Source organism: Panthera pardus, unplaced genomic scaffold (assembly GCF_024362965.1).
Source record: "Panthera pardus isolate Hobbes unplaced genomic scaffold, ASM2436296v1 HiC_scaffold_13, whole genome shotgun sequence".
Classification (NCBI taxonomy): Eukaryota; Metazoa; Chordata; class Mammalia; order Carnivora; family Felidae; genus Panthera; species Panthera pardus.
In genome coordinates this window covers 158542406-158614494 of record NW_026526688.1, presented here as the reverse complement: position 1 = coordinate 158614494, position 72089 = coordinate 158542406, and positions in this window count along the sequence as shown.

Sequence of the window (72089 nt, the reverse complement as noted above, 5' to 3'; positions counted from 1 at the left end):
AGAAAAAGTGTCAAATTTTTGTTAGGTTATAAAAAAAATGTGTTATCTTAGGGTGAAGCAATCTCATGTGAAGTGGATGGAATGTGAGATATTTCCAAATTTAAAACAAAAATAAAATCTAAGCTCTCAGTTTTCTGTTAGCTTGTGAGGTGATTAACAGATAATCTTTAAATAAAATTCTTTTGTAGGCATTTTGCTTAGTATGGAGGATGAAAATGGAAATTCTGGTCATTTTATCTCAGAAAAAATCTTAAGTGGCTTAAGAAGATGAATGGCTATGGGGAAGGAGATGTGTGTTGGGCACCAAAGGAAAAGCTGCCCTTTTGGATTCTATGTGTTGAGGTCCATGGCCTCTGAATCCCTGGCCTGCCGATGATCTTGCAAAGATAGGGATATCACAAGCTAGATGGAGACTATACCAAAATTATTTTCTCATATATGGGAGAGGAGGTAGAAGACCCCCAGTATGATGTTGATTGGCAATACCATAAAAAGTAATAAAAATAGTAATCAACTCACTTTTGAGTGTTATATGCTTAGTGCTGTGCTAAAGTGCTTTATGTGGATCATTTCATATAACCCTTTAATAAACACCACATAAAGTCACTATAATTCCTATTCCCAATTTCAGACAAGGAAAATGAGGCCTGGGGAAGTTGAGGACTTTCCCCATATCTCACAGCTAATAAATGAATGAGTCAAGGGACATAAAAACAGGACATCTGACTTCTAAGCCCACATTTCTAAACATCAGAAGTTTGCCTTCTGTGTTGTCTTAACACCAGTAATACAAGTATGTCATTGACAGTTCCTTCTTCTTTATTAAATGGAGCCATCTCTGTGGCTACAGATGTCCCAAGTTTCTTGGACTTACTGTTTACTGGTTACTACTTGAATATAAAGTTTCTATGTTCTTTCCTTCCTAGATATGATACTGTAACTTGTATTTGTATCTAGGGTTTGGGAGGTAAGGAATAGTCTTAGGTAAGGATACAGAGAAAGTTTATGTTTGTTAAGAAGAAAGTGAAGGATTTTTGGAATAAAGCAGGGAGAGAAGTGGGGCAAAATGTATTTTAATAATTTCAAGATTATGCAAAGGAGCACAGTGGAATAAATGCTGCAATATTGATGTAGTATGTGATTTTAAAATTAAGTCAAAGACTGCAGAGGTGGTCCTGTGTCGTTGAATTCGTCCATGCAGATGGTGGCAGAATAAGCTTGCATTCACTTCAGGAATGTCTCTCAAGACCAATCAGTTCTCATGCTCTCGAACAGGATGCAATAGACTTAATGGAGGTGTCACTACTGCTGTGATCAGATCAGTTACTGCGGGTGATTCCTAATGGGTTCAGAGCGCAGCGTTCTCTACTAATTTCTCATTTCCATTCCCACTGTCATAGTTCAGGCCCTTATTACCTCTTGTCTGGACTACCAGCTGGTCTGATTACCTTTGGTCTCACATCTCTCAAAATCACCCTACAGAGTTTAAGGTTCTTGAAGCTCCCTTTTTATCATGTCACTCTCATGATCAAAAGTTTCCAGTGGGTTGCCATCACCTACCGAATGACGAGCAGACTTTGTAGCCTGGCAGCTGTCTCTTGAACTGGCTGTAACCCACCTGTCCTGCCTTATCCCCCCTATTAACTTACATGCGTCCTTCATCTGTGCTTACTGACAGATGCCTGTAGCCTGTTTCTTTGTGTTATTCCCTTTACTTTTGCTTTTCTGTCAACTAAAATACCCTTCTCTTTTTCTTCCATCAATGCTCTACATAGGCACTCTTTTTTTTTAAACTACTTACTAAGATATTTTTGACATGTAAAAAAGCTGTGCATATTTAATGTATGCAATTGTTAGCTATAGGCACTATGTTGTATAGCAGGTCTCCAGACTTTATCTCATATGGCAGAAATTTTGTACACTCTGACCATTGCCTTCCCATTTCCCCTTCCCCTCAGGCCCTGGAAGATATTCTGTTCTCTACTTCTATGAGTTTTAGCATTTTAGGTTCCATATATAAGTGAGATCACACAGTATTTTGCCTTTCTGTGTTTGACTTATTTTATTTGGCTCATTATTCTCCAGGTCCATTCATGTTGTCACAAATGACAAGGTTTACTTCTTTTTAAAGGCTGAATAATATTTCATTGTATGTATATGCCTCACTTTTTTTTATCATCCATCCATCTGCTGATGGACTTTCCAGTTGTTTCACACACGTATCGTTTAGTGCCCATTACAAATGTCTCTTCCTTTGTAAAACTCTCAGACATTTCAACTGTAAAGAACTTTTCATCTTCTGAACTTTATGAGTGGATTTTTGTAAAGTTTTTATTTAAATTCAAGTTACTTAACATACAGCGTAATATTAATTCCAAGTGTACAATTTAGTGGTTCAACACTTATGTACAACACCCAGTGCTCATCACGACAAGTGCACAAGTGCTGAACTTTATAAGTGGACTTTAGATCTCTCTTTTTATGCAGCTGGCAAAGTTTTCTTTAGATTAGAGTACATCTCCATTACTGGATTTTGAAGTTATTAAGTTCAGAGGCTACATCTTGGTCACCTATGTACCCCATAGTGACTAGCCTAGAACTATATCATAGTAACTGCTCAAAAAATATTTGTTGTGCTCATATGAGCTAGCTTCTACCATTCGTGAGAATATTATCCACAAATTCCTAAATGGATTCAAAGTCATCACAATATTTATGTTACCCTACTTGCTCTTCTAAGTTTTTTCCCCTGTAAAATCATTGCATTTGGAATTAAAATCTTAATTTGTATAATTATTTATTGTTGGTCTTTGTAAGGACAGAGAGTAGGTCTGCCTAGGTCATCAGTGTATCCTCAGAACTAACATAATATCTGGAACTTTGAAGTTGCATAATAAATATTAGTTGAATGAATGAATAAGTCTCCTAACATTATCTGTTTTCAAAACACCTGAGTAATAGTTATTCATTCAGAGATATTTGTTGGGCGCTTGCTATATCCAGTACATTACTAGGACTACAGAAACAAAAATTGAAAAGGAATTCCTTCATGTCAAATGTGAAAACCTTTATTAAGTCCATTCAATTGGCAAAATATATTTCACCATCCACTTTGGTTTTAGTGATTCCTTAGCTGGTCCATAAAGGAATCACAAAATGTCTCAAAGCCTAATCTACATTCCTAGTAAATAAAAATATGGTCTGCCTTGCTTGTAAGGGCTATCTGACTCCTTTAATTTACACCTGATTTATCAGATGTCTGGAACCATTTCTTCAATGTAGTAGATTTAACCCCATGTGAATAACTGTCAGTGAACATGAATCCACACTGCAAGACTCAGTGGGCAATGCAGAATGTATCAACTTTAGATACTTGACAGCATCCCTGTATATGGATGATGTGCGGCAGGGTCATACCCAAAGTTCAGATGAAATTCTTAATATTCAAGTGGATTACTCTAAGAGGCACATTATTCATAAATCTTCCTGATTCTAGGCTTTAAACCTGTATCAGGTTAGATCAGCATATACTGGGCTGTGTGCTATAGAACAACATTATAAAAATTTGTTTTTGGTCTTTATTGGAGTCATGTGAGAGATGGTCCTATGTAGAACATCTCCATATTTTTTTAATAAAACAGCAATTAAGGTTAGAATGCATAAATTTATTCAATATTTCTTATATAGAGACCCTTGTCCTCATGTATATATTTTTGTGCAAAATTTAGGATTAAGATAAATTTTGTCCACTGTTATGCTTCCTTTCAGTAATGAAAGATTTGCTAATCATTTTATTTATGTGTATGTATATATATACACATACATATATACATATATATGTGTATACACACATGACACATACATATATATGTATGTATAGACCACACACACACACACATACACACTCCCATGATAGCCTGGAAGTTAAAAGCTAAGTCTTTTGCTTGGGTTCCTTTATCATGGGTTTTATTCTATAATCACTTTCCTTTCCCTCTACCTTCCCACTTATTGCCTGACTCATTTTTTTGTCTCTGCTTTTGAAAACAGTTTTATCGTATTGATTACTTGCATTGTGGTTTGAATCAATTATTTTTGGATGTAGTTGGAAGCCTAAATAAGTAATGCCTAAATAAATAATAGACTTGTCTTTAGGCATCCATAACCTCTCTTATAAACATTCATTGCAGGAGTTAATTAGAAATGGAACTAAATATTACTTTGATTAATTAGTGTTTACTAAATTTCCTTGGTGTACTTTATAGAACCTGTGAAGCTTCTAGTGTCTGCTTTAACACAGCTTGAATGGTATTTTTGGGGAGACAGCTTTGAATTCTTCCTGTATTTTAATGAGTGTTATATATACGGATTAATTTTTTGTTCAGCATTCCATATTGTTCCTTCTGCTTTGAAATGAAAATTGCAAATGTTTAAATAAATTAATTGAAAAGTTGTTTACTATCACTGTAACTCATATATGTATTTTCATGTCCTCAGCTGAAATGCAATTTTCTAATGCTTGACACAGGTAATACTGTTTAATGAATCACAGCTGAGTTCACTTTTAGCTTCTTCAAGCTGGGAGAAAGAAAAACACAACTCTCTTCCATTCTTCACTTGTATGAGTATAAAAAATGTGGAGATGTGCAAGCTGCTCACGATCTAAAAAACAATCCAAGACTTACTGGCACACCTGTTCTTCACATTACCATTAGTAGAACACACAGTTCTCTAGAAACATAAATATCAATTCCATCTTACATTGGAGCAACAACATCCTACTGATAGGAAGGGATACTTGAATATACCAGACATGGCTAGTCACAGACAAATACTTGACCCTTAGATTCTACTCGCACCTCTTCTGCTTTTTGGGCACTTGGCTCTCAAAAAAAATTACCATCCTGAAGTCGTGTTTCCTAGATAGTGTTCAGCAAAACAGTTCTCCTGAAAGAAGTGCTGTAGTAATGGGGATTGATCAAATACATATGGAAAGCACAATATACTACACCTCATTTTTCTTGGAGAGTCACAATTTCTATTAATATGAAGGCTCTGAGAACTCTTTCAGGAAAGAAATGCTGCATTGTTAAACTTAGCATTTTCCTAAACGAAAGATTTTTCTATTCAGAACAGGCAAACAAATAACACCCTGGGGAATTATTCTAGTTGCTATCGTTGTTGTCTTCACAGTTCGTGGAGCATACTTCGGTTAGGGATTCTCTAGGAACTCTCTTTACCACCTGGGGCTTATTCCTGTGCTCTTTGCTTCTCATAGAGTCATGGAATATTGGAAGGGCCTCAGTAGATCATATTGCCTAGTGGTTTTCAAACTGTAGCATGCATGATAGCCACTTGTGAAAAATTTATTAAATTACAGATTGTTGGGCTCACCCCTACAAGTTTTGGTTTAGTAGATTTGAATAGGAAGCTAGAAATTTGCATTCTAGCAAGTTCCTAGGAGATTCCAGTGCTACTGGTCTGGGATAATCCTTTGAAAACCACTGATATGGTGGTTTGATGTAGTCCACCATATCTTCCCCACCTTCCAGTATTGTAAATTCCTTATACATTTTTTACTCTAAATTTCCTCATTTCCTCAAGTATTCTTAATTGTCTAGAATATATCACTTATCCCCAAACCACTAGGCTTGAATGTACCAGCTAGTCATTCATTAGCTATGGAGTTCTCTCTGGAAAGAACAACAGCTTGCTCTCCCAATGAGCTCCATGTACTGCCTCTGTGTGCCTTAGTTCTTTAATTGTTTATCAATCTGGATATTCACTTATTTACTTTTTGAATGGAGCTCACTGGGTGCATACTATATTGGGCACTTTTATAGGTGCTGAGTTTATAGTGGAAAACAAAGCAGATTAAGATGCCTCCTTTCATGGAGCTTATGTTTCAGAAGAGGAGACAGGAAATAAAGAAGTAATCATGTAAATAAACAGGTTGGTTTCAGACACTGATAAATAAGACAAACAAAAACAAAACAGGATGATGCTAGAAAGAATAAGAATGCCTATGAGGCCCTAACAGATACAGTGGTCAGAACACGGCTTCTCTGAGGAGGTAGCATCTGATGTGACTCCTCAGTGGCTTGTATTTTTAAGATTATTCCCTTTTGGATTTGGCCACCTAATGTCTGCACTGATTATTTCACCATCAGCCCATTGCTTCTTTAGATTTCGATGCCGCTTGGACTACCTTCTCACAGCATTGCTGCTTTTCTTACGGCTGTGGATCAGAGGTGCTTCTACCCCAGAGGACCTCTGCTCCATAAGCTTTGTCACTGCTGGTCATTCTTCTCTCACCAGGCCTCAGCTTTCCCTCTACCTCAATTCTACTTCTACCTACTAGCAAGAGGGAAGAAGATAACTGTCTACTTCACCAACAGTTCTTCAACAGTTCCTAAAAATGAATGATATATATATATTTTGATGCAGGTATTTCCATCTCTGAAATTGTTGTTTATAGAACAGCTTACAATTGTTTTTGTTTATACAATTGTTTATACAACAATTGTTGTTTTAAGAACAACTTTAAAAATATAATGAGATGAATTTAGTTTTCCTGTCATTTTCCCTCCTAATGGCACTCATTGGGGTACAATAGATCTAATCCAATCCTTCTACATATGACGACTCTTCATATATTTGATGACAACCACCATGTCCTTCACGTCTCCTGTGAGATTCTTCTTTCTTAGGCAAGACTTTCCTATTGTCTTTGAATCGATCATTCCTTATTGGATATGGCTTTGAATCTCTTCTCTCTCTTGCTTTCTCTCCTTCATATTCCTTTTACTTTGTCTTTAACCATTACTCCAGCAGTGGTTTGAATAATAGAGAACAAAGTTGGATTATTACTTCTTCTTGATCTAATTACTATTCATCTGTGATTCAGCATACATGTACAGGGCTTTTTATTTAATTTTGAATATTAATCTCATTTTAAAAAATCTCAAATTGAGTTTGAATAATTTGAGTCTTCCCTGATTAGGTTTCCCTGCACATTTGCTGCAGTGAAATGGTGCCCCTTCTTTCATTCACTTCCATAGCACTAACTTTAAGTGTGGTACTTTTCTAAGTACTTTAAATACATTAACTCAATTAATTCTTAAACAACCTTATGAGATTGGGGCTGTAATTAACCCCATTTTTAAAGATAAAGCAAGTCACAATGAGGTCAAATGATTGTCAAAAGTCATACAGCCATTGACAAAGAATGTTGCTAGAATCTGTACCCTGACAGCCCTGCTCCAGAGTTTGTGCTCTGGACCATGATTGGACCATGATGCTCTAATACTCATAATCCTGTTGTAATCAGAACAAGACCTTATATTATTCCTGCGAAATTTCATGTCATAAGATTTACTCCAATTTTTTCAGTCTGTCAGGAGTCTTTTTGTCCTGACTATGTCATCCAATGCATTCAGTATCCCTAACAAGTTCATGTCTTGCATAAATATAAAAACAATTTCTCAAAGTACTCTATCTATCTATCTATCTATCTATCTATCTATCTATCTATCATCAATATATTTAGAAGTGACATATCATTCATCATCTGTTCACATGTTCTGAGAGCCATCAGCTGATGAAAATTTTACTGTATCTCAAGTTAAATGCACAATGTCTATGCCATCTCTTCCTAACCTTTATTTCATATTCTAGTAAAGAATTTTGAGCCATAATGACTGGCAGAAAGTTTCCTGGATCTCCGAAAAGGAAACAAAGGACACCTATTGAGCTGAAAGTTAAAAGGCAAACTGTATGAACTTCAGGTTTCCTTCTAGGCAATGATCATGGAAACAGAGGATAAAACTTGGCAGACATTAAGTTTGGTGGAAGTCCTTTGACATTAAAAAGGATCATAAACATCCTGCGTTTAGAGGGATTTGGCCAACAATTGCGTAGAAGGTAGCAGGAACAAATGATAGCTAGAGCCATGCTATGAATCCAGGAGGTTAGAAGAAAATGTAGAAATTGTTGCCAGTATAGAATGCTGGGATTGTAACTTCATAAGGACTCTGCCATAATGACCTGAAAAGGTGTTGATCCTCTTTAATTTTTTATATTTATTTAAATTCAAGTTAGTTAACATATAGTGTAGTATTGGTATCAGGAGTAGAATTTAGTGATTCATCACTTAAATATAACACCTAGTGCTCATTGCAACAAGTGTCTTCCTTAATGCCCGTTACCCATTTAACCCATCCCCCACCTTGCCTCCCCTCCAGCAACCCTCAGTTTGTTCTCTGTATTTAAGTCTCTTATGGTTTGCTTCCCTTTCTGTTTTTATCTTATTTCATTTTTCCTTCCCTTCCCCTAAGCTCATCTGTTTTGTTTCTTAAATTCTACATATGAGTGAAATGATACAATATTTGTCCTTCTCTGACTGACTTATTTCTCTTAAAGGTGATGATCTTCTTAAAAAGAAATATATACACTGCACTGAAAGAGGTATGAATATGCCTTATAATATGTAACACTGTATAGCATTTGGCCAAAACAGGTAGTTAATAATGATCAGTTTCTTTAGTTTTCTCTTAAGTCAAGTATTAATATACCTACCAGTTTTAGATATCCATAGGGTACAAGTTAGAAGCTAGACAGTCTTTTAAACTGTCTTCTTGTAGCGATACAGGGAGACAACAAATACAAAGTTATTTGTCTTGTTTATTATCATAACCCTAGGGTAGGGCTTCTCAACAACACTTTGAGAGCTGGATAATTCTTTATTGTGAAACACTGCTCTGTACATTGTAGGATGCTTTGCAGAATATCAGCCTGGCCCCTACTCATTGGATGCCAGTAGCATCTTCTCAGTTGTGATAACCAAAAATGTGTCCAGACATTGTCGTGTGTTCTGTGGGGGACAAAATTTCCTTCATTGAGAACCACTGAGTTAGAACATCAAACATAGTGGACACTCAAATATTTATGAATGAATAGAAAAATTAAATGAATGAAATCTTTTCTGCTGTTCACATTCATATTAATTCTTCATTGCTTAACACATTAAGTGAGAAGGGCTAGAAATTGGGTTAGGAGAGAGAGAATTTTTGTTAGACAGTATTCCCAGCCAAGAGGAACATGTATTTGATTCGAATCCCACACAAATCAGCAGAAACTCTTGTACTATTTGGTGAACGCTTGGATTATGCACCTACCAAAACTTCTCCCTGGATGATGACTAAAATTCTACCATTTGCAACTCATCCCTTTACTCCAGTTTCCCTTTTCCTGAAAAGAAAATTTGTTAAAAAACAAATACCTCAGGAATAATTGCTTAATTATCATTGTTAACAAGAATGAGATCATGCATTTGATTTTTTTCCCTACGCAACAGGATATGAGCAATGGGGAGCCCCCTTGGGCCTTTGCAAATTTTAGAGGCCATTACATTGGAGGGAAGCAGAAATAAACACAAACTTCATGAACTAAATTTCACCGCTGAATTTCCAAGGCAGTCTCACCAGTGTTGTTTATTAAATTCACATCACAGTCTTCAGGATGCTACCTTTGCATGCTCTTTCCTCAGGGACTTACAGCAAACATTAAATACCCAAATATTCAACCTCATGATACCTGGAAATTTAAGTTTCCTGTTCTAATTGCTAATCTCATGGTCATTATTTAATAGTTTTCTTAAATAGTTGTTAATTTGGAGATTACATTTTCCCATTTTGCATTTCCAAAATTGTTGATATCTGTGAAGAATTAGTGCTAAAGCCTTTCAGATTTAGTCACAAGAATTCTCAGCCAAGCCACAACCTTTTGGCATAAGCTGCTAAGATTCTTTCTTTGGAGCAAGCACTGGTATCTGATATTCAAGTGCTTGCTTCACTTGATTTCTGCTTAGTTAAAATACATTTGTTAAAATATCTTTATGCGTGCCCTGAAATCTACATCATGGACAATCTTTGTGCTTTATTGACTGATTAAAATAATGAGTTTGAGTCTCCCACTTAGAGGATGTCATTCCTGTCTTTTAAGCACAGGTGCAGTAATGTTACCAACAGAAGAGTGGAGGTATTTCCTCGTGACCAATACAAATTACCACATAGTATAAAGGGCAGTAGGGATATTCCTCACAAAAAAATTTTACATGAAGCAAACTGAGCTGCTTGCAGTAGTAGATGGTTACCTTCAAGCTGTCCCTGGGATAGTGTATTTGGTTCAATTCAATGCCCATGTTTTTGTATACCTATTGAAACTGAGGAGAAAAGAGGCAAAGAAGGTTACTTGCTGGGCTGAGAAGATTTCCTTTTTGGATATTTAAGTATTATTGACATTTCTTCGCATGTTTATTTACTCATCTAGTGCTTGCCAAAATAAGAGGGAATTATGATAATATTAGGAAAGATTTCACAATCAGATCTATCTATATCTTTATGGCCTCTTTGAAATATGAATCATATTGGCCTTTGCTATGATATTTCTAGAAGCCTTTCATTTATCTGTGTGGGAGAAACTTCTGATGAATGATTCAGTACTCAGAATATCTATAACTATAGTAAACATCCTTATCCATAATATTTGGTTCCTTTTACAATCTGGGTTTGTTTCATGAGAAAAAAAAAGGTACTTTATAACTTCTTCGTTATTCGTTTCTGGGCTTGCATGAGGGTCTGTGGACTTTTGTTCATTATTTATATTTTAAAACAGTGTTGTGGGTTGTACACAGGAGTTTGCTGGATCTTGGTTATGTTTATTTTGGGAGTCTCAGGATCTGCTTTGGCAAGGAGGGCATACTCTACAGCGTTCTGAGGAAGGGTAACACATTTACAATGGTTGAAATTCTGACTATTCTGTTGTGGTTTGCTATACACACCTTCTTCACTCACCTGAAATGTTCCATCTTCCTGTAGTCTTGATATTCTACAGAAAACAGACTTTGGTGATAAAGCCAGATAAAAAAGAACATCTATAGCCCCATTTTCTTTTGCTGAATATTATTCTTTCATTGAAGGGAAGAAAAAGTATTTTGAAAATGTGATGTGATATATGTATTGGAAGGCATGGAAAATGATTCTCTCTTTGAGATTCTCTCTCTCTCTCTCTCTCTCTCTCTGATTCATTTCTTCAGAATAAAGACTATGTCTTTAATATTTTTATCTGAGGAGTGTAGATATATATAAAATAGTAGGTACAAGGTCACAGAAGCAAAACATCCATCATAATGGATGGCAGAAGTGGATCACATGTTCCATCAACTGAAATGTAGCCCCTAGGACCATGACTCCTAAAAGACAAGCTATTAAATATGTTACCTGAAAGTTCTATGGAATTTGCTTGTATACCCAAAATACAAATAATTTCCCAGGTAGAAGAAATAAAAAGATGGGTCATGTCTTTGGCCCTGTTCCTCTTTTTTTACACTTCCTTCTGTAACCAAACAAATATAAATACTCTCTGTGGTGAGTCAGAAGCTGCACCAGACTGAGTGGTCACACAAAGAAAACTTTTATATGCAGCAAATGAGAAGATCATGGGGAATGGCCTTCAAAGCCATGAATCCCCAAAGCAAGGGTGAATGGGTTCCTTTTGTTTAGGGTTAGGTTGAATATTTAGATAGGGAAGCCTTCTCATGCTGTGTAGAGGTGGGTGTAAGGTCATGCCTTAAGGAAACATGCCTGTACATACACTGTATGTTATGTAAATAAAGCTGCAGCTCCTCCTTGGGCAGGTATTTTAGTATTTGAAGTAGGTAAAGGTGACTGTAGGTCATTCCATGGTCCATCTGCACAGGTTTGAATCAGGGGTTTAGCTCAAGCTGTCTGGGTGGTCTGGGCCTGCAGGAAGTCTTGTCCAGGCAGTCACTATCACCTGAGGGGAGGTTTTTGGTTTAATTTGCCTGAATTAAGAGGTAAGCTGGGAAGAAGAGTTTAGGGAAAAAATGTAAAACAATGGTTAGTGAGTACAAGCAGGTAGGCGGTAAAGGTCAGATCTTGGGGTCTAGCTGGTGATACTTTCAATATCTTCCCAAGTACATAGTAAATATTTTTGACTACTTCTTAAAATCAAGACTTCAAAAGAAGATATTTGCACAAAACAATTGTGGCTGAGGCACGTGTTGATCATTGGTTTCTGTTTACTGGAGGTGAGTTATATCAGTATGAGCAATGTTTGTAGTAGGTATGTTCCTGCCGTTTGGGAAATGACTCAGTGGGGGCATCCATTTATGTTTTTAAGAGCAGAAGATAAAACCAAAACACTTGCATTTTTTTGTCTGCAAAAATTTTTGTATTGGTGTTGTCTTACTTACAATCCTTTTTTTGTTTTTAAAGTTTATTTATTTATATTGAGAGAGAGAGAGAGTGAGCAAGTGGGGAGGAGTGGAGAGAGAGAAAATACCAAGCTCCACGCTATCAGCCCAGAGCCCAATGTGGGGCTCGAACTCAAGAATCGTGAGATTGTAACCTGACCTTAACCAACTGAGCCACCCAGGCACCCCTTGTCTTACTTATAATCCTAATCTTCTTACTTTTAGTAAAGTGAAAGAATAGTTAAAGCTTCAGTTTGTCCAGAATTGTGTTTGGAAACTCAATTGCTTGAAGACAAAGTGTGTGTGCAACTGAGATATATGGTTAGTGGATTAAAAAAAAAATTACCTTTACAATACAGTTAGAATAAACTCTCCAGTGAATACATTGTATGCAACCCAAGAGAAAGCATTTTTTTTCTGTGAGTTTTGTGACATATTTCAATGTGAAGTCCATACAATAGGTGAGATTGTTTTCTATATTTTCAGTAAATGAACGTGAAACCTGAAGTCTTGTTTTATTGCAAAAATAGGCTCCATGGTATTAAATAAATCATGCACAGATTATGACATTCATTTTATGGTTTAAGAGCTCGTTTTGAAGGAGGTGGGCTTGTGCTGTATCTGAACCTCAGCTTGCGTGTTATACACACACACATTCAGAAGTACAAGCCAAGGTAAACACCATTTCACTGTAACCTTTTAAAATTCTTCAGCATAATGACTAGCTATGACATGAATAAGTATGCAAAAAGGAAAAAAAAAACTTCAACAAACCTATTCTCATGCCTCATTTACATTATTCCCAGAACACAAATAGTAAGATATTAAAACTGGGTAAGACTGTCAAATGAGATTCACTCACCTGACAGTTCTGTCACTTTAAATTGCTTTGTTGTTTATGCCATGGTTGCAATCTCAGCCCTGTTACTCGTTAATTGCTTAGTCAATGCAATTGTATCACAACAAATTTATCAGAATTTTAAGAGAAGAACTGTCTCTCACTTGGATATGAAATTACTTTGATGGATCGAAGGTGATTATTATCATTAAATGTGACAACCACAAAATAAAAATTCTAGTTTTAAATTCCTCTGTAGTAAAGGCACAATAAAATTCTATTTGGAGCCTTCTGATAAAGGAATGAAATGTCATGTGAGCAGATGACCAGCAAATTGCATCAAATGAAATATTTATTGAGTAATTTAAGAAATGTAGAGCATTTTAAATATTGACTGTTAAAAACAAGCACATTGTACTTGTTTGCATATAATCTGTAAATGTGTGTGTGCGTGTGTGTGTGTGTGTGTGTGTGTGTGTGTGTGTATGGTCAGATTTGGTTGACTTGGGCACTGGCGCTGGATTCATGACATTGAAGGATTCTTTAGACTCTGGAAATGGAATTATCCAGCTTTTCATTTTCAATTCAGCTTTTGCCATGTACAAACTCTTTTGCCACTTTGTATCTATGTTTACATTGTCGTCTTTTATTTAAAATAAACTCCTAAAGAATTTTTACCTTCTCAGATAGCAGAGTGTAATGGAAAGAACACTAGATTGTGTCTAAAACTGAAGTTGTAGTCTACTCCCATCCCCATCTTCTCCTGCATTCTTTCCAAACCCCTTCCATTTCTTAAATATTCATGCTATTTGTAAGTATTCCACCATTAGGTTATTACCCAATCCCAAATTTCATCACCTTTAATTTTATCTCTTCCTTATCTCCTGTGCAACTCATCACCAAATCTGTTCTGTTCTTCTTGGGCATCTGATACCCCCTCTCCATACCCATTGGCATTTTAGTTCAGGTCCTCCCATCATGTCTTCTTCTCTGGATTGGTTTCTTGATCTTCAAACTTCACCTCCAACTTAGAGTCTATGTTGCAAAACCAAAGGAAAGTCTGTAGTACTTTGCAACAGCAAAATTTATTTCTGAATTATATATTGACCATGTTACTCTCCTTGCTTAAATTCAGTGATGGAGTCCCATTAATTATGTGGTCAGATAGAAATTTAATATCTTAGAATAGCAGGTTCTGGTTCATATTTGCCCATTCCAACCCCCTTTTTCATTGTCTTCTTTTCCACAAAGCTCCATTTGTCCCTATGTTGTAAAAATATTCACCTACTTATGGTTCCTTGAGCTGATCATGACATTTCATGACATACTTGTGTTTGTTTCCCTTGTCTTCCTTCTTGTATGATTATTAAACTATGGGTTCCTCCAGTAACCCATGCTACCCTTATTTTCCTTGGAAAATAGTTAATTGTTTCATCTGCTTCACCTTGAAAATATATCTTTCAGCATTTATAGTAGCAATTGATATTTATTAAGCGCTTACTATCTTCCAGGCATGGTTATGTGCTTCATTTAATCTTTATAACTAAATTGTAAAGTTATACTATTTCTGTCTACCTTTTAAAGAACTGAGGGGATTGAAGACCCAGAGAGGACTAGTAACTTATTCAGGATAAGGGACAGAACTGGAAAGCAGTGATATCAGGATTTAAATGAACTGAGTTTGGCACTGGAACCTGGGATTCTAACCCCTGCATATGTGCTCACCCCTTTGGAAATGATTTTGTAGAGACATGCTTCCTCTAGTGGAATATAAATTTCTTATATTCAGGGACTGATTTTTATATTTTTATTCCCTAAGCCTAGGGCAGTGCTGGGCTTGGAGTAGACATTCCATATATATGTGCTAAATAAATGATTAGGAGTTAGACATGGATTCACCCCCTATCTTTTGCATCACTGGAAAAACTCATTCAATCTTCTTGAAAATAATGGTCTTCTGTTACTGGTAGGAGAGTCTGCATTGTGTGAATAGAGGTCTCAGTTCTTGGGTTCCCATGAAAGATTTATGTGAGGATCAGCACTCAAATAAAGAGAGCCAGAAGGAAGGTAGCAGGCACAAAACAGTTTATTAAGGACAATAAATACACTCAAGAAGGGAGAGTGGACAGGTCCAGAGATGGCAGCTGCTCCGGGGTTAGGAACATCTTTTCTTTTTATGTTTGCATTGATTATATGTCATAGCTAGGGTGGCCTCCAACTGAGGTTGTTTCTAATAATCTAAAGGAGTCCTCCTACCGGGTGGGAAGAGGAGTTTTTGGCCCTACAACTTTTTTGCCAGAACGGTCTTTGCTATCTTCCCAGTGATGGTGAGGTGGGGGAGGGGTGGTTGAAGAAGCCACAATGTAAATACACGGTAATGAAAATATAGGTTACCTTTGGGCAGAGGTTGAAGAGGAGAGCCTATGTTCTGCACCTGTGGCTCTTGGTCTGTCAGCCCCAGGGTGTTGAAAGCTGTAAGGCCAGGATGTTAAAAGCCCTAATGTCAAACTTTTGTGCCCTCAGGCTTCTAAATGCATCACCTATTTATCACTGCCTTTGCTTTCAGCTCATATCAAAGCAACTGTCTACTCTATCACTTCCTCATGCAAAACTGGAATTATAATACCTACCAACCTATTTCAGAGCACTGATATGAGAAATAAATGAGATAATAAGTGAAAGTGTTTCAAAACAACCATAGTCATACAAATGAAAGGGAATAACATTTTTATAAGTAACAATTCAATAAAATGAATAATATGTAAAGGTCTACAATATGCAAGACTATTGTTGGTGGCCCCTAGAGATATAAAATGGATACAATATATTTCTTACCCTGCAGGTGCTTAGAATCAGGAATCATCACCTATAATTACAAGTGGCTTTTCTAATTACACAGCCTTAGCAGAGGCTGTAGATCACCTTAGCCAAAGATATATTGAAGAATAATTTTATTCACTCATTAATTGATGCATTTACTCATTTAACAAACACTCTCTGTACTTACCATGTGATAGGCACTTTCCTAGGTCCTGAAGATACATTGGTGAGAGAGTTAGAGAAAGCCCCTGCTATGTTATGTAAAGGGGAAAGATAGCAAACATAAACTAATACTATAGGAAAAAAGTAAGTAAAAAGAGAGTGATGGGGTAGGTTGGGACTATTTTACTTAGACTATATTTACTTAGTCTCTTCTTTGATAAGATGGGTAATGTTCAAATTCATAGGTATACATCACTAGACTATAATACAGTATTCTTTTGTCATGACCATTGATCTAACAAGGTGTAGCAGATACTATCATTGCTCTGGCAATATCCCCTTGGATCACTTTACTATTTCTGTGCATGCTAACTTGATCTGAAATAGCTATTATTTATATCTTTGGGCTGATGGAACACACTTGGCTAACTCACACCACAGGCCAGAAACACCTGGCTATTAGTGTACCTCCAATGCAGCCCTTAATCAATAATATGTGTGTGGGGCTAAAAACATTCCAGCTTTCTGGTCTCTTGGCTAAGATAACTGACGTGTGCATTTAATACTATTTCCAATATGTAAATCTTTGGTTTTCCACTATTCCAACTATCTTTAAAATGTACCTCTTACTTGCATCAAGAAGTCAAGCAGTGCCTAAGCAGCAGTGTAGTGGTAGCTGCTAGGTTGGCTTGCCACACTTCCGTAGATTCACCTGGTAAGGAGAAAAACAGCCCAAATGGATTTAGAGAGTTTATTATTTACACAGAGAGAAAAATTAAGATCAACATGGTATCAACAACCTATATCCTAGGACTTCACAGGACAATTTAGAATCAGAGGTGCCAGATGAGAGAACACATAAGTAGTGAGTCACAGTGTCACTCTAAATTATAGCCAAGTAGTTGTGTAGTCTGCCTCTGTACCCAAGGAGAAAGCAAGGTAGAAAGTCTCCTGCCTCACCAGAACTGGAGAGGTAGAAGATATACTGCCTTCCACAAAGTAGAGTCCCTCCTCCAAGATAGGGCTATGGTTGAAAAGTTGTCTTGTGACTGCTTCTCCTAAGACTGCTTATCTTATTATGCTCCAGGGTGGATCACAGGATGTTCCATTATGACTTGGGTCAAACGGTAGTTGAGCCTTGCCTGTGTGGCCAGTGAAGAGACATTCAAAGTGACCAAAGCATCATGGTGGAACTATTCCTGTATATTTGTTACTAGCCCTTTGGGATGATTAATTTCTGTGTCAACTCAACTGGGCTAAGGGGTGCCAGGATGGCTGTTAAAAAAACTATTTATGGGTGTATATGCAAGGGTGTTTCCAGAACTGTCATAGACTGAGTAAACTGGATTGTCCTCTCCAGTGTGAGTGGGCATCATCCAGTCTCTTAAGGGGCCTGAATAGAAGCAACAGGTGAAGAAAGGGTGAATTTGTTCTCTCTAAACTGAGACATTCATCTTCTCCTGCCCTCATAACAGGAAGTTTTTGCCTTGGTCTTCTTTAGGATATAGCTACAGATTATAAAATTACTTGGCTATAATTTAGAGTTGTCTTCTCAATCACATTGTGACTCATTACTCATGTGACGTCGGAGCATCTGGTCTTGGGCGTTCAGATTTAGATTGGATTGGGACTATACCATTGGTTCTCCTGGTTCTCTGGCCTACAAACTTGGGAGTAAATTCCACCACTGGCTTTCCTCGTTCTCCAGCTCGCAGATGGAAGATTGTGGGACTTTTTGCTTCTATAATTGTATGAGCCAATTCCTATAATAAATACTCTTTATATGTTTATCTATACATCTTTATTTCTGTATCTCTAGTGAGTCCTAACTAATATACTCCCCTCAACCAACTCCACATCATTTTCCTCTCCCCCCCCCCCCCGATTATATTTCTGCACCTTCCTAATAACCTTGCTATACTCTGTCTGTCTCAGGGCAAGGGATGCAACTAAAGCATAAACATCCATATCCACATCCAAGAGAGGGAAGTATACAGAACTGTCAGAAGGATTCTGCTATGGTACATTTCTGAGCCTGGTTACAGAAGTTGCAACATTCACCTTGAGTTCAGCTATAGAATTCACATTTGTTTTGGAAAGAGTAAACAATAAGAACAGTAACTCCCATTTCATGGGAAACTCCATTTCATTTGTTTTGTGAAAGATACAATTTATTTTTCTATTCTAAAAGAAGAGCATGATATATCTATATCTATATCTATATCTATATCTATATCTATATCTATATCTATATCGATAGATCTAATTTTATTTTTTTAGAGAGAGAGAGAGTGAAAGCCAGGGAGAGAGGCAGAGGTGGGGGAGAGAGAGAGAGAGGGAGAGAGAGAGAGAGAATGAATGAATTTTGAGCAGGCTCCACACTCAGCACAGAGCCCAATGTGGAGCTCAATCCCACAACCCTGGGATCAAGACCTGGGCCAAAATCAACAGTCAGACTCTCAACCTACTGAGCCACCCAGGCGCCCCAGAAGAGTGTGACTTCTAAATGGCAACATTTGTTATGGGAGTTTAAAGGTGAGTGGACAAGAGGAGTTAGTGTCACTTTAAAAAAATAAATAAAACAGATGTATGCAGGTACTAGTGTAGACATTTACAAAAGGATTTTGTGTGCAAAGGTAGAGCAGGGCTTTCTTGAAAAATCTGTGATAAAAACATGTATCTTTTTAAGCAGAGGATATATATTTTATTAGCATTGCCAATACCTATCACACACAGGTGATTTTAGCAGCAGGGAGTTTTTGCATATAAATACTATAATTTACATCCATTTTTTAAAGATTTATTGAGAAATAATTGACATACATCTCTATATAAGTTTAAGGTATACAACATGATGGTTTGATTTACACATATTGTGAAATGATTACCATAATAGGTTCAGCTAATGTCCATCTTGTCGTACAGATACAATAAAAAGAAAAAAAAGAAGAAAAGAAAAAAGGGAAAAAATCTCTTTGTAATAAGAACTCCTAGGATTCACTCTCTTAAAAACCTTACTATATAGTACATCAGCGTTAGCTATAGTCATCATGTTGTACATTACATCCCTAGTACTTATTTTTCTTATAATTGGAAATTTGTACCTTTTGACCATTTTCCTCCAATTTCCCCTTCTCCTGCCCTCCACTTTCTGATAACAAGTCTGGCCTCTTTTTCTATGACTTTGGGTTTTTTGTTTTGTTTTGTTTTTAGATTCCACATGTAAGTGAGATCATATAGTATTTGTCTTTCTCTTTCTGCATTATTTCACTTAGCATAATGCCTTTAAGGTCCATCCATGTTGTTGCAAATGGCAGGATTTCCTTTTTTTTTTTTCCCTTTTCTTTTAATGGATGAATAGTATTCCATTGTATATAAATACCACTTCTTTATCTCTTCATCCATTGATGAACATGTAGGTTGTGTTTATGACTGGGCTCTTGTAAAGAATGCTGCTATAGGTGTGTAGATGTCTTTTTGAGTTAGTTTTTTGTTTCTTTTAGAAATATTCCCAGAAGTGGAATTGCTGAATCATATGGCAGTGTTGTTTTTAATGTTTTGAGGATCCTCCAGACTGTATTCCATAGTGGCTGTACCAATTTATAATCCTACCAACATACAGAGATGTGCCCTTTTCTCCACATCATGCCAGCATTTGTTATCTCTTGTCTTTTTGATGGTGGCCATTCTAACAGGTGTGAGGTGATATCTTATTGTGGTTTTAACGTGCATTTCCCTAATGGCTAGTGATGTTGGGCATCTTTTCATGTACTTGGCCTTTCATGTCTTCTCTGGAAAAATGTCTTCTCAGGTCCTTTGCCCATTTCCCAATTTTTTTTTAATATATTTTATGTTTTTTTATCTTTTGCTATTGAGTTGTAATGGGTTCTTTATATATTTTAGATATTAACCCCTTATCAGATAAGTGATTTGCAAATATTTTTTCAATTCTGTAGGTTGTCTTCACTTTGTTGGTGGCTTCTCTTGCTTTGCAGAAGCTTGTTTATTTTTTATTTTGCTACTTGTGCTTTAGATGTCATATCCAAAAAATCATTATCAAGACCTATGTCAAGGAGATTTATTCTTATTTTCTTCTAGGAGTTCCATGGTTTCTGGTCTTACATCTAAATCATTAATCACTTCAACTTAATTTTTGTGAGTGGTATAAGATAGCGGCTAGTTTCAGTCTTTTACATGTGAATATCTAGTTTTCCTAGCACCATTTATTCAAGAAAATGTATTTTCTCCATGGAGTATTCATGGTCCCCTTGTTGAGATTATTGTGCACGCATGAGCTTATTTCTGGGATCTTGATTCAGTTCCATTGATCTATTTGTCTGTTTTTGTGTCAGTACCATACTGTTTTGATGGCTATACTTTATAGTATAGCTTGAAATCAAGAAGCATGATGTCTCCTGCTTTGTTCTTTCTTAGTATTTTCTTTGGCTATTTGGAGTCTTTTGTGGTTCCATATAAACTTTAGGAGTATTTTTCCTACTTCTATAAAAAAATTCTATTGCAATCTTGATAGGGATTGCATTGAATTCAGTTGATGGCTTTTGGCAGTATTAACATTTTAACAATATTAATTTATCCAGTCTATAAATACAGGATACCTTTCCATTTATTCGTGGCTTCTTTAATTTCTTGCATCAATGTCTTACAGTTTTTAGAGTAGAAATCTTTCACCTCCTTAGTTAAATTTATTCCTAGATAAATTGAATTTGTAAATGGGATTTATTTTTCAGAAAATTTGTTGTTACTGTATAGAATCACTACCAATTTTTGTATGTTGATTTTGTATTCTGCAACTTAAATGATTTACTTAACAGGTGTTTGGTTGTGTCTTTAGGATTTTCTATATATAAAATTATTTTATTTGCAAATAGAGACACTTTTACTTCTTCTTTTCCAATTCTGGTACCTTTTGTTTCCTTTTCTTACCTGACTCAAGTTAGGACTTCCAGTACTGTGTTGAATGGGAGTAGTGAGAGTGGGCATCCTTGATCCTAATGTTAGAGGAAAAGCTTTCAGCCTTTCACCCTGGAGCTAGATGTCAGCTGTGGGCTGTCATGCATGGCCTTTCTTATGTTCAGATATATTACTTTGTGCTTAATTTGTTGAGAGTTGCTACTGTGAATGGATGTTGAATTTTATTAAATGTTTGTGTTTTTTTTGCCCCTACATCTATTGAGATGATTGTATGATTATTTTCTTTTATTCTATTAATGTGATGTATCACACTGATTTGCATGTTGAGCCATCCTTGCATTATTTGGATCAAGCCCACTGGATCATTTTGAATGATCTTTTTAATGTGCTGCTGACTTCTGTTTGCTAAGATTGTACTGAAAGTTTTTGCATTTATATTCATCAGGGATATTGGCTGAGAGATTTTGTCTAGTAGTGTCCTTTTCTGATTTTGGTATCAGGATAATGCTGTCCTCATAAAATGAGATTAGGAGTGTTTCCTCCTCTTTGATTTTTCGAGTTTAAGAAAGATTGATATTGATTATTTTTAAGACATTTGATAAAATTCATCAGTGAAGCCATCTGGTCCTGAGGCTTTTTTATTGAGGGATTTTCTTCAATCCTTCAATTACTGATTTAATTTCTATATTAGTAATTTGTCTATTTAGATTTTCTATTTATTTCTAATTCAGTCTTTTTAACTTGTATGCTTCTAAGAGTTTTTCCATTTCTTCTAGGTTATCCAGTTTGTTGGCATATAAATGTTCAACTAGACCCTTATGATCCTTTGAATTTCTGTGGTTTTGATTGTAATGTGTCCTTTTCATGTATACTTTTGTTCATTTGGGTCCTTTTTATTTTATCTTGGTTAGTCTAGCTAAGAGTTTGTAAATTTTTTTCTTTTCAGAAGACCAATTCTTAGTTTGGTTAAACTTTTCTATTGTTTTTCGGTTCTCTATTTTATTTCTGCTCTAATCTTTATTATTTGTTTTTTTCTGCTAACTTTGGATACAGTTTATTTTTCTTTTTCTAGTTCCTTAGGGTGTAGAGTTAGATTTATTAAGTTTATTTGAGATCTTTTTGCTTCTTAATGTACACTTTTATTGGTATGCACTTCCTCTTAGTATTGCTTTTGCTGTATCCTATAAGTTCTAGTATGTTATGCTTCCATTTTCATTTGTCTCAAAAAAACTTTTCTATTTCTTCTTTAATTTCTTTTTGCATCCATTGGTTGTTCAGGGGAATTTTCTTTAACTTCCATATGTTCATGCATTTTCAAGTTTTCCTTTTATTGGTTTCTAGCTTTATGCCATTGTGGTCCAAGAATACTTGGTATGATTTCAATAATCTTAAATTTACTAAGACTGTTTTGTGGCCTAACATATGATCCATCCAAAAAATGTACTGTGAGCACTTGTGAGAAACATGTACTCTGCTGTTGTTGGATAGAATGTTCTGTATATATTTATTAGGTCCATTTGCTCAGTGTTGTTTAAATTAGCTGATTCCTTATTGGTTCTCCGTCTGGTTGATATACCCATTGTTGAGAGTGGGGTATTAAAGTCCTCAAATATGATTCTATTACTATTTGTTTTTCTTTTTAGCTTTGTTATTTTTTGCTTTAAATGTTTAGATGCTTCAATGTTGGGTGCATAAATATTTACAATTGTTATATTTTCTTGATATAGTAACTCAACATTATATAATGACCTTCTTTTTTTTTTTATCATTTTTAGTTTAATGTCTATTTTGTTTGATGGAAGTATAGCTACCTCTGCTTTTTTGGGTTATCAATTGCTTGACATATCTTTCGATCCCTTTCCTCTCAGTATATTTAAGGCTATCATGAGTCTCTTATAGGCAGCATATAGTTGGATTGTGTTGTGGTTGTTTTTAAATTTTTTTTATTGTTTTTATTTATTTTTGAGAGAGAGAGAGCCAGAGAGACAGAGTATGAGCAGGGGAGGGGCAGAGAGAGTGGGAGACACAGAAACTAAAGCAGGCTTTAGGCTCTGAGCTGTCTGCACAGAGCCTGACGTGGGGCTTAAACCCACAAACCGTGAGATCATGACCTGAGCTGAAGTTGGATGCTTAACTGACTGAGCCACCCAGGCACCCCTGTTGTTGTTGGTTTTTAATCCATTTAGCTATCTGTCTTTTAATTGGATAATTTAATCCATTTAAATTTAGAGTAATTATTGATGGTTAAGGACTTACTGTTGCCCTTTTGTTTTCTGGTTGTTGTGTAGATCCATTATTTCTTGTTTTGTTTATACTGCTGCCTTTTTTTCTGTTTGATGTCTTTTGGTATTAGTATACTTTGCCTTCTTTTTTGTTTGCTTTTGTGTAATTACTATAGGATTTTTCCTTGAGGCTTACATAAAATATTTTATTTTATTTTATTTTATTTTATTTTATTTTATTTTATTTTATTTTATTTTATTATTTTATCTTATTTTTTTGATGTTTATTTATTTTTGAAAGAGAGAGAGCACGAGCAAGGGAAGGAAAGAGAGAGGGGGACAGAGGATCTGAAGCAGGCTCTTTCTGACAGCAGAGAGCCCTATGCAGAGCTCAAACTCACAAATTGTGAGACCATGACCTGAGCCAAAGTTGGACACTTAACTGACTGAGCAATCCAGGTACCTCAATCTTACATAAAATATTTTAAACTTGTAACACACTTATTTTAAACTGATAATAACTTAACATTAATAGAATTCATAAGCTTTATACTTACTTCTTCTCCCCCTCATGCTGTTACAATTTATATATTTTTTTGTGTTGTATAACTAGTATTAGATTATTGCTATGGTTATTTAATGCTACTTGTTAAAACTTTTAAACTAGAGTTATGGGTGAATTATGCACCACTATATTCATATTGCATAGTCTAACTATGATTATATATTTATATTACCAGTGAGATTTGTACTACCTTTTCATGTTTTTATGATGTTAACTAGTGTTCTTTTACTTCTACTCAAAGAACTTCCTTTAGCATTTCTTGTAAGGCAGGTCTGCTGGTCATAAACTCCCTCAGCTTTTGTTTATTTGGAAAAACTCGTTTCCTCTTTGTTTTTGAAGGACACCTTTGCTGGGTATAGAGTTCTTAGTTGAAAGTCATTTTCTCTCAATATTTCGAATATGCCTTTCCATTCTCTCTTGGCCTGACTAGTTTCTGTTGAGAAATACACTGATAGTCTTATGAGGGGGTTCCCTTATTTATAACTTTTCTCTTTTACTTTGCCACTCTTTTTTTGTTCTTAATATATATTTTTAAATTTTTTCATGTTTTATTTATTTTTGAGAGAGTGCAAGTGGGGGAGGGGCGGTGAGAGGGGGACAGAAGATCTGAAGCAGGCTCTGCACTGAAAGCAGCAAGCCTGATGTGGGGCTCAAATTCATAAACTGTGAGATCATGACCTGAGCCAAAGTTGGATGCTCAACCAACTGAGCCATCCAGATGCTCTTTTTAATTTTTTTTAAAGTTTATTTATTTTGAGAGAGAAACAGCATGAGTGGGGGAGGGGCAGAGAGAGAGGGGGAGAAGAGAATCCCAAGCAGGCTCCATGCTGGCAGCCCAGACCCCAACATGGGTTCAAGCTCAAAAAACCATGAGTTCATGACCTGAAACCAAGAGTCAGATGCTTAACTGACTGAGCCACCCAGGCACCCCTCCTTTGCTACTCTTAAAATTCTTTTTTTTGTCTTTAACTTCTGGTAATTTAATTATAACGTGTCTCAGTGTAACCCTATTTGTGTTCAGCCTATTTGCGATGGTTTGTGTCTTATGGATCTGGATGTTCATTTCTCTGTCCAGGTTCAGGAAGTTTTTAACCATTATTGCTCTATATATACCTTGTGTCCCTTTTTCTTTCTCTTCTAGAATTCCAATAATGAAAATATTGTTTCTTTTTGTTGTGTCCTACAATTTCCATGGACTTTCTCTCTTTATTTTTTTCTTTCCTTCTTTTTTTCTTTTTATTTCTCTGACTGGGTCATTTCTAATGTGCTGTCTTCCATGTCACTTATTCTTCTGCAGGGTCAAGTCTACCTTTGAAACTTAAATTCTTCACTTAAGTTACTATATTTTTCAACTCTAGGACTTCAGTTTGTTTCTTTTTTATTTCTTGTTTTTGTGATGGTTGCTGTTTCCTTGTTGAACTTCTTATATTGTTCATGCATTGTTTTCCTAATTTTATTTAGTTGTCTATGTTTTCTTGCAATTGATTAAACTTCCTTAAGAAGATTATTTTGAATCCTTTATATGACGTTAATAGATCTCCATTTTTTTCAGGTCAGTTATTGGAGCTTTATTACTATCTTTCGGTTAGTGTCATATTTACCTAATTTTGTGTGGTCTTTGATTCCTTATATTGGTATCTGTGCATTTGAGAAATTAGGCTCCTCTTCCAGACTTTACAGGTTTGCTTTGACAGAGACCATTTTTCACCAGTCAGCTCAGTTTGGGTATCTGGGTATATCTGCTATAATGTCTGTGGACAGGTAGGACCTATTATTATGGTTTATTTTGGGTCAAGGCAGCTGTTTAAGTTCTGAGGACAGGGATGTGGGCTGGCTGCCTCTGGATGAGAACAGTTGGATATGACTGCTGGCTTTGTTGCCTCCTCAGATGAGGCTGTAGGATGGATTCCATCGTTGCTTGGGTTCTCTGGTAAGGCTCACTAGATGGTTGGCACTGAGTACTATATTCAATAGTAGATGGGCTAGGAATTAGTTTGCCTGCTTTGGCAGGGCAGCATGACCCAGGGCCTGTACAGCTCATTGTTTGGGGACCCAAACCAGGCCAAAATGTGCTCTAAATTCCCTGATCAGGTGAAACTACTGGCTTTGCTCCCCAGATGGGGGAAGCCACAGGTTATGATCTGTGTTCACATGCCATTGTATATATAGCTATTAAATGGGCTGTGCAGCTTCTTGTATGCTCTGGAGCTTCCCTGGTTGGATAGGCTGAAGGCTGTATTCTGTGTTGAGTGGGATTATGAATTTGATTCTCTGCGTGGGCACAGTGGGGGAAGCAGCTCTAAAGCTGGTAAAGTTCTTTGTTGTCTTAACATAAGGAAATGTGCATCCAAGTTCTCTGGCTGAACAGGGCTACTGGCTTTGGTTTGAAACTCTCATCTCTGCTTGCCCTTCTCTGGGCTCAAGGGCCACTTGGCTATACAGCTTCCAGGAGTTATCACCAGTCTTTCTCATTAGATAGGACTGGAAGATATTATCCACAGTAGGTGGGGCTATATATCAGAACTTTCCTTTGCCTGGACAGGTCAGGGAGGGGCCACTCCATGCTATACTCACTTTTCCAAGCAGGCTTGCTGGTTGGGAAGGTCTGGGAGGTACCCTCAGCCTTGGCTATGAATTAAACCCCCTACCTATGCATGGCACAAGAACTGTCCATGTCTGTTATTGGCTTTTCTCTGGGTTAATCAGCTTTTCCCTTCCTTTCTACCTCTTGGCTACAGTGCTGGTGGGCTGCACAGCTTCCAAGAGTTGTCACCAGCCCTTCTGGTCAGATGGAGCTGGAAGACACTCTCCATAGTGTAGGGAGCTGTGACTCTGCTCCTTGCCTGGGTGTAGGCCAACAAGACTCCAGACCTGGAAAAACTCCTAGTTGGAGGATTCAAATCATGCATATCTGTACCCCACTGAGCTCCCTGATCAGAATGAACCCCCAGCTTGGCTCTGTAGATGAGCAAAATGCTGGTTGGGATTACAACATGGGCACTGTAGGTATGACTCAGTCTGCCAGGATCCATGTGCTAGTTGTTGTGATCCCCTCTTCTGCCTCACAGTCAGATTCCCAGTGGTTGAATTCTGCAGATTCCTCTGCAATCCCTATGGTGTGAGATCAGAATAGGGGTCCCACAAAATGAACTCAATGCTGTGGGGTGCTGGCTGGGTTCTCTTTTCCCACTGGAGAACCAAAGGCACAGGGGAGACCTCTCTGTATAGTTCTGTGTAGCCACTTCTCTTACCTTCTAAGGCAGCCTGCTTTGGTCTGAGGCACAGGGGGTTCTTCAGCCTCACCCCTATATTCTGGGATTCTCTCAGTGGTGTCTTGTTCTTGAATAGTTGTTAGTGGTTCCTCTCATAAGGGGGAGCGAAGCCAGAACAGCTTATTTCTCCATCTTTGTGACATCACCCAGATCTAAATTTAAGCATACGAATTTTACATCTTTCAAGGATTCCAGTATTTGAACCTATGTAGTTTTTACTTCAAGGCACCTACTTTTTTCATTTTACTATACTTCTTCCTAATATCTATCTATATTTGGAACAATGATGATAGTAAAAGCTAACATCTTTTGCACACTTCCTTCATTCTAGCATAATTCCCAAGTGGTTGTGTGTATCAGCTGCTTTAATTCTCGTACCAAACTATAATGTAGGTTCTATTGTTATTCCCATTTTCATTTTAGGAAACTGGAGCATAGAAGGACTAAGTTACTTGCCCTAGATCAAAGATCTAATAAATGATGAAGACAGTATTTAAATCCACATGATTTGACACAGTCTTTGATGTTAAACACTATCCTTATATTTCATCAGCATTTTGAAAATGATACATTAAAAGTGCAGTTTAAAAACTAAATTTTATACTTGTAGAAAGTCTTCCTACAGGGTGCATATAAAAGAAAGCTTTAAATTGAAGAGCTATATGTAAAACCCAAAAGGCAAAACCATTTAAAAAAACTTTATGTAATATGTTAATGTCTATATGAAGAAATCTTATTATTTGAGAATTGGTTTCAAATTGTAGGACCTGACTTAATGATGACCAAAAATATTATATATATATACACATATATAGTTTATATATATATATATGTTATATATGTATATATACATATATATATATGTTATACATATACATATATACATACATGTATACATGTACATATACATATACATTTATATATGTGTTATATATGTATATTATATACATACACATATATAGTTTATATATATGAACATATATATAAAGATTATATATGTGTATATATACACATATATATTTATATAAAGTTGCGATGATTGCAAACAATGAAAACTCATTTAAAAATGCATCCTTTCTCTTGAGATCAAAAAAGAATTAATAAGAACATAACTGTTTCTAAATTCAAAATGTGTTTATTATTCCCCCCTTTGGGAACTCAGTGTTTAAAAAAATAATCAGCTCCTACTCTCTATTTGAGCTCAAAGTTGCTAATATAAAATTGTTAGTTAAAATCAATTTTTGTCTGACTTTGCTCAGATTAAGAGTACTAATTTACATGGCTAAACCCTTTTATATTAGAGCATTATATTAAATACTAATCACGTCAAAATCAAGTAATGGCTGTGATGCTGGTCTGGAAAAGGGGTGGGAAAAGGAAAGCCAGCTATAATTAGGAGATGATGATAATATAGATACTACAGATAATAAAGAGCAAAGGTTAGCTAGATGTCAGTTTGCCTGCACCTGAAAACCTGAACTCAGAAACATTCTCCTTAAGAATGCAGAAAGGGGATTGTAGCTGATCTTCATGGTGCCAGTGTGCAAGATTTAGGGCAACATTAGCTTAACCAATTTTCTTAGATGCACTTTAACACATATGATCCTTAGGAGCCATATTCCCCAGTAAGCAACATATCAATGGATTTGGACATATTGAACCAACTATTTTTATACCACTTAATTCATCATAAAAATAAAGTAATGTTATAAGGGAGAAGCAGATGGTCTGAATCTAACTCATGATAAAAGGAAGAAAAATTCAGCAGGGATAGACTTGAAAAAGTATCTTGGAGATTCTAAATACTGACTTAATTACCAGAGTTAATATTACTTAATAGGTATAGACATTCCATAAATGATCAGTTTGACATTCCTCTTCTAATTCGTTAATAATTGTTCCTTATTACTGCCTGTTAGCAAAAAACCTCCTATTGTAAAATGGATCCTATTGTAAAATAGAGGCAGTTTTGTAACAACAGTTTTTCAAAAGCAAGCAATAGAAACAAACTCCAGCTAATTGTATCAGGATGAGAATATTTTACAAGGTTATTAGAAAGCTCTCAGCATAGTTAGGAGACTGAAGAACCAGGCTACATACTTAGAAGTAGGACTTAGACCCAAGCCACTCTTTAGCACTGGCCTGATGATGAAACTGTTGCTGCCTCCATTGAGTACCATCTGCCACAGTTTTCACTCTGCCAACTTTTCAACCTTATAGCATCTGCTAGTACTGCCAACTAAAGACTCTAGGTGCTGCGTTAAAGTCTGGTATAGATGCACGTGATCGTCAGAGTCCAGGTTCATATTTACAGCCTAGTTTCAAGGGATCCTGTGAAGTGAATGTCTTGTATTTGTTCACTTCTGGGATGCTAATCTATTTCTCCTGCTGTAAAGACTTACAAAGTGTGGAATTACCTCACATAGGAAGGGTGCTGAGATGCTAAGTGGCTAAGAAGAATGATGACTGTCTAGTCTATGACATGTTTATGTAAGGCCCTTTTACAGATCTCTGGCCTTGTCAGATAACCAAGTTAAGTAGTCTCTAAATTTGCTCCAAGGATTCTGACTGATAACATAACTCTTTTGTTCAAATAATGGATCTCTCAGACATACTGACATGATCTTGAATGAAATTTTCCTACCCTTAACTATCAGTATAGAGAGAAATATCGGAAGTTAATAATAGTATGTTTGATACCAGTACCTAATGCCAGTATGAACATGAACAATGACCAAATGCTAAGGCTAATTTTTTCTAAAGGAAAGCGGTCATATGTTTTCCTCATATGTTTTATCCACAGTTCTGAAATCTCTAGTTTCCTTTTTAGGCTTGTATTTCTAAAATGTCAAAGCAATAAGAATAAAAGAATGTATTATGTTGACCAGAGCATTGAATTTTCTTTATAGGTAGAGTATACCTGATTTAACAGAAAATTTCTGTCATGAGCTTCAAATTTTCACTGGTTATAATGTCTGAAATTATAGAAAAAGTTTCATAATTTGTTCTCCAGCTGGAAGCAATAATTATTTCTTTAGGTGATGCGTTTCCATAACATTGACATAGGGAAACTGCCCATTCAACAAAGTTTGCAAAAAATGGTGGTTGAGTTAATACTAGCAATGCTTCTGTAATTTCTTTTGTATGCTTTAATGAAAAAAAGTCACATACAACAAGCCTGTGAATACAGGGCCTTAGTAAGGAAAGAATATATAGCTTAGAATCAGATTTGTTTTACAAGCCTGGATCTTCTACTTAACAGCTTCCTTCACTAATTTTTTTTAACGCCTCTAAGTCTGTTTTCTTGCCTGTGAAAGTGAGAATGATAATTGTTATGGACTGAATGTGTGTGTCCTCCCAAAATTTGTATGTTAAAATCCTAACCCCCAATGTGATGGTATTAAGAGGTAAGGCGTTTGGGAAGTATGATTAGTGTCCTTATAAAAGCAAACCCAGAGTGCTCTCTCATCCCTTCCATGATGTGAGGACACATGATGTCTGTGAACTGGGTAGCGGGTTCTCGCCAGACATTGAATCTGTCAGTGCCTTGATCTTGGACTTTCTAGCCTCTGGAACAAAGAGAAGTATATTTCTTCATAAGCCATTCAATCTATGGTATTCTTTTATAGAGTCCAAGTGACCTAAGACAATAATATCTTTCTTGAAAGATTGGGGTAGGGATTAAGTAAAAAAACAATTAATGCAAAAGCATGTTGTGCATAATGGTCTCAAATAATATTAGTGGTTATTCCCATTTTTAGATGAGGATGTTTTCATGCAAACAAGGGACAAGAAGTAATATGAAAATAACTTCAGGATGCTTATTACAGGTACCTTCTGCTCCCTAAAAGAAACTGCTTAGAAACTTCAAATTCTGTAATCTATAAGGATAGCTTAGGCATTTTCTTTTTTTTTTTTTTTAATTTTTTTTTTAACGTTTATTTATTTTTGAGAAAGAGAGAGACACAGCATGAACGGGGGAGGGGCAGAGAGAGAGGGGAACACAGAATCAGAAGCAGGCTCCAGGCTCTGAGCCATCAGCCCAGAGCCCGATGCGGGGCTCGAACTCGCGGACCACGAGATCGTGACCTGAGCGAAGTCGGACGCTTAACCGACTGAGCCACCCAGGCGCCCCTAGGCATTTTCTTTAAGGTGACATTAGGATATGCACATCAGGGTCTCCACTAAGAAATGGGGATAATATTGAACAGGCTAGGCTGAAGCAGTAACTACCGGACAGAGCTAGTCATATATAAACAGTATATCACAATTAGTGAATAATTATCTGAAATCCAAGTAGCCAATTCAATGAAACTTTTTTTTGACTTTGCATGGCACTGATCTGACACATGCAGCATCTTAATTCTCATATCAGAAATTTGATAAACAAAGCAATTCACCAGGCACTTTAGAAAATGACACTATTTAATAATTTCAGCACAAGAGCCAGCAGTTGTTAGGCTGAAAAGGACTTTGAAATTTTGTGTGTATGTGCTTGTATGTGTGTACCTGAGAGAGACAGAGAGAGAAAGAGAGAGAGAGATGGAGGGAAAGAGGTAGGGAGGGAGGAGGAGGGAGGAAAGAAAGAAGTAATAGAATTAAAAATACACTGAATTTCAGATGTGGTGGAAAAGGAACCCATGTGCACTGCTGGTGGGAATGTAAATTGGTGCAGCCATTGTGGAAAACAGAATGGAGGTTTCTCAAAAAATTAAAAATAGGAATACCATATGATCTAGTAATTCCACTATTGGGTATTTAACCAAAGAAAGAAAACACTAACTGAAAAGATATACACACCCTTATGTTTATTGCAGCATGATTTACAATAGCCAAGATATGAATGTGATACACACACACACACACACACACACACACACACACACACACGGTGGAATATTATTCCACCATAAAATGGATGAGCTCTTGCCACTTGGAACAACATGGATGGACGTAGAGGTTATTATGATAAGTGAAATAAGTCAGAATGAGAAAGACAAATACCACATGATTTCACTTATATGTGGAATCTAAAAAACAAAACAAATTAATAAACAAACAAAAAGTACAAACAGACCCATAAATTCAGAGAACAAGCTGATGGTTGCCACAGGGGAGGTGGGTAGTGGTGGGGATGGGCAAAATGGGTGAATGGGGGATGGAAGTACAGGTTTCCATTAATGGAATAAATAAGTCACATGGATAAAAGGTATAGCATAGAGAATATAGTCAATGGTACTGTAATAGTATTGTGTGGTGACAGATGGTAGCTGTAATTGTGGTGAGCATAACATAATGTATAGAGATGTTGAATCACTCTGTGGTATACATGAAACTAATGTAACATTGTGTCTCAACTGTAGTTTAAATAAAAAAAAAAGATATTGAAGGGGCGCCTGGGTGGCTCAGTCAGTTAAGCATCCAACTTCAGCTCAGGTCATGATCTCGTGGTTCATGGTTTGTGGGTTTGAGCCCCTCATTGGGCTCCGTGCTGACAGCTCAGGGCCTGGAGGCTGCTTCTGTGTCTCTTGCTCTCTGCCCCCTCCCCTGCTTTCACTCTGTCTCTGTCTGTCTCAAAAATAAATAAAACATTAAAAAAAGATATTGAATTTTTCATTAAGGAGGATGTCTTGAAAAATTATCCCCTATTACTAAGTGGGTGTGGTATTTAACCCCTTTTATTATTATTATTATTATTATTGTTATTGTTATTGTTATTATTATTATTATTATTATTATTATTAAAACAAAAATAAAATAATACTTTTCAGGGAGACTTCAATAAGGGTTAATTATATTCAGGAACATAAGAACACAACAGTCTAGATAGATACTGGGTGCTCAACAAATGTTGAATCTTGAAGTGCTCTATTATTATATATAGCTGTTATTATATATCTGTTCTGATTGGTCAGTACCTATGATGGACAAGTAGCTAAAAAGTTTGAATATCACCAGATTATTAAAATAAATTTTAGCACTTTGCTGCTTTTTTATCTCAAGAGTTAAAGCATTCCAAAAGATTTTCAGGGTCAGTGCTGAAAGTCAATGGAATTTTTCTACAAACAAACCAAATGTTTTTCTCCCAACAGGCTGGGTTCCTTTCTCCCCCTACTCTCACACAGTTCATCTGTCCTAAAATCTAGATGTTCTTAGTATATTTGAGCTCTCTCTGGAGGGCCCAGCAGCTGTTTCCACAAAGGTTCTCTTTGCATGCACAGTTTCTCCTCCTGACCTCCTCTGTGAAAAGTAGTTGAATTATTTATGTGTGCCATGCTTCACAAACTGGAGAGCAAGAGGGACAACTAACATTCAATCCCCAATTGGTAGAAGTCAGTAGGAAAACAAAGGTAGCCCAAATAAATTACTTAGTAGAATGAAAATCAATGACATCTTTTATCAAATGCTATTAGCTCAGGCCTCCAAGTGTCAGGAAGAAGACATCTAAAACATTTGGCCCACTCAAGTGAAGGACAAAAAATGCTCTTTCCAGGGGCACCAAGGCCGGGGAATCTCTAGTTAAATAAAATCAGGTGTTAGATGCTGACTGGAGTTGAAATCCTGCAATTCCTTTGATTATCTGCATGGATGAGCCCAATAAGAACTCCACTCCTAATGACAGAACCTGTTAGTCGGGCTGTTTGCCTTTGGAGGTAATAGATAGAAGGCTGATGAAGTCCAAGACATTAAGAACACTACTAAAGTGATTTTGTCCATCTGTGGTAGAGTTTTGAGGCAGAAAACAAAATCTGGATATAATGGCTTCTTCCTTTCCTTTTCTTCTCTGTAGATATGTATTTACTTATTATGGAATAGAAAACTGTATACTTTCTTTTGTTTGTTTTTTAAAGAACTGAAGATTCTCTATAATGCAAAAATTCACAGTCAATCACAGCTAATGCCCCAAGCCAACAGAAGGGGAAAGTTTTTAGTTTCTACTTGTCTCCTATGAGATATTAAAATACAACTTCAAAGTATTAATTACAGTCAAGTCTGATGAAACCAAAGGGCAAGAAATTGTGTTGATTCAATTTCATAAGGGACTAAGGTTTCAGTGGGAATTTAATTAATTTTCTTTCTTCTGCAGGTTAAGTTACTATAAGTGTACAATGGATTCAGGTAACATGGATCTTTTTTTTTTTTTCCTTGAATGAGTTTTGCAAAGTTGCTTCAGAGAATTTCCAAATTAAAAATGAGAGGTGTGCATTGGTAGTTTTTCTAAACAGAGTGCTCCTAAATACAGAAAATTGTGGATGGATAAACACAAGTCTCTTGCCACCCATGGGAAATAATTCAAAAGTGCATGCTTTGCCAACAGTGGGTCAGGAGCATTATCTTCATAAGAAAGATAACACATTATGCTATGCTATTTCCCATTTTCACTATTCATTCTTTGTTACCTTAGGCAAGTCATGAAGGAAAGGAATTTAATAATAAAAAGAGGGATGTGTCCTTCCTTTCCTAAGCTGGCTAAGGGTGCATTTTACTCCTTGAGTTACTCTATCCGCTAGAAAATACAGTTACAACTCTGTGCTCCTGCCCAATTTATGTTGTGCTGGAACCAGAGTTTAGAAGAATCTATTATTTTCTATGCTCACTTTAATTTTTTCCTGTATATTTTGAGGCCTAAATTTATGCAATTATAATTTTTAGCCTGTACACTTAATCAAGTTGATTTCTTAAAACATATTCCGTCATATAACATAGTCTGTATAGTACAATGCATTATATGTTGGGGTCTGTGTATCTTTTTTTATCCTAACTAGTGTTCTATTTTATTCTCTTTGCATGATTTGGAATTTCCTAAAATTAATTAGGAAATATTTTCTGTGCATTTTCATGGGGAGAAGATCCAAACTTTTTTTGGCTTCTTAAACCAGAATATAACCTTCTCACCTCATGCTACTGCTTTTTTGAGACTCCCTCTCCACAGTTTCATCCTTTTCAGAATCTAAGTTACCAGCTAATTCCTGTGACTCTTAGATGTATAGCTCAGGCTCTTTTTTCTGAGCTCCAAGCCTTGATATTAAAGACATTTATACCTGAAAGTTCGAAACTAAATGCATTGAAATACCTTCCTCATTTTTTCTCTCCCAACCCCCAAACTTGCTCCTCAGTCTGTCTACCCTGTGTCAGTTGATGAAAACATTGTCAAACTTGCATCCCAAGCACAAATCTCAACTTTCCCTCAACTTTCCGACCCCTGTGTCCAGAAACTGCCTTCCTAGGAGTCTGCTTTCTAGATCATTTTTATCACCCTTCTCCCTTCTCCTTCCCTGCTGTCTTTGCCCCCATAAACTGTTGTCTAGTCCAGTGATCTCCAAAGAGAGATTCAGGCACACTTGAGGATGGTCCATGAAAGTCAGAGAAAAACATTAAAAAAAATTTTTTTAATGTTTATTTATTTTTGAGAGAGAGAGAGACAGAGCATGACCAGGGGAGTGGCAGAGAGTGGGAGACACAGAATCCAAAGCAGGCTCCGGTCTCCGAGCCATCAGCACAGAGCCCAACGCGGGGCTCAGACTCACAAACTGTGAGATCATAATCTGAGCCAAAGTCAGACGCTTAACCAACTGAGCCACCCAGGTGCCCCAAGAGAAACATTTTAGAATTTCTATTTCTACTTATCTTTTCTTATTTTAAAAATCTATATGAACTTTATAACATATACTTTACATATGTCAATACATGTTATGGGAAATGCATGTAATTGGGAATGCATGTTCAATTTTTTTACTGGTAAGATTTCATGATGAAAATGTTTGGAGGCTGCTGCTCATTGCTGGAATCTTCTACCTAGTTTCCTTGTCCCTGTACTTACATCCTCCAACTCATTTTGCAGTTATTAAAAACACTTCCCATACCAATTGGATGGGATCAGATTTTATTTTTAGCAAGACAAACTGTGCCCTTCACTATCTACTTTAAACATACTCTTCCACTTTCATTTCTCACCATTTTCCCCATTATATTTCCTTTGTACAGAGCAAGAGGTGCATTAGTATTCTGCCAGTTACTTCCCCATTCTCTAACTTGGCTCTACCTGTTGTTCTCTTTGTGGACACAGCATCTTTTCTTCTTCACCTGGCAAACTCCTATTCTTTCAGACCTTGAAATTACTTCCTTCTGAAGCCTTCCCTGACTCCAAGCAAAGTTAGTCACGACCTTTCTTGTATATATGAGAGAATTTACCCACAACACTATTATACGTGTAAATTGGACTCCATTTTAGGTGTCTGTTCAAGATTTTCTCTTTTCCTCTTTAGATTCTTTTAGTCATCCTTATATTCTCCAATACTCCTAGCTCAGTGGTTGCCATGCAAGGTAATAACTAAGTTATCTTTTATAATATGTTAATTTAGTGGAAAAATAAAAGCTACAGTTACAGTGTTATTAGGAATTTCATATTATTTCAGTATATCAGCTAAACATTAGAAGATATCAGACTGGATGTTAAGATCAATGAAATAATCCAGTGGTGCCATAATTAAAACAAGAACTTTTCCCCAGTGTATTAATCTGAGTAAGGCCTAATTTTTCTATTTCAGGGATAACTTTAGAAGGGCATGTTTATTTACTTCTTGATAAGTGACTCTTTCCACAGAGACACCTACCTATATAGGGTAAAGTATTTTGATATTTTCATTTTATTTTATCTTACCGTGGAGAAAACACTCGACATGAGATCTACCCTCTTAATAAATTTTTAAGTGTATGATACGTTTTTGTGGACTGTAGGTCCACAATGTTATATTGCAAATCTCTAGAGCCTATTCATTTTACTTAACTGAAACTTTATGCACATTGATTAGTAACTTCCCATTCTCTACCCTCCCCCCTTCCAGAACCTGGCAACTACCATTCCATTCTTTGATTCTATGATTTGACTATTTTAGAAATCTCATATGAGTAGAATCATGTGGTATATGTATTTCTGGGACTGACTTATTTTACTTAGTACGGTGTCATCAAGGATCATTCATGTTGTCACATATTGTGGAATTTTCTTCTTTTTAAAGGATGGATAGTATTCTGTTGTATTTATATACCACTTTTCGTTTCCAGTTTCTCTGTTGGTGGTTATTTAGGTTGCTTACACATCTTGGCTCTAGTAAACAGTGCTGTGATGAATATGGCATCGCTAATATCTCTTTGAGACCCTGCTTTCAGTTCTTTGAGATAAATACCTAGAAGTGGAATTGATGGACAATATGGTAGTTTTATTTTTAATTTCTTGAGGTACTTCCATACCGTTTTCCATAGTAGCTACACTATTTTGTGTGCCTTTTAATAGTGTGCAAGTGTTCTGATTTCTCTACACCCCCCCAACACTTACTGTCTTTTGTTTTTATCTCCAAAATATATAAGGGATTTCTACAATTCAATAGTAAAACAAAAACAGAAACTAATAACCCAATTAAAAAAATTAAAATTCTAAGTACTTGAATAGACATATCTCCAAAGGAGATATGCAAATGGCTAACACATATGTGAAAAATGTTCAGTATTACTAATCATCAGGGAAATGCAAATTGGAACCACAGTGAAATATCACCTCACTCCTGTCAGGATAGTTATTATTAAAAAAATATATATTGTATTTAAGGAGACAGTAATACTGTTCCTTATTGTACCAAGACTCAGTGGACGAATTGAGAGATTGTCTTTTCCAGGTACACCGAACAGACAGTAAAGAAGGAATTCCTATGGTTAAAGACTGTTGTCTAACAGAGTTTACAGAATATTCAGTCTTTTCCTCTCTAATTGAGTAGATTCAGTTCTTCATTGATGATCCCAACAAATGGAACAGATCTATGTTCTGTTCCCTAGGATGTCCTAGGCACTAAGTATTAGAGGGCAAGATCAGTCACCAGCATATTCAAGCAGATCAAGGATGGCCAAACATTCATTAAACACATTATTCATTTGGAAACATAGAGATAAAAGTTATATACCCACTTTCATTTCAATGTTAGCGGCAATATTGAAACTACCGTCAACAGATTACATCAGCAAGCTTCACATCCGTAGTCTACAGCTTAAGTATTGTGGGGAATGGTCCAATAAACTGAGAAGGTCTCATCAGAGTATTATTTGCTTATAATGCACTAGGTCCCAGGTAAAACAGGAATATACAAAGAATAACCAAGAAAATTACTAAGAAACAGTCATTTTGGTTTGTCTCTCACAGAAAAATTTTTGTTGAAAAGTGAGACAGGGAGGTATTAGTTTGTATTTTGAATGTCTTACATCTGTATTGTATTTTCATGACCTAACTCTCATCTTTTTTTTTTTTTTTTTCACAATCTGTACATCACTATACTTCAAATAGTTTTTACCTTTTCTGATAGTTAGGTAAGGCTTTTATTATGGGAAGTTCATATTTTTGGAAATAAAGTATTTGAAGTCATATGTTCTTAGGTTAACTAAGATTTTTTTCTTTTTAATACACTTTAGTTTTTATAATAAAGGATTTAAGTGCATTTTTTGCTGAAGTTGCAGCTAAAAGCCATTTTTACTTAGAAGCATTTCCTGAACTCCAAGGCAAAGGTAATTATTCCAACTACAATCTCCCAGAACTTTATAAATGTGTCTATTAGGACATTCACTACTTTCATTACATTTATTTTTTACATTTGACATCACAAACCTAATGCAATCTTCACGTAGGTAGGTAATGTATTTTATTCATTTCTGTATTTTTCTCAGTGCCTGACACTCGGTACATGTTCAATAAATATTTATTGAATAAATAAATAGATAATTTAATACATAAGCAAGTACATTAAAATGTGCCTTCTGTATTTTCCAGAACATCATATAAACAGTATCATGAGCATTATAGGCACTCAATAAATATATAATAAATTATTGAAATATTCATGGGTATCCCTTTACTCTTATTGATTAAAACCTTACCTATAATGATTGCTCCTTGAGCCTTCTATTTATAGGCAAAGGGAGGCAATAGAAAAAGCACTGAACTAAGAATTGGTTTTTAGCTCTGGTCCTGGAATTTTTTTTTCTTTTGCACGATTTTAGGCAATTCACTTTTTTCTTTACAACCTTTAGTATCCTTATGTATAAAATGAAGATAAGACCTATCCTGCACTCTTTCCTAGGTTTTGCTGAGAATGAAATGGGATATTTTATTTTGCAAATAAGGGATTCCTGTACAAATGTAGTGATAAATTGGCGTATTGAGTTTGCAATTTTGTTTCCCCAAGATTAACTTTCTTCATTCAAAAAATGATTTGAAAGATAGTGTGTGTGTGCGCGTGTGTGTGTGTGTGTGTGTGGTAGTCAAACCCGTTAGGAATGTAGATAAAGCTTTTGTTTAAGATCTGAAAGTACATGTTGTTTAATATGAACTTAAAATATTTTATGAACACATAAAAATATTTGATAAATTTAAGAAAAAATTTAAAAGAATATGTATGCTAAAAAGTACTAATTCACAGCAAATTATGATTCTAAGAAGTATTATAAACATTAGATATGTCTAAGTATTTCTTCTCCAGCAAGAAGTGATAATCTGGGATCCTCACATATTTTATATTATTTTTTTATTAGGAGAAAAATCACATTCCTAAGGTTCAGATTCATAACTATATATAGAGGCAATTAAGTTTTTGGCAAAACATTTATCTCAAACTTAAGGTCCAGAATTTGGCAGTGTCAAAATTTTTCAGTTTCTTTGGCAACTTTTATTCTTCATAGGCATTTTGAACATTCATATTCAAAGTTGCCTTCAAGACATGAAACCAACTCTCAATACATCTCAGTAAATTATATTTACCAATTATCCCAATATTAAAATTTAATTAAAAATTAAATGAAATTAACACAAATTTGAAGCAGATATCTAAGTGTATGTTTCCCTAGGAATTTCTAAAAGGCCAGGCATGAGAGCAACGCTAATTAAAGACTTATCGTCAACCTGTCTGAGTGTCTGAAATAGTCCTTTAATTTAGGATAAGATTTAACACAACTACTCTTGAACTGGCTGTTAAGTGAGTATCCATCATTATTAAAAATAATATTTGAAGATTAGCATTTACCAATTTTGTTAAAACATTCTTTGTATTTAAGTAGCTATTTCTCCCCCAAATATGTTTAAATATATATTTAGTAAAGGCTCCCATCTTCTTATAAAAAAGGTCATATTTTATACTGGTGTGTTTAGTAAATTAAGAAAATTTGTTGATACAATAGAAAGTATTAGAATAGCAATTATAAGTATGCTTTTGAAAAAAGTATTTAATACTTGAGATAGCATTTAAGTATTCAGCAATATTTTAGCTTCACAGGATATATTACAACTCTAATAAATGCCAGTTTGAACGTTCAGTTAGTATTTATTGGACACCTGTTGGATACTACTGTATTAAAAGAGGCATACTGAAAATAACATTGGAGATTCAAGAATGTAAAATATATTTTATTTGCTTTCAAAATACTTGCACTAAAATAGGAAGTATGCAAGGTAGAAAGTAGTAAGAACCAAATAGTTCAGATAAAATACATACATGGGTCGTTTAGGAAAAACACAAAATTATAGGAAAAACACAAAATTATATCTGACTAGAGCGACTATAGGAGACTCTATAAAAGAGCATTTTAACTAGTCCTTGAAAGAGAAATATCAGAACATATGAAAATTGGGGATGAAAAAGCCAACTGGATGTAGTTTAAACTAATTCAATTCTATATATAAATAGGAATTTATGAAGATAGTTAATGGAAGAATAATTAATTAAAAACAGAAGGAATCTTCCTCTTGACCAAAAACAGTATTTATTATAGGTTTCTTTAAAAAGCATCCAGATAGACCTAGAACTTTTATCCATTTATAAGGCAGAGGTACTTCAAGGATATCTTTTTTTAAAAAATGAGGACAGCTATACAATTAACATTAAAGGAAATCTACCATCCACTTCTTTTCATTTAATTTGGGTTTGTGAAAGTATAATCTTTATGTCAGTATTCTTTACTGATTGGTCTCATCCAGTGTTATCTTTAGCAAAACCTAGAAAATGAATTAAAGCAGTCAAGAGAAAAGATAAACTTGGAAAATTAAAAAAAAAATTACCAAAAATGGGAAGAAGATCATAACAACAAAAGGAAAACAATGATAATAATACCATTGCTTTATAGCTTCAAAGAGATTTGTGTAGTGGAAGGAGCGTGGCTTTGAAGTCAGATCATGGTTTTCCACCATTTTTACAGTTATCTTTGTGACCTTATACAATTTACTTAATTTTGCTAAGCTTCAATTTCCTTAGCTGTAAAACAGAAATCTCAATGCCTATTTTACATGATTGAAAATGTTAACATAAAAATAAAATGATTAACATATAGTAGAGGCAAAATGCATGTTAATTTCCTTTGTCCATCTCATAAAGACTGGTAAGTAGGTATTACTCATTCAGCTGGTCTAGGAGGGGCTACCTTAGAGAGCAAAACAACAAAAATATTTGTCTTCATCCAGATTTCAATAATAGAGAGTTGAGGGTAAGACAGCCAATAAATCAATAAAGAAGGAGAAGGTATAGTGTTGTTTATTTTCCTTGAATTTCAATAATGCACCTAGATATTTCTCAATGTAGATTGGTTGGCTTTACTTTTATTTTGAAATATTCAATCTAATTTGATTTGAAGATTTATTTCATCTTTTACGTTAGAAAAAATTATTCAGTGATTATATTTCCTCTTCCTTTGTTGTTTTTCCTGGAAATTTATGATATTTAAAGTTTAATAGGTTTGTACAAATTTGCATTTAGAAAGTTTTCTTTTAATCTTTATCTATTTTTGAGAGAGAGAGAGTGCAAGCAGGGGAGGAACAGAGAAAGAGGGAGACACAGAATCCAAAGCAGGTTCCTGACTGAGGGCTTGAACTCACAAACCTCAAAACCTTTGACCTGAGCCAAAGTCGGATGCTTACCTGACTGAGCCACTGAAGTTTTAAAATCATATAGACTAAAAAGTTGGTGCATTAGCAAAAACAATATGAAAATGTTTTAAAGGCAATTCAAAACCAGATTGGGAGAGGAAAGTATATGATGTATTTATTTAAGCACCTACTAACTTTTAAAATCTGTATCTCGACATAGTTTTCATGAATGCACCTATCTTAGGCCTATGATTTTGTACTTTACAAAATCACACCTATTAGACTTCGTACAGCTCAAAAGTTTCTGGGAAATATGACAAATGGAAGAGAAAATATGCATAATCACTGAATAGATTTTTCTTAACATAAAGGATAAAATAAATCCGAAGATCAAAGGGTACTCCATGTTCCAAAATAAAAGTGAAACCAATGAAATGAAACCTAACTTGTGGTATATTCTGAATGAGTTACTGAACTTCAAGGAAAAGAAAAAAAAATCTTGAGTCATCTAGGTAAGCGATTAAAAAATCTAGTCAGTTACAAAGCAGAAATAAAACAATGATCACATTTCTTAATAGCAATATTCAATGCCAAGAGACAATGGCACAAGACCTATTCATGCTGTGATCCAGAGAGTAGGACACGTATTTTTACTCAAAAAGTCAAGGAAAATGGGCAGGCTTTCTGAAACTTGAAAAAATCGAATACTTAAAATATAGGTAATTATTGCTGAACACATAAACACATCTAGCCAACCAGACGATGGATGGCAAAGCTGTAATAAAAGGAGTAATGCAACATCCAGTGTCATATGACAGTGGGAACATGTTAATAAAATTTTGAAGAAGAGAAACTTTGTTCTAAGAATTTCAGACCCTGCTAAGATGGATATTGGGAACAATCATTTATTTTCAACTATGTAAGTACTTAGGAAATACAGTACTGTGGATAGCAAATAATATAAGCTTTTTTTAAAGAAGGAAAATATGAAAAAGAGAATATAAGTTTCTATTTAAGAAGGGAACTTGCTTTCATTAAAGGAAAATTATGAAGCAAATCAGTTCTCTGGCATATGTGATATTTTCTGTCTTGAGTTTTTTAAAAGTATTCTATTTATTTATTTTTTTAATTCACACACTGCTTTATTCATGGGGAATACTTTGTGGTCAATGATTAACTTTTATTATTTATTTATTTTAAAAATTTGGCATATGTATATATTGTGAAATGATTACCACAATAGGGTTAATTAACACATCTGTCAATTCACATAGTTACTTATTTTGCAGTAAGAACTTCTAAGATTTACTTGATCACAATTTTCAAATATTCAATACAGTATTGTTAATTATAGTCAACATGCTGTAGTTTATGTCTCCAGAAAAAATTCATCATATAACTGTACACTTTAACCACCCTCACCCATTTCCTCAATCCCCACCAGACCCTAGTAACTACCAATCTGTTCCGCTGCTCTCTGAGTTCCTTTTTTTAAAAAAAAGTTTAGATTAAAAATATTCTTTAAAGAGATGTGTACTTTTGTGGTTGAATTGTTTTATAAGGCTAATCACAAATTATACCTGTCTTTAATTACTTCAGATATAAAAACTTACTGTAACCTCTGGTGCTAGAATGTCTGTTACAAGTGTGGTCTACCTGCTGTAGCTGCTTATGATAAGGTTAAATTAGACAAAATGCTCCCAACAGTTTCTAAATCTAAAACACAACATGAATTATTGTTATGATAGCAACTAGAGGCCCTTTATAAACAAACATTTGTCTCTTCACATTACTTGGCATTATTGACAATGTTAGAAGAGAACAAAAAATTTCCATGGGTGCTTGGGTATTTCAGTTGGTTACGCATCTGAACCTTGATTTCGGCTCAGGCCATGATCTTGCGGTTCATGGGATTAAGCACCATGTCTGCCCTGTCAGCCAGCGCACAGCCTGCTTGGGATTCTCTCCTAACCCTGTCTCTCTCTGCTTCTCCCCCACCTCATGAGCTCTCTCTCTCTCAAAGTAATTAAACATTAAAACAAATTCCAAACTGTCAAAAGAAAAATTATAATAAACTTAGCAAAAATGGGAGGTGGAGGAAGAATGCTGACTTACTGGCTTTTCAGAGTGGAGAGTCACTTTACTCCAATATTGTAACACTGAAGGCAAAAAACAAGCAAAAAACACCTCAGCAAGGACTTTTTTATTTTTTCCTTTTTTTTTTTTTTTTAACATTAAAGGGGTCATTTAGAACTTATTAACTCTTGAAATGAAAATGTTTCATCTGAAATTCAGCTATTTTTTACTTCTGATTTTTAATTTCTACACTTGAAGATAAATTTGATGCTTTTTATTTAATATTACTGTGATACTATGTTTTAATTTGGATGAAATCATCTCTCTGTTCCTTCTGTGTATAGCCATGAACAAATGTAAGTTGTATTGTTCTTTAATTTTAGTGATTACTTCTTTTGTTTTCTTTATTGGTTTTTCCTGATTTTTATAATAAACATTATAATTTTAAGAAAGAAAACAATGTATTATTCTAAAGAAAAAGAAATTTAGGGTCAAAGAAGTTAAATAACTTGTCAAGGTAATGTAAAAGTTTACTTTGAATACTTTTTTGGTGAAGCTTTAAAATAATTGGTGTAATATTTCAATTTCTTTTAAAATAACAGTGGTTCTCTGAATTACTAATATTTGCCAAATATTTTAAGTTGCAATTTTTCCTATTTTTAAATTTATTTTTAAAAAGATGGACAGAATGTGAATGGATTACTTTTTCTTTCTGTAGTTTCAAAATGACCAAATAAATGTAATTGGCAGTTTTATGCCAAAATTACAGCCTGAACATTCTTTCACATTCTTTCACACACACACACACACACACACACACACACACACAGAAGGGAGTTGGGAGGGGGAGAGGGTGGGAGACGGGAAGATAGGAGGGAAAGGGAAAGAAGGATCAGCAATAAAATCGAGGATAAATTAAGGGCTTTGTCACTTACCTGTACCATCTGTTCCTTTGAACTCCATGGTTCTCTATTTGAATTCTGTCTACAGATACATATGTATATGTGTCTGCATACATATATATGCATATAATTTACATTTTAAATCTGAATTTATGCCACAAAAATGTTCATAGTCTTTATCTATAAAAGGTTATAGAAACTTGAAGACAAGCCATATATTTTAGATTAATGTGTTTTAGAGTACCCTTAAATTATATTCAACATAGCAGTTTTATTAAAATCCTTGATTTAAAGTATTACCGAATTATCCTGTAATCTACAATTCTCAGGTGAAGAGACAAAAATCCCATCAAGCTGGGGAGATGGGAATCTAATTCCACAGAACAAAATGTGCTTTTAATAAACTGTGACAAGACAGGCGAGAGAAAGAACAAGGTTTAGGAGGCAAGAGATCTGAGTCTGAGACTAATGAAAACATTCAATCCACGTGTCACAAGGAAATAAGAGGGAAAAAAGAATATGGCAAGTGGGCACTGACCTTCAAGAATACATCTTCTCTATACCATAGCAAACTCACCTAGAAGAGCAATGAATCCCTGGTAAACATTTGTCTTACAAAGAAATGCAATAAAATGGTTAAAAGAATAAACTTTCAATGCAACAGCACAATGAAATCAACCGAGCCAGAGGAATATACTTTATAAAATACAAATATAACACATGCTGGATTATAGGTCACATCTGTGCATGCATAGGGACGGTTTGGTTGTGGGCTGCTTTCATCTTTCAAACCCTGCTGCTATTTGAAATATAAATTACATACCAAAAATTCTGGTTATGAGTAATGTATACCCATTATAGAAAACTAAAATTGCCAAAAGTAGAATTAAGAAAAAAGATTCACATACTGTTAACATTTTTGTGTGTTCACTTTGTATTATTATTATTAATAGGCTAGAAATATCTAATTTTATATCCTTCTTTTTATTTAATGGAACATCAAAGTTTCCAGTCACATTAAAAATATAATTTTAAAAGAATATTTGATATTCTAATAGGTCCGTATACCTCAATACCCAAGTATACCTTATTTATGGACATTTGAAACATATTCCTTTGCTTCTAAATAATGCTGCAAGGAATATTTTCATCTGTACATTTTCTGTATTTTACTGTATTTCCTTTGTATAACTTCTATGAATATGATTTTTGAGAATAAGGGCAAGAATATTTTAGTGTCTTTGACTTATACTCTCAATTGCTTTCTAAAAGTTTACATCAATTTATACTGCATTGCATGGGGGTACCCCAAGCTTACCCTGTGACTGAGCTAACATTGATTAGATTATAATTTTAAATTTTTATGGTTTGTTAGATTTTTAAAATTCCTCTTTATTTAATTTCTATTTATTCTCATATTTATATTTGTATCACATATTTATATTGACAACTTTATAGGTACAATCTATTTTTGCATTTTGCCAACTTTTCATTTTCGTATTTTCTTTTGCTCTTTTACTTATTTTATCTGCTGTGCTTTTTATATAAAAGGCTGATGATTGCTGTGACGGTTTTTTTACTTTCCTATTTCTTCATTGCTATGTCTTCCTCTGATGGGAATTATATTATTCTAATCATGCAAAAATTTTTATTTATTTGCTGTCTTGATTCTTTCCAGCTGTTAAAAATTGAGAGAGTGTTGCATTCAAGTTACCATCCATAGGTGTGTTTGTTTCTCGTAGTATTAATAATAATAATGCTGCTGGTGGTGCTGGTGAGCACGTATGCAGTGCTTTCCTTGTGTTTGGCACTGTTGGTAGTGCTTGCTATAATATGTTATATAATTTGCTACTCACAAAAACCCAGTGAGGAAGGTCCTGTTATTTTTTTAATTTGATTTAATTTTTTTTTACATTTGTATTTATTTTTGAGACAGAGAGAGACAGCATGAACGGGGGAGGGTCAGAGAGAGAGGGAGATACAGAATATGAAACGCGGACCGTGAGATCATGACCTGAGCCGAAGTCAGACGCTTGACCAACTGAGCCACACAGGCGCCCCGAGGAAGGTCCTATTATTAAGTCCACTTTTCATAGGAGTCAGTGGAGTCACAGAGAATTTAAATAACTTGCTCAGTGTTACTCATCAGAATTCCATCCTAGCCAGTTTGGCCTCAGAGTCCATGTTTTTACAAATGACATCTTGGTACTATTGCATTCAGTACCTCAAGTTTCATGTAGCCCATCTTCATTATGTATGGGCTCTTTAATCAATTTAAGTCTATTATCTATATTATCTTTGAAACCAGTTGAGGGTGTTTGAACAGGCTAAACTCTGTTCATTTTCTCCAATCATTGACTTCAGCCAGGCTCTATTGAATCTCCCTTTTACTTTTTTTTTTTTTAATGTTTATTTATTTATTTTGAGAGAGAGAGAAAGAGAAAGAGAGCATGCACGTGAGTGGGGCAAGGGGCAGAGAGAGAGGGAGAGAGAGAATCCCAAGCAGCCTTGGTACTGTCAGTGCAGAGCTGGATGCGGGGCTGGGTCTCACAAATCAAATTGTGAGATCATGATCTGAGTTGAAATCAAGAGTCAGCCACTTAACTGACTGAGCCACCCAGGAACCCCTCCCTTTTTCCTTTCTTGATGACACTTTAGTGGTATTATTGTCTCAAGCATATCCCATTGCAGTCCTATAAAGACCCTTTCTGGTCATTGTGATATTAAAAAGCCTACCTATTGCACAGGTTATTTATATACCCATTGCACAGGGATTCTAGCTCAGACTGTTCAAGTCTCCCCTGCTGCCCAGAGCCTTAGCCCAGCAGGTGGCCCTCTTTTTTTTTTTTAATTAAAAATTTTTTTAACATTTTTTTATTTTAACATTTTTTAAATTATTTTATTATTATTTTATTTATTATTTTTATTTTTAACATTTTATTATTAACATTTATTTTAACATTTATTTCTTTTTGAGACAGAGAGAGACAGAGCATGAACAGGGGAGGGTCAGAGAGAGGGAGACACAGAATCTGAAGCAGGCTCCAGGCTCTGAGCTGTCAGCACAGAGCCCCACGCGGGGCTGAAACTCACGGACCGCGAAATCATGACCTGAGCTGAAGTCGCGGCCGCTTAACCAACTGAGCCACCCAGGCGCCCCCCCCCCCTTTTTTTTAAATTTTTTTAGCAGGTGGCCCTCTTAGGGGTACTTGCAACACAGCTCAGTCTCTGTTAACTTCTGTGCGTCAATTGGTCTTGCTTGCAACTCACACATCCTGTCATCTGACACAAGGTGGATGTGCAGGCTGCTCTACTGAATTTCTCTGCTCTTTTTTCTCCCATTTTTTTTAAAGGCTTTGGGGTAGTGGTAAGGCTCTGAGAGCTGAGCCAGTTCACTGTATAAGCACACTTCTGACTGGAGAATGAGATGTCTGTTTCACTACACATTCCTAGTTCCTAGGAATGATTCTCTCAGGATCCCTTACTTGATTTCAGGAGATGAGAGTTTTCTCTCTTTTTCTCTTCTTCATTCTGCCTCTCTCTCTGTCTCTATATCTTCCTCTTGCACTCTCCTTCCCTCAACAACGTCTGCTGCTATTTACTTTGCTGTTTTTAGAATGTAGCCCACATACTGCCTTTTTTCTTTAGCTTTGGGTTTTAATTGTCAGTTTCGGGTTAAGCAGGAAAGTCCCATTACACCTTCACTCATTTTTGCCTGAAGTCTATTCTGGTTTTGTTTTTGCCAGTCCTGATGAGTCTTGGTGAGTGTACTTCACTAGTGTATGCCTAGATTTTACTTTGCTTTTTGAAGGTATGTTTCTTATAATCTCTTTCTTAAAGTTTTATTTTGCAAGTCAGCTGAAACACTTTGTCTTTTTTATGGCTCAACAAAGTAAATGACATGCCCAAGATCACACCATTAGTGAGAAGAGACTTTGGAATTCTCTTTCAGGTGTGTCTGTTTACAAAGACCATGCTCTTAATCACTATGTTTCTTAATTTTCTCCAGAAATGTGGAAAATGCCATATTGATCTCAATGTTACTAATTCTTGTGATATTTTTCAAATATCCCACCTGAAGCTTTGATTGTCTAATTCAAGGATAAGTTTTGAGTAGATGTGAAAACTAAGGCACTTCATCCCCTCACTTCTGCCCACATAATTCCCAGTCTTTCTTGATCTTTGGTTATCTAATTGGTTTAGTGATTAAACTCATGATTCTTAGAGTCAAAGAGGCCTGGGTTTAAATCTCAGATCTGATGTGGCTTCATCTATAAAACGAGGATTAAACAGCTAAGATACCAAAGCAAAAATTGTAGTGTGAGTCTTGTATTAGTCAACTGATGGAATGTAAACACATTTGGCCATGCCTGGGAAACTGGTGACACAAACCCAGTGAAAGTCTATCTGCATTTTGGGGTTGAGATGTGTCTGGAAAAGAATTTAATCTGTAATGCTGGGGTTTTGCCTTACCTGGATATTTATAGCTAATATATTTATAGCTATATATATATATATATATATATATACATATATATATATATATGTATATATATATATATATACACATATATATATATATATGTATATATATATAATTAGTGATTAAATGTAGTAAAATTTTGTTTACACAGTGGGATATATTGTTTAGCTATTTAGGGAATAGCTGAATTTGACCCCAAATAAGGCCTGATGATCATGATTTTGAACATAGCTTGGGACTTTTACTCAAGTCTGTTTTCAGTATAGTCTTTTGAGAATACTTGATCCTGAAGAAAGGGGTGAGAGTAAGTAAAATCTTAGGAGCTGTTTTGGGAACTGAATTTTGAGCACTACGTTTGAGCTCTTTAAAAATATATGTATGATGAAGCAAAAGGAAGAGAAGAGCTTTTCCTCTTGCCACTCTGCCCCATTTTGCTACATACACCTCTGCTGGGTGGAGCTCCACTTGAATAGCAGCAGCTTTGCTAGCTTGGGGCCCCTTTCCCCAGGTGAGCAGTGTCGATCCCTGGGCGCTCAGTGCATCAGCCAGAGTTGCAGTGAGGAGTGAGGAAAGGATGGTGAAGCCTGAAAGAGCAGAAGGATATCAGAGTAGCTATAAATGCTCCTACTGGATGCCAGGTGCCATTTTGCCAACTGCAGCAATAGTGGCACCCTCCAACTCCGAAAGTACTGGTATAGAGCCACCTGGTGCCCTGGGGAGTAACGGTGAAGCAGCAGTACACAGGTGTATGAGCTCCTGATTTCCCCCTCAAATATACTCCAGACTAATGGTCTACACACCTCAGTAAATGGCAGATATCTGAGCCAATAATTTCTGGGTCATCCTTGACCTTTCCCTTTTTCCTCATCCTGCATTTGGTCCATCAGGCAATCCCACTGACTCAGTTTTGAAATATAACCAGAATCCAAACATTCTCACCCCCTCTACTGCTGCCACCCTGCTGCCAGCGCCTGTCATCTCTCACCTGAACTACCACCAGAGCCACTTCCCTGATCTTCCTGCATTTACCCTGGCCCTTGGTAATGCATTTCCAACACTACAGCCCGAATGAGCATTTTATTTTTTAATTTTTATGGAGATACAATTGACATATAACATTGTGTAAGTTTAAGGTTTATAATGTGTTCATTTGTTACATTTATATATTGCAGTATGATTACCACATTAGTGTTAGCTAATACCTCTATCATGTCATGTCATTATCATTTCCTTTTTGTAATAGGAACAATTAAAATCAAGTCTCTTTAATGACTTTGAGGTTTATAATGTGATGTTGTTGTCTATAATCACTGTGTTGTACATTAGATCACCAGGACTTATTTATCTGCTGTTTGCAAGTGTGTACCCTTAAACATCTCCCCAGGCCCTGATAACCACCATTCTACTCTCTGTATGAGTTTGGCTTATTTAGATTTCACATATAGGTGACATCATATACAACTTGTCTTTCTCTGACTTATCTCACTTAGCATAATGCCTTCAGGGTCCATTCATGTTGTCATGAATGACAAGATTTCCTTCTTTCTCATGGCAGAGTAATATTTCATTGTGTAGATATATATGTATATATATATATATATATATATATATATATATATATATATACATACACACACATGCACATACACAACATTATCTTCTTTACCCATTCATCCATTTACAGGCACTTGTGTTTTCTATATCTTAGCTGTTGTGAATAATGCTGTAATAAACATGGAGTGCATATATTTCTTCAATGTTCTGTTTTAATTTTCTTTGAACATTGTCCAGAAGTGGAATTGTTGGATCAGATAATAGTTTTATTTTTATTTTTTGAGAACGTTTTGTGCTCTTTTCCATAGTAGTAAGCACTCAATAAATTTAATTTATACTTACTGTATCTTTATTATTAACCAGGAAGGTGGAATTGTGGAAATGAACAGATCCCCAGATCGGGGATCAAGGAAATGCTGCCCATGAAGATGGGAGAGACTTGCCTAGACCCATTGCTAGGGTGTGGTAGAGCAGAGATCCTATCCCATACCTCTTGACTCACAGATTGTCCAATCTCTACCAAACAAAATAATTATTAATATCCAGCATAATCCACTTTGAAAAATGGTATCCTCAATTCATCTTTTATTTTGCATTTTCATTTAAACTTTCCAGAATAAAGGGTGTTGAAAGAGCTCTAAATTGCATTTACCCAGTATTTTTTCAGTAATGTACATATGATCATATGTTTGCAAATAAATGCCTCCAAGTCTCCTAAATATTAAACTTTTTGAGAGAAAGTACTGAGTAATTTTAATTTGTTATCCTCTGTGATTATAAATCCAGGTCCAAAAACAAAAACAAAAACAAAATACAGGAAAATGTTGGTGAGTATTACTACATCTTTATTTGCATTGATTTGTCAATGTTGTTTTAAATATACTGACCAATAATAAACTGTCTTGTAACTTGAAATCAAAGTTGTCTTTTTTGCTTTCTCTTTGTTTCCCTGTGGGCTATTTGTAGGTCCATTTGAATTTGTGATTCACATTTATTTATATTACAATACTTTATCTATCCCAACTAATTCCTGGACTTGACATTAAAAATTGCATCTCACAAAAGCATGGTTATTTCTTTCACAGTGTGACATTCTTATGAGTGAAAAGCACTAACTCAGTTCAAGAGCAGTGTTCAAACTAATAAGAATAAGATTTATATATATATATATATATATATATATATATATTTTTTTTTTTTTTTTTTTTTTTTTTTTTGCTAAGGCTTTTTATTCACTGCTAGAAATTAGAACAAAACACCACTAGCAAATGATACAAAATGATCAACTCAGTGTAAGCAACGCTAAGAGCAAGTCTATTTAGAAAGTTTATTCCACTTACCTGTATAACTTTGAGTGTTCTATGATATTACATAGGCATGTGCTGATAAGTTGGCATTGTAGGGCTCTTTTTCTCTTCTATTTTAAAATTTTTTCTTAACGTTTATTTATTTTTGAGACAGAGAGAGACAGAGCATGAACAGGGGAGGGGCAGAGAGAGAGGGAGACACAGAATCTGAAACAGGCTCCAGGCTCTGAGCTGTCACCACAGAGCCCGACGCGGGGATCAAACTCAGGGACCGGGAGATCATGACCTGAGTGGAAGTCGGCCGCTTAACCAACCGAGCCACCCAGGCACCCCTTAAACTTACTATATTAAGTGACTTGGCTATCAGGGGTAATAATCATGTTAGTTAAGGTTAAATGTTAGTTAAGGTTAGTTAAATTTTTCAAAGAATGAATGGTTGCATTTTATCACTTAGAGCATCTCAGATGAGCGTGCATTTTAAACCCTAGAGGCCTTTGCTGGCCCCTGGTGATTGCCAGTTCAGAGGCAGAGTGATAACACAGAAGACAAGAAGGAGAAAAAAGTACAGGTTGATGAAATTTTCTTCCATGGTCCTTCCATGCCAACAGAAGTAGTAAGAGCCTAAGACTTAAAAAGATTTAAATAAAGGGGCGCCTGGGTGGCTAGTCGGTTGAGCGTTGGACTTCGGCTCAGGTCATGATCTTGCAGTTTGTGAATTCGAGCCCCGCATCGGTCTCTGTGCTGACAGCTCAGAGCCTGGAGCCTGCTTCGAATTCTGGGTCTCCCTCTCTCTCTGCCCCTCCCCAACTCATGCTCTGTCTCTGTCTCTGTCTCTGTCTCTCTCTCTTTGTCAGAAATAAACATTAAAAAATTTTTAAAAAGATTTAAATATTATTATACTTTCATTTGTTTGCTTAAGTTTAGACAATGCTTTTTTCCATCCTGCCTGAATGGCAGAAAAGAATTTTCACCTAAAGAATCTTGAATGGTACAGAGAAGGTTTTGCCTAAGATTTGTCTCATGTCTGAGGCTCTGAGTAGGCATTGGAGATTTAATGATTTTAAATTATCAGAAATGTTTTCCAGCAAGAAATGTTTGACAGATACAACATTTGTAAGTCCAAAGTAGCAGATTTTTGGTGTTTCCTTTTTTTAAAAATATATTCATTTGTGTAAAACTAAAAATAAATTTCTTCTTCAGATGTTTACATTCTATAAGCATTTACCATAAAACATTCAATATCACTTTTCTCTATTATCTTCTTCACCCAGTTTTGAGACATCTCACAATTTCTTCTGATACCTCTAACTTTTCATGGTCAAACTCCTAAAGAATGGTATACTTACCATATATCATTAGTATCAATTATTATGTTTTGGTCTCTATCTCTTCCAGGACCCAAATTATTCATTTGCTATGGTTTTTAATGTATTCCTAACTGCCAAAAGGCTAAAAAATATCTAGCCTCAAATTTTGAAGGTTAAAAATTTATACCATCTCCCATTAGAGGAACCGGGTAGACAAATGATCTCTGTGGGAAATTCCAGGTTTTTGATTTTATGGTTTTAGATAATAACTTCCTTGAAGTTTATTGAAGTATGTACCCATTTGACTATAGTGATTAAAATCAGTTTACATTTATCACTTGGGAATTGATGTGACATTGGGAAGCAGGCAATGGTGAACAATGAATCGGCTGCTACATCAATATCATATTGAAACGATGTGACAGCTACTTTCCCAGGGACTTTAGGTACTTGTGGGGGGTGGATTATCTCTTAAATTTGTGGTAGATTGATCCTGGAAGGGCTTTGTAAATTTAAATATAAAATTAGCCAAACTAATTTGTAAATGTAATTGTGTGTAAGTATAGAGATTTGTGACATTCAGGTGTAGATCTCTTCTAGAGGTTAATGTTATAAGGCTGTGCTATACACTTTTTCTCTACTTACCATCACCCTTAGGGCAGATTTTCTTCCGTTTATCATAATGCTTAGAAAAGTAGTCCTTGAAATGTTTGTTAAAAGAGTTAAAATAGTTAATATATTATGTGATATCAGGAACCCAGAATTCTAAACAACTGATTTCATTCTGTGATTGTTGCTCACCATGCTTGAGGGACAAAAAAGGATTAGCCATATATTTTATTACTGTTAAGCTTCATACTCAAACTTAGGTGAGGCCATTGGGAGGACTCAATTCAACTTCTATGTAGAAAGATTTTCTTCCTTCTTTTCTCCCTAATTTCATGTCCAGGCCTGAGATTTAACATTCTGATCATGATGTAAAATAAGTTTAAGCTAGCAGGAAGAGGAGTTCAAAGCCATTAGCACTTGATTACGACAGAGATGGTAGATGTTATTTATTGAGGATCAGGCCCTAAAGCCAGTCTTCTTTCTCTAGCCTAATGAGGGAAGAACATCCAAAAAGAATGCCTTCCACGCAGAGTCTGACTTTCCCTTGGTTCCATCAAAATCCCCTGCAACCCCTTGGAATTGTGATCCAACAAAATCTCAGTAAATCTAACCCATTTCTTACATCTCTCCCCTTCTATTTGAGCAAATTGGGGGTGGGAGTTATCAGAGAGCTGGAAGCTTTCCTTACCAACTTTGCCCTGTCATGAGACAGAGAGAATTTAACAGATAGGAAAGTTGAGTTGGAGGACAATATGTTTTGATTCTACTAGGAATCTGTTTTGATGATTTTCCAGAGACATTACTGCTTTTCTTTTATCAACACATGAAGGACAGATGGAATTTGTGTGATGCCTATCCCATTGAATAACACAGACTCTGGGAATAACAACAAGAAATCAACATAAAGGCAAACAAATAGAAAAAGAGAAACTGAATTTAAAAAAAACACCAAAATATTTAAGCTAATAACGTATATTGAATAAGAAAACATAGAATTCGTGTTATTTTTATGTTGGGTAGAACTTAACAAATTTAACTCTTAAAATAAATCTTGCCTGTAGGAATTTCAGGATTTGATCTTTAGAACTAAGGATCAAGGCAGACTTTGAGAGATAATTACCAAGGATATGATTTCGTAAAGAGAATTGGAGAGAGCTTGGTTTCTTACTAATATTGAGAAGGCTTCTTTTTCTCAGGTTTATAATCTTAAGCAAGTGATTGCTTCTAACTTTTAGACACTATCTCCATTTTTGGCTAGGATCAGTAACTCTTCTTTTCCTAGTTCATCTGAAAAAATAAAGCTGAATTTATTAATGAAGAATTAGCTTAAGACCATTGCCCACTCTTCAACTGGTGGTCTCTAATCATAGTAACCTCTTTACTTAATACTTCAGTTATGTTCCCTTTTTTGGAATGGACTGAAATTCCAAAGCACTCTATTTTTATAAAGGTTAATTATCTGCTGCATTGAAATTGCAGTCCTATTTTTTTTCTGCTTATTCTTCAACTAGAATACCAGTTTTCTCCTGGAAATTTCAAATGTGGATGATGTTGGTAGAAAAGTCAGTGAAGGACATGCAATCCAATTCTGTTGTCTGGCTGGAGCACCAGGAGATGCATCCATGTGCTATGTAATCTTAGCTCATCATAGAATACTATTTACCAAATTGCATTTTATCATTATAGCTCTGACCTTTGGGAAGCACTGCCAGCATTGCATTGTGTGTGTTCACCAGACTCTACTTTCTTTACTTCCTGGAACACAGTGGGACTATCTTTTAGTTAGGTGGGTCATCTGACTGCATTCTGGCCAATAGGATGTGGGCAGAAGTAACGTGTACCTGAGCCTACTCCAATTTTCAGGCCCTTTCTCTCCTCTTATCTGCCAGCCAAATGGAGAGGATTCCATGGAAACTCTAGGGATTCTGGAATATGTAGACAGAAGTAGTTGAGGCCCTGAATGATAGTGTGGACAGAGTTCTCTCCCCACCCCTCACAACCCTTTTTACACAGTACTATAAGTGAGAAATAAAGTGAGAAGAGGGAAAGTAAGAGAAAGTCATGAGTAAGACCAGTTCACAAGAGAATAGCCAAGGGCCCTGTAATATGAGATTGAGAGCTGCATACAAGAAATAGGATCTGACATAGCTTACCACTTAAAAACACATATAAATCAGGAACGAAAGGAAAACAAGAAAAATGCAAATAAGATTATGTTTCAAATTGTTATGAGGGGAGAGACAGAGAGTGAGAGGGATCATGGAATAAAGGTGATACTTCTCTCGCATTGGTTTGAAACCATTTATAGTCTTTTAGGGAGGAAGTTTCCATGGGGCAAATGGGCTAGATCAGAGTGACTGGCTACGTTTTGCTTTGTAAAGTTCAGCGCATAGTCATCTTGGGTGGTGGAGGTGAGGCTATACAAATAGGGTGGCCAAGGAATTTATCATCCAAACTGGTAACTTTTGAGGTAAAAATCTTGCTACTTAGTTGTCCTCAGAAAATACACATAAAACTGTTGTAGGCAAACAAAACTGGTATATTAGTGAGGGTTCTCCAGAGAAATAGTACCAGTAGGAAATATCCATATGTATATCTATATCTGTATATAGAGAGGGAGAGAGAGTAAAAAATTCAGAAATAACAAAATGAAAACCACCAATTTAATAAGTAGTATTTGATAAGTTTATTGTGCATATAAGAATAGTTCACAAACTGGGAGTTTTCAAATTGATAACAGATACAAAGCTAAGGGGCATACCATTACAGGATGGCTTATAAAATGAAAATAAGGAAGTTATTTAACCTTTGCAGTGATTGGTTATCACAGTGGGAATTTCCAGATGGCAAGGAATTAGTTAAAAGTGCTTATATTATACAATTTTTAGGAAGATGACTTAATTTCTTTTATGATCATCAGGGGCATTTATAAGAAATAGCCTAAGTTAAGTTTCACTTGTTTTGCAGAATAAGCTAAATTAAGTTTCGCTTATGTGGCTTAAATGGTTTTGTCTGCTCAGGGAATTTTCAAGTCTGGTCTCCATTTTATATTTAATTTTAAAAATATATATCCATATACATATGGAAATGGGGGGGGAGTGGGGAACGGAGAGAGAGACAGAGAGAGACACAGAGAGAATGAGAGATTTCTGTTAAGGATTATAGTTCTTATGATCGTGAGTCCATAGCCATTGGCTACAGTGTAGCCCAGAAGGCTGGGTACCCATGAAAGAACGAATGTTATAGTTCAAGTCCAAAGGCTGTTCGCTGCCAGAATTCCCTCTTCTGGAGAGGGCAGTCTTTTTCTATTAAGACCTTCAACTGACTGGATTAGACCCACTCGCAATATGGAGAAAAATCTGCTTTACTCAGTCTACAGATTTAAATGTTAATTTCATCTAAGAAAATACCTTCACAGTAACATCGGATATGTTTCACCAAATACCTGGGTACTGTGGCGTAGCCAAGTTGACACATAAAATTAACCATTATACCTGCATATATGGTTAATTGATATAGAAAGGATGCACCTGACCAGCACCCTTTGAATTTGCCCTGTAAGCATGATGTGTTTGGCTCAGGGTTTCAAAAGTTTTCAGTCAACTTTTTAAATTGGAAAATTCCACAGACAGACAAAATGTATTCACAATTCTAAGCTTCTGTTAAACATCGGTATACCCACTCCACTGGGTAGGTCCTCATTGCCTCATGGCAACAAATGGCTAGAAGTCAGTGGCATCTGCCTCCTTAGGAAGGGGTTTGCCTTCAGTCCTTTCCCATGTCCCTACTACATCACACTTAGTTTCTTATACCCCACCATCATCACCCACTTGTATGTGCTGCTTGAATCCTGTAGGTATTTCAGTTTTAAATCCTGGCCATATAACTTGCATGTAGTGAAAGTGGATTGAAAAATCCCTCTGATGCTTTGCCCTATAGTTAAAGATAATAATATTAAAGATAATAATATTAATGAAATAAAGTGAAGCAACTTGAGCTGCTCAAGAGAGTATACAGCTATCTTAGATAGAGGCCCATATTCTTAACACAGGTACTTAGAATATATAATTTAGCACAGTGAACTCTTAATTTACCTGGAAGCCTTTGACAATAAAAGCAATAAAAGGGAAGTCTTTTCTCTCTTTGTAGTATTCTTTGTCCAAGGAAAGCCAATTTGAATGTTTATCTGGCCTGTCACTATAGCCTATATAGTGATTTTAATGGAATATATAATAGAAACTCTAAGATAACTCATATGGAAAAATAAGAGTGTTGACTAGTTCTCTTTAGAATTGTCATTCAATATTTTTTTTTATTCTAATGGAGACCTTTATAAGAAAGGTGAATGGAAAAATGCATCTGTGTGTTATAGGGAAAATAGGACTTTTAAGGTTTTGACAGCCTAAAATTTCTTAATAATGAGATTCACAATTGATCTGTGATGTATTTTCTTATCCATATATGTGAGCAAATATGAACTTATTTCTTTGGGTCACTGCTTTCTGTGACCCTGTTCTAAAACGCTTTTAAGAAGGTTCTTTTGGTTTGGCAGAAAATATAAAGTACCTTAGAAATGCATACAAGAGAATCTGTTCAGATGTTAGCAATTCAGTTGAACTAATGTACTAGTTTCTACCTGTCAAAAGCTTTCAGGGAAGAATGCCGTATATCGGAGATAGTCCTAAGGTCTAGAGCAATTGGACTCCTCCCTTTTCCTATTCATTATTTTCTGGTTTCTTGCAATTTAGTACAAAATCCAATTTTTCTTAATAGCTTTGGTTGATTAACTGCCAGCAGCAGTAGGGAGTGCAATGGTAGTAGGGAAGGGTAGTGGAGCCTTCAGAGAAGACTCATACTGTTTAGGTCTCGGTGGAAGATCCATGGACATTGAATTTTGTGAGTTTATCTGTATAATGAACTTTTGTGTGCTTAGCTTAGGGATGAAGGAAGAGAAATGAGGTGTGTGCAGTATGTCTGGTGAGAAGGTAGGGCAGTACAATAGCTGGTCTTCAGCTTGGCCTCAGGCTTAGGTCTGATTGCTGCAGAAAGGGAGGCATAATTCTCATTTTATGCCTGGAATGCTGTCTGGGTCTCATACAACAACGTAGAATTTTGGCATTGGGAGGGATTTGCTGCTTTGGGATGTACCAGAGGAAAATACCTCATCAGGGGACAAGAGAGTGGACTTGAGGGCTTATGACCTATTATGTGCAAGGCAGTTGGTCACAGCAGACACTAAACAGGGGCTTGTTAGGAGAAGTCCCCTTGAGGGGTGTGTGTGTGTGTGTGTGTGTGTGTGTGTGTGTGTGTGAGTGTCAGTGAGGGCAAATGGGGAACGCTTTGTAAGAAGCCAACTTTCTAGAATTAGATAAAATGTTTCTTTCTAGAATAAAATTCTTTCTAGAATCAGAATAACTTAGGTTCTATAAGACTACTCTTATATTGGCAAAACTAATTAATCTGGCCATTAAAAGAAATCTAATTTGTTAATGGTGTGCCCCACTGCTGCATTCTAATAAACTATGAATCAAAAGAGTACTCATAATCACAAGTGTATACCTGGAATTTTGTCCCCAAATGAAAGTGTCTTTATGTACTCCACTTCCCCTTTGTACATTTAATTTTGAATTTATATATAGTAAAATTTCTCTTTTTTAGGACAGTTTCATGAGTATTAACAAATGTGTATAGTAGTATGATAATCAACAATCAGAACAGTCCCATCACCCCTAAATTCCTTGGTGTTTCCTCTTGGTAGCCATCCCTTCCCCTTTGAACTATAAACAAAACTGTTTTTCTGAACTTTTCTGAATTTTCCAAAATCTAAACCACTTCTTAGTTGAGAGAAATGATACAGTAATATAGGTCTCTGGTTGATCACCTCTTATTCATTTGTTCTGACTCTTGTTTGGTTAATAAACAAGAGTCTTTTGCATTTTTAACCCAACCTGGCCAGAGTTATATGAGTAATTTCACCTTTAAAAGCTCAGTCACTGGTCTTCAGGGAGTGGGTAACTCCTGAAAGTTTAACTGGAATGTAAATGAAGGTTTCATAGAGATTTGTGAGTCTCTAATCAAAAACAACCATAAATATTTCTTGTTTAAATTAATAAGACTTCCCATGGGTAAGTGTTTAGATGTTCTGCTTCTGGGCCTGTAAGCCATTTAGGAGTTACCAGAACATTCCCTGCCTGCTTTTCTGTGCCTCAGGCTACTCTGTTGTAAAAGCCTTTCAGAGCGGTCTAGAAAAAACCTGACTCCTCTGTACAGGGAATCCTTGGAGTTATCCTTGTTGGCTTAACAGGAGCTTAGAAGCTCCCCCCTGCCTTTTCCCCCCCAAATTATGAACATTTAGCATATTCATTCATTTCTAATACTATTTTTCCTTCTCCTCCTCCTCCTCCTCCTCCTTCTTTTTCTTCTTCCTCTTCTTCTTCCCCTTCCTCTTCTCCTTCTCCTTGTCCTTCTTTTTTTTTTGGCTTTTTTCCCCCCGCCAGACAACTTCCCTATGGCCAATGAAGTGATATTATACCCTCTGAATATAACAACTAAAATTCAAAATACAGAGGAAATTACAAAATGAAAAAAAAATGTATGAAGGTGCAGATTTGGATTATCAAATAGATAATCTTATCAGCAGATTATCAAATAGATGAAAGGTTCATGCACACTATTCATCCCCTTCCTTTTTTTTTAGACTTGGGTCTTAAAAACTGGCTATAGAATTTACTTTGTAGGGATGCCTTACTTATGTTAAAGTATCAGAGTGTGTTCAGCCAGACTTCTGCTTTTCTAGGAAGTTGTTAAAATATATAATAAATAATATTAAATTCGAATAACAAATAACGAATAACGAATAATGTTAATATTCGTTAACAACTTCATAGTTGTAACTTAAGGCAAGAAAGGGTAGAAATTCATTCTATTTTTGGAGACTATTTAAAATTTTTGTGTCTATATTTGATTTTAAATTTTAAAATTAACGTTTCCTCAAAGAGAAGATAAATTTTAAAAATACCTCCTCATCTTTAGCAATGTTCCCTAACTGTACAATACTTTAGCACTTTTGGAGGTGGGACAGTTACATCAGTGTATCACACTTAAGATAATAACATTTTATGTATTGTCAAAGCATTTTGTCATTAAATCCCTCAAATGTCAAACTTTAAATTAAAGCCTTAAATATAAGCACAGATTTTCAAGATATCCTAATTCAGAAATTTGGGTTCTGTTGACTATCAGTTGCTATAGGCCCTGCTTATCTGTTCACACTTAACATAGATAAAACAATTTCACTGACAATAAAAGTTACAAATGTACATTTTGCTTTTCACAAGACAGTTCTGAGTAGGAAAGATAAGCTAAATCAGAAGAAATGAGAACCAATGAGAATCTTCTACCGAAAGATTAAATAAGAAACCTGATTATGGTTGGAAAATGTTAAATTATCTCCATAATATTTATATTTCAGCACCTATCTTGGAAGGAGCAAATAGGGAGAACTTTGTACTATGCTGCATTTTTGTGAATTATAGCTATTCTAGAAGGGACTTGTACTAGCTACAGGTAGTAATAATAAAACTATGATAATAATGATTCCAATTTTCTGAGGTAGAGATTGAGTTGATATAACCCCGTAAAAAAAAGTCCTTCACAGGTATTGTATGGAGGGAGAGATTAATAAACACATTTTATGGGTACAAGCAGCATTTAATGCAATTGCTATGTTCCCAATGGGACTAGTCACAAGATGGAGCCCCAGGGATTTTTCTTCACAGCTGATCTAAATCTGCACTTTATATTTTTGTACTTTGTCCAAAATTGGATCCATAATCTTTTCCTTTTTGAATCCATATCTCAGCAAAAGACCTCACTGTCTGTCCACTTGTCTCCTCCTTTCATATCTAACCTCTCCTTTGCCTTTCTACCAATAATAACTTAGTTCAGAGCCTCATCGTTTTCTGCCCAAATTGTTTTCCTCTGTTATTGATTTTCTTAATATACCCTTCCCCTCACTACAATTTGGGTACCTTTCCAAATTATAAATATGATGATGACATACCTTCCATTAATTTCTTGGTTCATTCATTATTCCAGCATTTATTGTGCATCTATTGTTGCACTATTCTGTGTACTGGATACATAATTGTGAATACAAGAATTAAGTTTTATGTTCTCAGAATCTATGAGGGGCTATAGGCAACAAATACACATAAAGTAAATAAATGTAATTTATCAGATACTGATAAATGCTATATAAAGGAAATGGAATAGGGTAATATGACAGAGATTTGCAATGGTAAAATAGGCTACATTAGATAGATTGAAAAAGAAAGTCTTCTCTAAAGAAATGACATTGAATGTGTTTGCAAAACAGAAGAAAGTTGTTCTGGATGGAGCATAGTGAGAGCAAGGGAGAGGATAGAAGGGGGGGAAGTCAATCAGAGAAAAAGGCAAGGTCTAGGACATTTGGGAGCTTAAAGGCCAAGGCAGTAGTTACAACTTTACTCATCTGTCATTATTGTTCCCTTGATCTCTTTTGCTTCTTGACCAGTGAGATCTCATTACATTGCATTGAATATGCTTCTGCCTACTCTGTGAGTCCCCACTTTTCAGTTGGTGGGACTCAACTTTGATGTTGTGTCATTGCCACCAGGTATCTGTTGCTCATTCCTGAAGGCCCCCATTACTCACTCTTGTAATACCTTGTGTGCATTATCTCAAAGCATCACAGCACTGAATTGCCATGTTATTCACTTATTTCTTCTTTCCTTCATTTATTTTTAAATGTATTTTTGGATTTATCATAGAGATTAGGTTGTGAACTTCTTAAAGGCAGAAATCACATCTTAGTCATTGTGGAGTCTCTAGCACCTAGAACCTAGCACAGCATCTGGCATATAGTAAACATTCAACATATGTTTGTTGAAATATAAATAAGGAAAAATTTAAAATTGCAGTACAAATGACAATAACTAAATGGAACTTTACATTGATGAACATACTTTATTTGAGCCTACACTTGCATTAGGTGGGACCAGGAATAAAATATGTCTAACTTCCTTATTGCTATCAGTATAAATCCAGACCTCCTTCTTGTGATTCAAAGCTTGTCAAAATCTGGTCCCAACTACATTCCCAACTCACAAGCCATTTTCTTTAACTCTCAAAGCTTCTACCATAAGGAACTGATTTCTCTCATTTCACAGCATGCCTTATCATGTCTTCTAGTCTTCATGTTTATAGTTCAGTCTCTCTACAGTTTATTTCTTACATTGGCCTTTTGGGCATCTCCAATTTATTTTCAATGACTTAGATCCAATGTCACTACCATGGAGACTCTCATGAATTAGTAAAGAGACCCTCACGAAGAGATAGTTTTTCTTTCTATCTTGTTCAACAGCTGTCTGTACAAATTATAGCATGTGCCATATATCTCTGCTCGTATCACTATGGTAGTGCATTATATTTATTTATAAGTATGTCTTTCCAATTAGAATCTCTGAAATTAATAATGGTGGTTCACTAGTTTAGCATCAGTGCTTAGCCTAGCATAAATTTGATGCTTAATAAATTTTAGTTGAATAAAACAAATTTTAATAAAAGTAAGTAAACAATTCTGGAATAAACTTTAAGATTGTTTTGACTCTGACATCAGTACTTTTCCTGGTAGACCAAGGTGCCCCAGGGTATTTCATTTTTTAAAAAATTAGTATGTACCTTTAATCATATCCACATATGGGCCTTTCTCCTTTGGCCACCTCAGCATCTCATCACAGGGATGATGTGTCTTTAATAGATGGTATTTTTTTTTTAAATGTTTATTTATTTTGAGAGAAAGTGCATGCATGAGCTAGTAGGGGGAGGGACAGAGAGAGAGGAGAGAGTGAAACCCAATCAGGCTCTACACTGTTGGCATGGAGCCCAAAATGGGGCTCAATCTCATGAGCCATGAAATTGTGACCTGAGCTAAAATCAAGAGTCAGTTGCTTAACCAACTGAGCCACCCAGGCACCCCAAAAGGAGACACTTTTAATAATTACATTGGGACAACTTGAATAAATTGGGACCATGTAGGAACTCTACCTAAAACAGAAGGAATCAAAAAGTAACAAAATAAAGGATATCAGAGAGTTAACCACCAGAAGAGGCAGTTCAAGAGGTGAGGATGGTGGAAAGTGGGAAATGGAGATCAGAGAACAGAGGACTTTGATTTTTTTAATGTTTATTTATTTATTTTGAGAGAGAGAGAGAGAGAGAGAGAGAGAGAGAGAGAGAGAGAAGTGAGTGGGTAAGGGGCAGAGAGGGGGACAGAGAGAATCCCAAGCAGGCTTTGCTCTTGGGAGCCCAACGTGGAGCTCAATCTCATAAACTGGGAGATCATGACCTGAGCTGAAATGAAGAGTCAGACCTTTAGCTGACAGAACCACCCAGGTGCCATATAGATGGTATTTTTAACCTAAGCTTGCTTCAAGAATTAGTTTGCTTTATCATTTTAAGTATCGGGGCAATGATATAAATGTTTTAGCACAAAGTTAATTTACAAATAATTGTATTCAATAATACAACACAGAATAATAATACATAAAGCATAATATTAGTTACACAAAACCTTGTATACTTTTGAATGCCCTGATTTTGCAACTACTTCTGCTTTTCTTCACTTTCATGGGGATAGATGGAACATAGGTGCTCTGAATCTGGATTAATCTGCATAACAACATAATATTAAGAGTTTTAGATCACATATTAAGAGTTTTAGGTCCAGATATGTCAAGGTGTTAATAGCTCATTAGATATGGTTTGTTCAGTATCCTTAAGTAATTGAGAACTAGTTAATTGCACGTGGTTGTTTAGGACAAAATTCATCATGGCTCTCTTGTACTTCTGTATATCATGCATCTAAGGCATTGACTACTGTTTGTTCTGAAACATCTTTTCAAAGATATTTGTATAACATTCAACAGTGAAAGGTGGTGCTACTATTTCTCTCTAGAGCAAAGATTAGGCATGATTACTGCTTATTACAAAAGATTTGGGTTATGTAGGCTCATGCTTCTTCTTCTGTAATACAGTGTAGAGCAGGCATCTTCTGATCCTCTTCACATGGGGCATTTGGGGCTCTGGCAACTGGCCAAAAAAATTGCTGATCCTATGGCTACTGCTTTTGCTGTGTGTGATAAATTATCTTTTGTCTCTGATCCAGGAGTTTCATGTCCTTTATTAACATCCATGAAACTGTGTCAGGCTAACTTTTAGTTTGCAAATTGGATAAAATTTTAATCTCAGACCCTTCACAGTTCTTGACAGGTGGCTTTTGGGGCCTTCCAAAAGGTGGAGACAGGTGGGAAACTCCAAGGACCTGGAAGATTACAAAGTCACTAAATGGAGGAGACTGGATCCTTAAGTGACTATGAATCAGAGCTCCCCTCGTAACCCTCCCTCATTGGACTGTGATGAAAGTGTAGGAAAAAGAAATCTTTATTAGATTAGACTTTTTCAGATTTTAGGGTAGTGTGTTACAGTAGTGAGTGTTTCTTGATTAATACACACATTATGGTCAACTTCACATTTAAAGTCTTCTTAAGCTGTTAAAATAGATTTAACAGTTATTTAGAAACTCATTATACTAGTGTGATTTTATTTTGACCTATCTTTCACAGGGAATTGGTAATATTTCCCTATCCAATTAAGACTAACCAGTTCCATGTCTCAGTCATGCTGTTTTAATCGCTTACTCTCTAAGTTTTTCCTGTTCTTTTCCCTCATGTCCTCTTTTCCCCATTTCTTTCATCACTTTTCATGTTACTTCAGGGGATTATGCATCCCTCCAAATCACTCTGAATCCAATTAATATATAACTAAGGCTTTCCAGCCAGCCTGCAGAGCCCTAAAAGTGTATTCTTCCTTCTATCAACGCTTTTTTTTTTTTGCAGTTTCTCCCTCATACTTCCACTTTATTGGAGTTGTGCGCTGTGATTACACAAAATAAGTGGGGTTTTTTGTTTGTTCTTTGATGAAGTTACTGTTTCATACTAAATCATTCTTTGGAATCAGCCCTCTACTTCAATATAATGTACTATAGCTTTCATTAAACTGATTTTACTTCTATTAAACTTCTCTTCATCTATCTAGGTGGCATGATATATATAGAGCCTAATGTACTCATCATTTATGCAATAAATATTTATGAAGTGCCTACATAGTTCTAGACACTGTAATGCAACATAGATAAAACCAACAAAAAGCTCTGAGGTATGGAACTTACATTCTAGTAAACGAAGATACAAAAAAAAAAATGCAATGTATATATATTCAAAGGATAATACTTTCTTCATAGGAAAATTAAACGGAAAAGGGATGCGGAATTATGGTGTTGGTAGGTGGGAGGGACTGGACTACAATTATCAGTAAGATGTTTCGAAAAAGTATCACTGAGAAAGTGGAATTTGAGTGGAGACCAGCAGGAGGTGAAATAGTGAGCCATTCCAGAATCTAGGAGAAGTGTATTGTATGTACAGAGAAGAGCAAATACAAAGACCCCAAGATGTGATTATCTTGACTCGTTCATGAGCAAGAGAGAGGCCAATTTGGCTAAGATAGGGGATAAGGATAGAAGGTAATATCCAAGAGGTAGTGGGTGGCCAGACTGGTTAGACTTTTTTAAGCCTATACTCTGATTCTGCCTTTTAAACTGAGATAGTTAGGAAGCCATTGAAAGATTTTGATCTCAGTGACATTATCTTACTTATGTCTTATCAGGACCAGTTTGGCTATTTTGATAATAACCCATAGTAGGCAAAGGTGGAAGCAGGATGAAAGTTTGGAAGGCTTTTGTAAATAATCCAAGTATAACCTGGAAGAGGGCATTAGAAGTGAAGGTAGTAAGAAGTGGTTATATTTGGGATGTATCTTGAAGCTATGGCTTGCAGGATTTGCTGGCGGATTGGGTGTGAATTGTGAGAAAAAGAGAAGAGGAAAGGATGACATTAAATATTATGTCATGAACAATGGGCAAGATAGTGTTGCCGTGAACTGAGATTTAGAACATGGCAAGATGGGATATAAGAATCTCAGTTTTGGAAATGCAAAATTTGAGATATTCAAGAGATAGGTGGACATATCAACTAATTAGGTGGACAGGAATCTGAAGTCTAGGGAAGAGATCTTGGGCTGAGGAAATACAACTTTGAGATTTGTCAATGCAAAGTATGAGGCTAGATTAACTTGCCAAGGGAATAGGTGTAGACAGAGAAGAGAAGGGGGCCATCTGAGTTCAGATACCCTCCACATTAAGAGGTAGGAGAAGTGAGAAGAGATTAGTGAAGGTGGCTGCATTAGTCAGGGTCCTTCAGAGATATACCTAATTTGAGTTTAGAAATAGCACTCTAGTCATAGTGTGGCAGATGGGTAGGAAGGGAGCAAGTTCAGGTGAGAGGTGATGAGAACTGAACCAGGAATGTAGCAGAGTAGATGAAGAGAAGGAGTTGGATTTCATTATGACATAGGGAATGAATGTGATTAAATATAACCATATAGCCAGTAAAGTGGCTAATTGCATATGGAAGGTGATGGAGAGAGCAGAATCTAGGGTAATTTGCAGATATGTGTATGTGGCAAAAAGATGTCAAGAATATAGGTGGGGAGGTTTAGGAGGGGGTATGTCAGGTTTAGGTTTGTGTATGGTGTAAGAGGAATCTGTGGGATATCAAATTGGGGGTGGCTATCATACTGACAGAAATGTGGGTCTGCAACTCAGGCATGAGATCTGGCCTGAATACAGATTTGAACATCACTGGTATATTTCTGATAGTTGAGATGGAGAAGCAAATGGGATAACAAGATAAGAAGAGGATAAAATCTCCAGGTATTGCTAGAAATATGCCAGTAGAATAAAATTTGATTATCTAAAAACCAATTATTAGCACTGTAATAACTAGAATCCTTTTTGTGTATGTGAGAGAGAAAAATAGTAAATTTTAAGGAGAATAGCACTACCAATCAGCACCTATTGGTGATTTGAAAATAGTTACAACAGTATGTATACATGGAAATAAGTCCAAATCTGAGTTATTTTATCTATTCCTATGATAGAACAATGAAAAACCCTTCCTATGGACAAATCTAAAACATCTCAAGATTTCGGTCATCAAAGAATAATGAAATTCATCCAATATATTCTATTTACAAAAATAGAATGCCTAGTAGAAAATTTCAGAAGGGTTATTCCTACACGTAATAAAAATATTTTCTCAGTTAATTATGCCAGTTATTTATTTAATCAACCAGATCAATCACTCAATCAATGAATTCTCAATCTCTAAGGACTTTAGTTTAAATTTTAGGGTGTGTTTATACGTGTATATGTGTGTGATATGCGTGTGTGGGTGTGTGTATATGTATGTATATATGCATACACATGGCTTTTACATCACATCCGGAATAATTACAATTTCTTAAAGAATATGGTATTAATGAAAACACAATGTAATTCTTTTTCTGAGAAAATAGCCAGAGAGCACAGTAATTTTCCTCCTATCTGATTGATAGGCATGCTGTGATGGCAGTACCTCTCAGCACCTCGCTAGAATTCCAAAGGTTAAACAGACTTTAAGAAATAGCATTCATTTTGCGCTGTACAACTTTCTACTCTATCACACTTCGTACCAATTTAATGCCATATCCCTAGATTCTTCAAAATGAAAGAAGTGACACATTTCACAGGGAACAAGAAAGCAGAGATTCTGGGAAACCTCTCTCCTGCCTGCTTTTCAGTTCCTTCCATGGTGACAGGTGCTCCCATGACTCTCTCAGCAGTCAGGATTCAGGCCACTGCAGAAATGGAAGGAGACTCAAGATTAGTCCTGACACTTAGAGCATGAGAATACCTTGTCAACTTCCCCCCTCCCTTTTTTTTTGGGGGGGGGAGAAAATCCACTTTTTTGGAATGACCCTAGTCTTGACCCACTCTATACAAATAGGATTTTGCTAGACTTATAAAAACTAATCTTAGAAAATTGTAACTTCATATGACGCTAATACAACAGAGACTTTGGGCATTTATTCCTGTAAGTGACAACAAAACAAAAATGGGGCTTAATTCTTCCTTACATTTCCTGCCTTGGTTGGTGTTGGATCTTCTTTCCTTTTTTTTTTTTTTTTTTTTTTTTTTTTTTTTGCAGTCCTGCTGCAGCACTGTCAAGCTGTGATTTTCTTCTGTTGTCTCTCAGGAGACTGCAGATCTATGCATAGAGGCTTTTCTTGAGGATAACTTCTAATTTAGAGTGCATAGTGATGTCTGTTTCCTATAGGGAGAAAGTCACCCCTTCATCCTTCCATTCTTCATCCTGCTTGCCTGCCTTCTCCCTGTAAATCGTTTCTAGCCTTCTCCAAAACTGTGCTTCTTTTGGACATATGTGATCCAGTGTGTATGTAAAGTAGGACCAAGGCCTTTTAGAGCTGGCAGGCAAGTTACAGATCATGAAACGGAGATGCCTCATTTTACAGATGAAGGAACAGAGACTCAGAAAGCAGGGGGTGTGGCTGAAGTCACACAGGCTGTTTAGTGGCAGAGTTTGGATTGGAACCCACATTTTCTGATTTTCAGTTTAGTATTCTATATACAACCCCACCTAGGCAAAGCCAAACTTTACATGCTATATATTCGTGGATAAAGAGGTTTTTGTTTGTTTGTTTGTTTGTTTTGGTTTTTTTTGGTTTTTTTTTTTTTTAGATGGCTCTTAGTGACCATACTTCTCTCTCTTCCTGACCTTTTACCTTTCTGACAAGGGTGATGTGCACAGCATTTTGCCTTGTTGCACCCAGGCCTTTCAAAGGTATGTTGCTTTGCTCATGTGGTGTCCTCTCCACATATGGAGGTGGGAGGGAAGGATGTGGAGAGGCAGTTAGAAGATACTTTTAAAAAAATTGGAGGGGCACCTGGGTGGCTCAGTCGGTTAAGCGTCCGACTTTGGCTCTGGTCATGATCTCACAGTCCGTGGGTTCGAGCCCTGCATCAGGCTCTGTGCTGACAGCTCAGAGCCTGGAGCCTGTTTCAGATTCTGTGTCTCCCTCTTTCTCTGACCCTCCCCTGTTCATGCTCTCTCTCTCTCTGTCTCAAAAATAAATACATGTTAAAAAAATTTTTTTTAAAAATTGGGGGGGGGCACCTGGGTGGCTCAGTTGGTTGAGTGTCCAATTCTTGATTTCGGTTCAGGTCATGATCTCATGGTTCATGGGTTTGAGCCCCACGTTGGGCTCTGCTCTGACAGTGTGGAGTCTGCTTGGGATTGTCTCTTCCTCTCTCTCTGTCCCTTACCTCCCCTCTCTCTCTGAAAATAAACATAAATAAACTTAAGAAAAAAAATTAATGGTTATTTTTGAGAGCGAGCAAACAGGGGAGACACAAAATCTGAAGCAGGCTCCAGGCTGTCAACACAGAGTCTGACATGGGGCTTGAACTCATGAACCACAAGATCATGACCTGAGCCGAAGTTGGACGCTTACCTGACTGAGCCACTCAGGTGCCCCTGGAAGATACTTCTGTAAGGCTTGATTTAGGAAGGAGAGCATATCTCCCTTATGAGGAGATGCCAAATGTGACTTTTGATAGAAGAGCTTTGAAAAGTAAATAAACAACAAAAAGACCTCTTCCATAGTCCTCTCAACATGAAAAACCCACAGGTACCTGTATACCATCAGGCACAGATTGCTTTTCTGAACTAGTTGAAGGCAGATAAAGCTGAAATGGTTCCCTAAAGACTTGTTTATCAATTCATTTGTTATTTGGATGTAAATTTATGCATTCAGAAATATAATCCAAGAAGCATTTTGTAAAAAATCTCTTTCCTAAGAAGGTGACAGTTAGCCATCTCATGGAGGACTAGAGATGTTAAAAGTCAAAATGTTAAGTTCGGATCCTAGTTCTGCTTCAAAGCATGTGAGCTCACACAGGTCAGATATCCCTCACAATTTATATTCTCATCTAAAAAATATCACTAATACCATGCTGCATGTATTTCAGCTATCTGTAGAGAAAATTGTAATAATACATGTAAAGACATTGAACCTCAAGAAAGAAAATTCATAACATCATTACCACTACAAAAGAATGAGATACATTCAAAATCATTCAACATAAATTAAAATATTCCCAAATAGAGACTTTATTTTCCTGTACATCCAAGGTCACAATTCCCGGCCTTTCTTTCCCCCAAACCTGAACTGATATCCTGGCAGCAAGGGCCAATCTAGGTTTTATAGAGCCAATACATATAAAATTTGGGGAGCCCTCTGAGGAAAAGGATACAATATATGGCACAAAAGTGAATATTCACTTATAATGAGAAATCACAATAAGTGAAAACAATTTTTCGAAGATAACAAATATCAGAAACATTATATAATTTAAAAAAATAACATGTTTTCAGTAATTTATTACCTGGTACAACTAACTCTGTATTTATTAACTACGCTTTCTAGCTGTGTGATTTTGATCACCTCTTCATATGACAACAATTTTATAAAATAAATTTCTATAAAGATAACCTCTATTTAAAAGTTTTTCTCTACGTGGTCAATGGCAATTTCTTTTTTTCATTATTGAGAGTTGGGTTGCACAAGACACATGACTTCATACACAGATATTCTTGCTGTTTGTAGGATTGCTATGGCTTAGTGCTCTACAAGATGGGGAAGCTAGTACATTCTAGTTCTTGTGATAGTGTAGGGTGTATACGTAATTATATATATTGTAGTATTGTGTATATTCTTGATAAATGAAATTTCATGTCGACTCAATTCAGTGAGAGTTGAGCTTACAATTACATATCTAATGATTGTAAGAATTATTTTCAGACTAGCTTCTGGATTTTTAT